We start from the raw sequence: 72,089 nt of genomic DNA on the forward strand, positions 1-72,089 counted from the left end.
TAAGCCCGTGGTTAGAGGATTTAGTTAGACCAAACTAAGTCAGTGGTTAGAGGATTTAGTTAGACCAAACTAAGTCAGTGGTTAGAGGATTTAGTTAGACCAAACTAAGCCAGTGGTTAGAGGATTTAGTTAGACCAAACTAAGTCAGTGGTTAGAAGATGTAGTTAGACCAAACTAAGCCCTTGGTTAGAGGATTTAGTTAGACCAAACTAAGTCAGTGGTTAGAGGATTTAGTTAGACCAAACTAAGTCAGTGGTTAGAGGATTTAGTTAGACCAAACTAAGCCAGTGGTTAGAGGATTTAGTTAGACCAAACTAAGCCCGTGGTTAGAGGATTTAATTAGACCAAACTAAGTCAGTGGTTAGAGGATTTAGTTAGACCAAACTAAGTCAGTGGTTAGAGGATTTAGTTAGACCAAACTAAGTCAGTGGTAAGAGGATTTAGTTAGACCAAACTAAGTCAGTGGTTAGAGGATTTAGTTAGACCAAACTAAGTCAGTGGTTAGAGGATTTAGTTAGACCAAACTAAGTCAGTAGTTAGAGGATTTAGTTAGACCAAACTAAGTCAGTGGTTAGAGGATTTAGTTAGACCAAACTAAGTCAGTGGTTAGAGGATTTAGTTAGACCAAACTAAGTCAGTGGTTAGAGGATTTAGTTAGACCAAACTAAGTCAGTGGTTAGAGGATTTAGTTAGACCAAACTAAGTCAGTGGTTAGAGGATTTAGTTAGACCAAACTAAGTCAGTGGTTAGAGGATTTAGTTAGACCAAACTAAGTCAGTGGTTAGAGGATTTAGTTAGACCAAACTAAGTCAGTGGTTAGAGGATTTAGTTAGACCAAACTAAGTCATTGGTTAGAGGATTTAGTTAGACCAAACTAAGTCAGTGGTTAGAGGATTTAGTTAGACCAAACTAAGTCAGTGGTTAGAGGATTTAGTTAGACCAAACTAAGTCAGTGGTTAGAGGATTTAGTTAGACCAAACTAAGTCAGTGGTTAGAGGATTTAGTTAGACCAAACTAAGTCAGTGGTTAGAGGATTTAGTTAGACCAAACTAAGTCAGTGGTTAGAGGATTTAGTTAGACCAAACTAAGTCAGTGGTTAGAGGATTTAGTTAGACCAAACTAAGCCAGTGGTTAGAGGATTTAGTTAGACCAAACTAAGTCAGTGGTTAGAAGATGTAGTTAGACCAAACTAAGCCCTTGGTTAGAGGATTTAGTTAGACCAAACTAAGTCAGTGGTTAGAGGATTTAGTTAGACCAAACTAAGTCAGTGGTTAGAGGATTTAGTTAGACCAAACTAAGCCAGTGGTTAGAGGATTTAGTTAGACCAAACTAAGCCCGTGGTTAGAGGATTTAATTAGACCAAACTAAGTCAGTGGTTAGAGGATTTAGTTAGACCAAACTAAGTCAGTGGTTAGAGGATTTAGTTAGACCAAACTAAGTCAGTGGTTAGAGGATTTAGTTAGACCAAACTAAGTCAGTGGTTAGAGGATTTAGTTAGACCAAACTAAGTCAGTGGTTAGAGGATTTAGTTAGACCAAACTAAGTCAGTAGTTAGAGGATTTAGTTAGACCAAACTAAGTCAGTGGTTAGAGGATTTAGTTAGACCAAACTAAGTCAGTGGTTAGAGGATTTAGTTAGACCAAACTAAGTCAGTGGTTAGAGGATTTAGTTAGACCAAACTAAGTCAGTGGTTAGAGGATTTAGTTAGACCAAACTAAGTCAGTGGTTAGAGGATTTAGTTAGACCAAACTAAGTCAGTGGTTAGAGGATTTAGTTAGACCAAACTAAGTCAGTGGTTAGAGGATTTAGTTAGACCAAACTAAGTCAGTGGTTAGAGGATTTAGTTAGACCAAACTAAGTCAGTGGTTAGAGGATTTAGTTAGACCAAACTAAGTCAGTGGTTAGAGGATTTAGTTAGACCAAACTAAGTCAGTGGTTAGAGGATTTAGTTAGACCAAACTAAGTCAGTGGTTAGAGGATTTAGTTAGACCAAACTAAGTCAGTGGTTAGAGGATTTAGTTAGACCAAACTAAGTCAGTAGTTAGAGGATTTAGTTAGACCAAACTAAGTCAGTCGTTAGAGGATTTAGTTAGACCAAACTAAGTCAGTGGTTAGAGGATTTAGTTAGACCAAACTAAGTCAGTCGTTAGAGGATTTAGTTAGACCAAACTAAGTCAGTGGTTAGAGGATTTAGTTAGACCAAACTAAGTCAGTCGTTAGAGGATTTAGTTAGACCAAACTAAGTCAGTGGTTAGAGGATTTAGTTAGACCAAACTAAGTCAGTCGTTAGAGGATTTAGTTAGACCAAACTGATTCTGGCATGTTGTTTCAGTTTGTGTATTTCAAGTTATTCACTATTTAAAAAATGTATATATTTCTCTCTCTCCTTAGAGAGGTCTTCAAATGAGACCATAAAGGGTTATATCTTCTGACCAACACAACCACAGACCTCCGTGCTCCCACAGTATGGTCATGTCCAGCAGTGTACACAACGATCACAGCGGTCACAACCTGTCCTCAACCACAACCACGCGCGGTCACCACCCTGATCAGAGCGGTGCGGTCGCCGTGGGCGGTTGTGGTCTCACTCCGGTCCTGGACTATACGGCTGAGATGGAGCGATACCAATCCTTCGCTAACTTCTACACTAAAACCAACGTGAATATGAACGCAGTTAACAGCACGAACTTCCCTCAGTCGGCCAAGCTTGCCCACATCACCGCTCCTATGTTCCCCGGCGGCAGGCTCGGAGTGGCGGGCGTGTCGCCGTGGGGTTGTCATGACAACATCAACATGAATATGAACGTCAACGCGGCGATGCTTTGGGGGCGGAAACCTCCCGTGCATCAGGCCACGCCCCTAGCGCCGCCCGCAACACACCCGTCGCCCTCGACAACGCACATGCAGCCCCACCGGACCGGTCAGGGTGGAGAGGGCAAGCAGCACGCAAGACATGGAGGACACACCTCCTCACAGGGACAGGAAATGCATCATCATCACGGGAATAACAACTTCCAGTCCGGCTATGCTGCCGCCAATCACATGACCAAACAGGGCCATGCCCACCAGGACATGCTCAGCTTATCGAATCGCAGCAGCAGTGGCAACGGAGGAGGAGGCGGAGTCAACATGTCCAACTTCCCTGCCGGAATGTTGGGGTTACCACCCGGAGTCATCGTCATGGCGATGGGGTCGCACAATAACATTTCGGACTCCTCCCACTTCCAGATGACGACCAATCATAACCAACTTCTGTCGGACTGCCACCATGTGAACCAGACAAACCCCTCACCCTGCTCTTCAACCTCGCCGGGGATGACCTCTGGGGGTCAGGGGTCAGGAGCCTCCAAGAGGAAGAGGAAGCGGTGTGGAGTGTGTGCCCCCTGCAGAAGACTGATTAACTGTGGGGTGTGTTCAGCCTGTAGAAACAGGAAGACAGGTCATCAGATCTGTAAGTTCAGGAAGTGTGACGAACTGAAGAAGAAGGCTGGGAGTATACAGCTAGAGGTAGGAGACAGACACACACACACACACACACACACACACACACACACACACACACACACACACACACACACACACACACACACACACACACACACACACACACACACACACACACACACACACACACACACACACACACACACACACACACACACACACACACACACACAGATTCTACGTTCAGGTTCCCTATCTTTCTCCTGAAGTCTGCATTCACACACTCCCCCTCATGGATGTAAAAGGAATGGACCGATGTGAGGAAGATGTTGGAGACTCCTTCCAGCTGTCCCTGCACCAATCCAATGCTTTTTTAAATGCATGATGGGTTAGTGAACAAGTGCACACTTCAGGATAGGGGGAGAGAATCAGAATACAGCCTATTCCATCCCAAGCCCCTACCACGTAGGCCAGGGGTCTCAAACCCACTCGGTCCTCAACGAGGTACGGAAAATGTATTATATTTCCTCTTCGTCAAAATTTTCAAAAGATAGTTTTAGGAATTTTCGACCCTGTTGGTCACGTCATAACCGTTAAGAGTAAAATCATGTGTTGCCAAGGCAACCGAAGACTCATTTGCTATTTGTTTTCTGCAAGAAACCATCAAGTTTCATCCCGTTGTAGATTCCATGTTACTGTCCATTTTACAGCAGAATGCCCATGTTACTGTAGGGTCCATTTTACAGTAGAATGCCCATGTTACTGTAGAGTCCATTTTACAGCAGAATGCCCATGTTACTGTAGAGTCCATTTTACAGCAGAATGCCCATGTTACTGTAGGGTCCATTTTACAGCAGAATGCCCATGTTACTGTATAGTCCATTTTACAGCAGAATGCCCATGTTACTGTAGAGTCCATTTTACAGCAGAATGCCCATGTTACTGTAGAGTCCATTTTACAGCAGAATGCCCATGTTACTGTAGAGTCCATTTTACAGCAGAATGCCCATGTTACTGTAGGGTCCATTTTACAGCAGAATGCCCATGTTACTGTCCATTTTACAGCAGAATGCCCATGTTACTGTAGGGTCCATTTTACAGCAGAATGCCCATGTTACTGTAGAGTCCATTTTACAGCAGAATGCCCATGTTACTGTCCATTTTACAGCAGAATGTCCATGTTACTGTAGGGTCCATTTTACAGCAGAATGTCCATGTTACTGTAGGGTCCATTTTACAGCAGAATGCCCATGTTACTGTAGAGTCCATTTTACAGCAGAATGCCCATGTTACTGTCCATTTTACAGCAGAATGCCCATGTTACTGTAGAGTCCATTTTACAGCAGAATGCCCATGTTACTGTAGAGTCCATTTTACAGCAGAATGCCCATGTTACTGTAGGGTCCATTTTACAGCAGAATGCCCATGTTACTGTATAGTCCATTTTACAGCAGAATGCCCATGTTACTGTAGAGTCCATTTTACAGCAGAATGCCCATGTTACTGTAGAGTCCATTTTACAGCAGAATGCCCATGTTACTGTAGAGTCCATTTTACAGCAGAATGCCCATGTTACTGTAGGGTCCATTTTACAGCAGAATGCCCATGTTACTGTCCATTTTACAGCAGAATGCCCATGTTACTGTAGGGTCCATTTTACAGCAGAATGCCCATGTTACTGTAGAGTCCATTTTACAGCAGAATGCCCATGTTACTGTCCATTTTACAGCAGAATGTCCATGTTACTGTAGGGTCCATTTTACAGCAGAATGCCCATGTTACTGTAGGGTCCATTTTACAGCAGAATGCCCATGTTACTGTAGAGTCCATTTTACAGCAGAATGCCCATGTTACTGTCCATTTTACAGCAGAATGCCCATGTTACTGTAGAGTCCATTTTACAGCAGAATGCCCATGTTACTGTAGAGTCCATTTTACAGCAGAATGCCCATGTTACTGTAGAGTCCATTTTACAGCAGAATGCCCATGTTACTGTAGAGTCCATTTTACAGCAGAATGCCCATGTTACTGTAGGGTCCATTTTACAGCAGAATGCCCATGTTACTGTAGAGTCCATTTTACAGCAGAATGCCCATGTTACTGTAGGGTCCATTTTACAGCAGAATGCCCATGTTACTGTAGGGTCCATTTTACAGCAGAATGCCCATGTTACTGTAGAGTCCATTTTACAGCAGAATGCCCATGTTACTGTAGGGTCCATTTTACAGCAGAATGCCCATGTTACTGTAGGGTCCATTTTACAGCAGAATGCCCATGTTACTGTAGGGTCCATTTTACAGCAGAATGCCCATGTTACTGTAGAGTCCATTTTACAGCAGAATGCCCATGTTACTGTAGGGTCCATTTTACAGCAGAATGCCCATGTTACTGTAGGGTCCATTTTACAGCAGAATGCCCATGTTACTGTAGAGTCCATTTTACAGCAGAATGCCCATGTTACTGTCCATTTTACAGCAGAAACCCATGTTACTGTAGGGTCCATTTTACAGCAGAATGCCCATGTTACTGTAGAGTCCATTTTACAGCAGAATGCCCATGTTACTGTAGGGTCCATTTTACAGCAGAATGCCCATGTTACTCTAGGGTCCATTTTACAGCAGAATGCCCATGTTACTGTAGAGTCCATTTTACAGCAGAATGCCCATGTTACTGTAGGGTCCATTTTACAGCAGAATGCCCATGTTACTGTAGAGTCCATTTTACAGCAGAATGCCCATGTTACTGTCCATTTTACAGCAGAAACCCATGTTACTGTAGGGTCCATTTTACAGCAGAATGCCCATGTTACTGTAGAGTCCATTTTACAGCAGAATGCCCATGTTACTGTAGGGTCCATTTTACAGCAGAATGCCCATGTTACTCTAGGGTCCATTTTACAGCAGAATGCCCATGTTACTGTAGAGTCCATTTTACAGCAGAATGCCCATGTTACTGTCCATTTTACAGCAGAATGCCCATGTTACTGTAGGGTCCATTTTACAGCAGAATGCCCATGTTACTGTAGGGTCCATTTTACAGCAGAATGCCCATGTTACTGTAGAGTCCATTTTACAGCAGAATGCCCATGTTACTGTCCATTTTACAGCAGAATGCCCATGTTACTGTCCATTTTACAGCAGAATGCCCATGTTACTGTAGAGTCCATTTTACAGCAGAATGCCCATGTTACTATAGAGTCAATTTTACAGCAGAATGCCCATGTTACTGTAGAGTCCATTTTACAGCAGAATGCCCATGTTACTGTAGAGTCCATTTTACAGCAGAATGCCCATGTTACTGTAGAGTCCATTTTACAGCAGAATGCCCATGTTACTGTAGAGTCCATTTTACAGCAGAATGCCCATGTTACTGTAGGGTCCATTTTACAGCAGAATGCCCATGTTACTCTAGGGTCCATTTTACAGCAGAATGCCCATGTTACTGTAGAGTCCATTTTACAGCAGAATGCCCATGTTACTGTCCATTTTACAGCAGAATGCCCATGTTACTGTAGGGTCCATTTTACAGCAGAATGCCCATGTTACTGTAGGGTCCATTTTACAGCAGAATGCCCATGTTACTGTAGAGTCCATTTTACAGCAGAATGCCCATGTTACTGTCCATTTTACAGCAGAATGCCCATGTTACTGTCCATTTTACAGCAGAATGCCCATGTTACTGTAGAGTCCATTTTACAGCAGAATGCCCATGTTACTATAGAGTCAATTTTACAGCAGAATGCCCATGTTACTGTAGAGTCCATTTTACAGCAGAATGCCCATGTTACTGTAGAGTCCATTTTACAGCAGAATGCCCATGTTACTGTAGAGTCCATTTTACAGCAGAATGCCCATGTTACTGTAGAGTCCATTTTACAGCAGAATGCCCATGTTACTGTAGAGTCCATTTTACAGCAGAATGCCCATGTTACTGTAGGGTCCATTTTACAGCAGAATGCCCGTTACTGTTCCATGTAGAGTCCATTTTACAGCAGATAGCCCATGTTACTGTAGAGTCCATTTTACAGCAGAATGCCCATGTTACTGTAGAGTCCATTTTACAGCAGAATGCCCATGTTACTGTAGGGTCCATTTTACAGCAGAATGCCCATGTTACTGTAGAGTCCATTTTACAGCAGAATGCCCATGTTACTGTAGAGTCCATTTTACAGCAGAATGCCCATGTTACTGTAGGGTCCATTTTACAGCAGAATGCCCATGTTACTGTAGAGTCCATTTTACAGCAGAATGCCCATGTTACTGTAGAGTCCATTTTACAGCAGAATTCCCATGTTACTGTAGGGTCCATTTTACAGCAGAATGTCCATGTTACTGTAGAGTCCATTTTACAGCAGAATGCCCATGTTACTGTAGAGTCCATTTTACTGCAGAATGCCCATGTTACTGTATGGTCCATTTTACAGCAGAATGCCCATGTTACTGTAGAGTCCATTTTACAGCAGAATGCCCATGTTACTGTAGAGTCCATTTTACAGCAGAATGCCCATGTTACTGTAGGGTCCATTTTACAGCAGATTGCCCATGTTACTGTAGGGTCCATTTTACAGCAGAATGCCCATGTTACTGTAGAGTCCATTTTACTGCAGAATGCCCATGTTACTGTAGGGTCCATTTTACAGCAGAATGCCCATGTTACTGTAGGGTCCATTTTACAGCAGAATGCCCATGTTACTGTATGGTCCATTTTACAGCAGAATGCCCATGTTACTGTAGGGTCCATTTTACAGCAGAATGCCCATGTTACTGTAGAGTCCATTTTACAGCATAATGCCCATGTTATTGTAGGGTCCATTTTACAGCAGAATGCCCATGTTACTGTAGAGTCCATTTTACAGCAGAATGCCCATGTTACTGTAGGGTCCATTTTACAGCAGAATGCCCATGTTACTGTAGGGTCCATTTTACAGCAGAATGCCCATGTTACTGTAGGGTCCATTTTACAGCAGAATGCCCATGTTACTGTAGGGTCCATTTTACAGCAGAATGCCCATGTTACTGTAGGGTCCATTTTACAGCAGAATGCCCATGTTACTGTAGAGTCCATTTTACAGCAGAATGCCCATGTTACTGTAGAGTCCATTTTACAGCAGAATGCCCATGTTACTGTCCATTTTACAGCAGAATGCCCATGTTACTGTAGAGTCCATTTTACAGCAGAATGCCCATGTTACTGTAGAGTCCATTTTACAGCAGAATGCCCATGTTACTGTAGGGTCCATTTTACAGCAGAATGCCCATGTTACTGTAGAGTCCATTTTACAGCAGAATGCCCATGTTACTGTAGGGTCCATTTTACAGCAGAATGCCCATGTTACTGTAGGGTCCATTTTACAGCAGAATGCCCATGTTACTGTAGAGTCCATTTTACAGCAGAATGCCCATGTTACTGTCCATTTTACAGCAGAATGCCCATGTTACTGTAGGGTCCATTTTACAGCAGAATGCCCATGTTACTGTAGAGTCCATTTTACAGCAGAATGCCCATGTTACTGTAGGGTCCATTTTACAGCAGAATGCCCATGTTACTCTAGGGTCCATTTTACAGCAGAATGCCCATGTTACTGTAGATTCTATTTTACAGCAGAATGCCCATGTTACTGTCCATTTTACAGCAGAATGCCCATGTTACTGTAGGGTCCATTTTACAGCAGAATGCCCATGTTACTGTAGGGTCCATTTTACAGCAGAATGCCCGTGTTACTGTAGAGTCCATTTTACAGCAGAATGCCCATGTTACTGTCCATTTTACAGCAGAATGCCCATGTTACTGTCCATTTTACAGCAGAATGCCCATGTTACTGTAGAGTCCATTTTACAGCAGAATGCCCATGTTACTATAGAGTCAATTTTACAGCAGAATGCCCATGTTACTGTAGAGTCCATTTTACAGCAGAATGCCCATGTTACTGTAGAGTCCATTTTACAGCAGAATGCCCATGTTACTGTAGAGTCCATTTTACAGCAGAATGCCCATGTTACTGTAGGGTCCATTTTACAGCAGAATGCCCATGCGTTACTGTAGAGTCCATTTTACAGCAGAATGCCCATGTTACTGTAGAGTCCATTTTACAGCAGAATGCCCATGTTACTGTAGAGTCCATTTTACAGCAGAATGCCCATGTTACTGTAGGGTCCATTTTACAGCAGAATGCCCATGTTACTGTAGAGTCCATTTTACAGCAGAATGCCCATGTTACTGTAGAGTCCATTTTACAGCAGAATGCCCATGTTACTGTAGGGTCCATTTTACAGCAGAATGCCCATGTTACTGTAGAGTCCATTTTACAGCAGAATGTCCATGTTACTGTAGAGTCCATTTTACAGCAGAATGCCCATGTTACTGTAGGGTCCATTTTACAGCAGAATGCCCATGTTACTGTAGGGTCCATTTTACAGCAGAATGCCCATGTTACTGTAGAGTCCATTTTACAGCAGAATGCCCATGTTACTGTAGAGTCCATTTTACTGCAGAATGCCCATGTTACTGTATGGTCCATTTTACAGCAGAATGCCCATGTTACTGTAGAGTCCCTTTTACAGCAGAATGCCCATGTTACTGTAGAGTCCATTTTACAGCAGAATGCCCATGTTACTGTAGGGTCCATTTTACAGCAGAATGCCCATGTTACTGTAGGGTCCATTTTACAGCAGAATGCCCATGTTACTGTAGAGTCCATTTTACTGCAGAATGCCCATGTTACTGTAGGGTCCATTTTACAGCAGAATGCCCATGTTACTGTAGGGTCCATTTTACAGCAGAATGCCCATGTTACTGTAGAGTCCATTTTACAGCAGAATGCCCATGTTACTGTCCATTTTACAGCAGAATGCCCATGTTACTGTAGGGTCCATTTTACAGCAGAATGCCCATGTTACTGTAGAGTCCATTTTACAGCAGAATGCCCATGTTACTGTAGGGTCCATTTTACAGCAGAATGCCCATGTTACTGTAGGTTCCATTTTACAGCAGAATGCCCATGTTACTGTAGAGTCCATTTTACAGCAGAATGCCCATGTTACTGTCCATTTTACAGCAGAATGCCCATGTTACTGTAGAGTCCATTTTACAGCAGAATGCCCATGTTACTGTAGAGTCCATTTTACAGCAGAATGCCCATGTTACTGTAGAGTCCATTTTACAGCAGAATGCCCATGTTACTGTAGAGTCCATTTTACAGCAGAATGCCCATGTTACTGTAGAGTCCATTTTACAGCAGAATGCCCATGTTACTGTAGGGTCCATTTTACAGCAGAATGCCCATGTTACTGTAGAGTCCATTTTACAGCAGAATGCCCATGTTACTGTAGAGTCCATTTTACAGCAGAATGCCCATGTTACTGTAGGGTCCATTTTACAGCAGAATGCCCATGTTACTGTAGAGTCCATTTTACAGCAGAATGCCCATGTTACTGTAGAGTCCATTTTACAGCAGAATGCCCATGTTACTGTAGGGTCCATTTTACAGCAGAATGCCCATGTTACTGTAGGGTCCATTTTACAGCAGAATGCCCATGTTACTGTAGAGTCCATTTTACAGCAGAATGCCCATGTTACTGTAGAGTCCATTTTACTGCAGAATGCCCATGTTACTGTATGGTCCATTTTACAGCAGAATGCCCATGTTACTGTAGAGTCCATTTTACAGCAGAATGCCCATGTTACTGTAGAGTCCATTTTACAGCAGAATGCCCATGTTACTGTAGGGTCCATTTTACAGCAGAATGCCCATGTTACTGTAGGGTCCATTTTACAGCAGAATGCCCATGTTACTGTAGAGTCCATTTTACAGCAGAATGCCCATGTTACTGTAGGGTCCATTTTACAGCAGAATGCCCATGTTACTGTAGGGTCCATTTTACAGCAGAATGCCCATGTTACTGTAGAGTCCATTTTACAGCAGAATGCCCATGTTACTGTCCATTTTACAGCAGAATGCCCATGTTACTGTAGGGTCCATTTTACAGCAGAATGCCCATGTTACTGTAGAGTCCATTTTACAGCAGAATGCCCATGTTACTGTAGGGTCCATTTTACAGCAGAATGCCCATGTTACTCTAGGGTCCATTTTACAGCAGAATGCCCATGTTACTGTAGAGTCCATTTTACAGCAGAATGCCCATGTTACTGTCCATTTTACAGCAGAATGCCCATGTTACTGTAGAGTCCATTTTACATGAGAATGCCCATGTTACTGTAGGGTCCATTTTACAGCAGAATGCCTGCGTTACTGTAGAGTCCATTTTACAGCAGATAGCCCATGTTACTGTAGAGTCCATTTTACAGCAGAATGCCCATGTTACTGTAGAGTCCATTTTACAGCAGAATGCCCATGTTACTGTAGGGTCCATTTTACAGCAGAATGCCCATGTTACTGTAGAGTCCATTTTACAGCAGAATGCCCATGTTACTGTAGAGTCCATTTTACAGCAGAATGCCCATGTTACTGTAGGGTCCATTTTACAGCAGAATGCCCATGTTACTGTAGAGTCCATTTTACAGCAGAATGTCCATGTTACTGTAGAGTCCATTTTACAGCAGAATTCCCATGTTACTGTAGGGTCCATTTTACAGCAGAATGCCCATGTTACTGTAGAGTCCATTTTACAGCAGAATGCCCATGTTACTGTAGAGTCCATTTTACTGCAGAATGCCCATGTTACTGTATGGTCCATTTTACAGCAGAATGCCCATGTTACTGTAGAGTCCATTTTACAGCAGAATGCCCATGTTACTGTAGAGTCCATTTTACAGCAGAATGCCCATGTTACTGTAGGGTCCATTTTACAGCAGAATGCCCATGTTACTGTAGGGTCCATTTTACAGCAGAATGCCCATGTTACTGTAGAGTCCATTTTACTGCAGAATGCCCATGTTACTGTAGGGTCCATTTTACAGCAGAATGCCCATTTTACTGTAGGGTCCATTTTACAGCAGAATGCCCATGTTACTGTATGGTCCATTTTACAGCAGAATGCCCATGTTACTGTAGGGTCCATTTTACAGCAGAATGCCCATGTTACTGTAGAGTCAATTTTACAGCATAATGCCCATGTTATTGTAGGGTCCATTTTACAGCAGAATGCCCATGTTACTGTAGAGTCCATTTTACAGCAGAATGCCCATGTTACTGTAGGGTCCATTTTACAGCAGAATGCCCATGTTACTGTAGGGTCCATTTTACAGCAGAATGCCCATGTTACTGTAGGGTCCATTTTACAGCAGAATGCCCATGTTACTGTAGGGTCCATTTTACAGCAGAATGCCCATGTTACTGTAGGGTCCATTTTACAGCAGAATGCCCATGTTACTGTAGAGTCCATTTTACAGCAGAATGCCCATGTTACTGTCCATTTTACAGCAGAATGCCCATGTTACTGTCCATTTTACAGCAGAATGCCCATGTTACTGTAGAGTCCATTTTACAGCAGAATGCCCATGTTACTGTAGAGTCCATTTTACAGCAGAATGCCCATGTTACTGTAGGGTCCATTTTACAGCAGAATGCCCATGTTACTGTAGAGTCCATTTTACAGCAGAATGCCCATGTTACTGTAGGGTCCATTTTACAGCAGAATGCCCATGTTACTGTAGGGTCCATTTTACAGCAGAATGCCCATGTTACTGTAGAGTCCATTTTACAGCAGAATGCCCATGTTACTGTCCATTTTACAGCAGAATGTCCATGTTACTGTAGGGTCCATTTTACAGCAGAATGCCCATGTTACTGTAGAGTCCATTTTACAGCAGAATGCCCATGTTACTGTAGGGTCCATTTTACAGCAGAATGCCCATGTTACTCTAGGGTCCATTTTACAGCAGAATGCCCATGTTACTGTAGAGTCCATTTTACAGCAGAATGCCCATGTTACTGTCCATTTTACAGCAGAATGCCCATGTTACTGTAGGGTCCATTTTACAGCAGAATGCCCATGTTACTGTAGAGTCCATTTTACTGCAGAATGCCCATGTTACTGTAGGGTCCATTTTACAGCAGAATGCCCATGTTACTGTAGGGTCCATTTTACAGCAGAATGCCCATGTTACTGTAGAGTCCATTTTACAGCAGAATGCCCATGTTACTGTAGAGTCCATTTTACAGCAGAATGCCCATGTTACTGTAGGGTCCATTTTACAGCAGAATGCCCATGTTACTCTAGGGTCCATTTTACAGCAGAATGCCCATGTTACTGTAGAGTCCATTTTACAGCAGAATGCCCATGTTACTGTCCATTTTACAGCAGAATGCCCATGTTACTGTAGGGTCCATTTTACAGCAGAATGCCCATGTTACTGTAGAGTCCATTTTACTGCAGAATGCCCATGTTACTGTAGGGTCCATTTTACAGCAGAATGCCCATTTTACTGTAGGGTCCATTTTACAGCAGAATGCCCATGTTACTGTATGGTCCATTTTACAGCAGAATGCCCATGTTACTGTAGGGTCCATTTTACAGCAGAATGCCCATGTTACTGTAGAGTCAATTTTACAGCATAATGCCCATGTTATTGTAGGGTCCATTTTACAGCAGAATGCCCATGTTACTGTAGAGTCCATTTTACAGCAGAATGCCCATGTTACTGTAGGGTCCATTTTACAGCAGAATGCCCATGTTACTGTAGGGTCCATTTTACAGCAGAATGCCCATGTTACTGTAGGGTCCATTTTACAGCAGAATGCCCATGTTACTGTAGGGTCCATTTTACAGCAGAATGCCCATGTTACTGTAGGGTCCATTTTACAGCAGAATGCCCATGTTACTGTAGAGTCCATTTTACAGCAGAATGCCCATGTTACTGTCCATTTTACAGCAGAATGCCCATGTTACTGTAGTCCATTTTACAGCAGAATGCCCATGTTACTGTAGAGTCCATTTTACAGCAGAATGCCCATGTTACTGTAGAGTCCATTTTACAGCAGAATGCCCATGTTACTGTAGGGTCCATTTTACAGCAGAATGCCCATGTTACTGTAGAGTCCATTTTACAGCAGAATGCCCATGTTACTGTAGGGTCCATTTTACAGCAGAATGCCCATGTTACTGTAGGGTCCATTTTACAGCAGAATGCCCATGTTACTGTAGAGTCCATTTTACAGCAGAATGCCCATGTTACTGTCCATTTTACAGCAGAATGTCCATGTTACTGTAGGGTCCATTTTACAGCAGAATGCCCATGTTACTGTAGAGTCCATTTTACAGCAGAATGCCCATGTTACTGTAGGGTCCATTTTACAGCAGAATGCCCATGTTACTCTAGGGTCCATTTTACAGCAGAATGCCCATGTTACTGTAGAGTCCATTTTACAGCAGAATGCCCATGTTACTGTCCATTTTACAGCAGAATGCCCATGTTACTGTAGGGTCCATTTTACAGCAGAATGCCCATGTTACTGTAGGGTCCATTTTACAGCAGAATGCCCATGTTACTGTAGAGTCCATTTTACAGCAGAATGCCCATGTTACTGTAGGGTCCATTTTACAGCAGAATGCCCATGTTACTGTAGAGTCCATTTTACAGCAGAATGCCCATGTTACTGTAGAGTCCATTTTACTGCAGAATGCCCATGTTACTGTATGGTCCATTTTACAGCAGAATGCCCATGTTACTGTAGAGTCCATTTTACAGCAGAATGCCCATGTTACTGTAGAGTCCATTTTACAGCAGAATGCCCATGTTACTGTAGGGTCCATTTTACAGCAGAATGCCCATGTTACTGTAGGGTCCATTTTACAGCAGAATGCCCATGTTACTGTAGAGTCCATTTTACTGCAGAATGCCCATGTTACTGTAGGGTCCATTTTACAGCAGAATGCCCATTTTACTGTAGGGTCCATTTTACAGCAGAATGCCCATGTTACTGTATGGTCCATTTTACAGCAGAATGCCCATGTTACTGTAGGGTCCATTTTACAGCAGAATGCCCATGTTACTGTAGAGTCAATTTTACAGCATAATGCCCATGTTATTGTAGGGTCCATTTTACAGCAGAATGCCCATGTTACTGTAGAGTCCATTTTACAGCAGAATGCCCATGTTACTGTAGGGTCCATTTTACAGCAGAATGCCCATGTTACTGTAGGGTCCATTTTACAGCAGAATGCCCATGTTACTGTAGGGTCCATTTTACAGCAGAATGCCCATGTTACTGTAGGGTCCATTTTACAGCAGAATGCCCATGTTACTGTAGGGTCCATTTTACAGCAGAATGCCCATGTTACTGTAGAGTCCATTTTACAGCAGAATGCCCATGTTACTGTAGAGTCCATTTTACAGCAGAATGCCCATGTTACTGTCCATTTTACAGCAGAATGCCCATGTTACTGTAGAGTCCATTTTACAGCAGAATGCCCATGTTACTGTAGAGTCCATTTTACAGCAGAATGCCCATGTTACTGTAGGGTCCATTTTACAGCAGAATGCCCATGTTACTGTAGAGTCCATTTTACAGCAGAATGCCCATGTTACTGTAGAGTCCATTTTACAGCAGAATGCCCATGTTACTGTAGGGTCCATTTTACAGCAGAATGCCCATGTTACTGTAGGGTCCATTTTACAGCAGAATGCCCATGTTACTGTAGAGTCCATTTTACTGCAGAATGCCCATGTTACTGTATGGTCCATTTTACAGCAGAATGCCCATGTTACTGTAGAGTCCATTTTACAGCAGAATGCCCATGTTACTGTAGAGTCCATTTTACAGAATGCAGAATGCCCATGTTACTGTAGGGTCCATTTTACAGCAGAATGCCCATGTTACTGTAGGGTCCATTTTACAGCAGAATGCCCATGTTACTGTAGAGTCCATTTTACAGCAGAATGCCCATGTTACTGTAGGGTCCATTTTACAGCAGAATGCCCATGTTACTGTAGGGTCCATTTTACAGCAGAATGCCCATGTTACTGTATGGTCCATTTTACAGCAGAATGCCCATGTTACTGTAGGGTCCATTTTACAGCAGAATGCCCATGTTACTGTAGAGTCAATTTTACAGCAGAATGCCCATGTTACTTAGTCCATTTTACAGCAGGTCCATTTTACAGCAGAATGCCCATGTTACTGTAGAGTCCATTTTACAGCAGAATGCCCATGTTACTGTAGAGTCCATTTTACAGCAGAATGCCCATGTTACTGTAGGGTCCATTTTACAGCAGAATGCCCATGTTACTGTAGGGTCCATTTTACAGCAGAATGCCCATGTTACTGTAGGGTCCATTTTACAGCAGAATGCCCATGTTACTGTAGGGTCCATTTTACAGCAGAATGCCCATGTTACTGTAGGTCCATTTTACAGCAGAATGCCCATGTTACTGTAGAGTCCATTTTACAGCAGAATGCCCATGTTACTGTAGGGTCCATTTTACAGCAGAATGCCCATGTTACTGTAGAGTCCATTTTACAGCAGAATGCCCATGTTACTGTAGAGTCCATTTTACAGCAGAATGCCCATGTTACTGTAGGGTCCATTTTACAGCAGAATGCCCATGTTACTGTAGGGTCCATTTTACAGCAGAATGCCCATGTTACTGTAGGGTCCATTTTACAGCAGAATGCCCATGTTACTGTAGGGTCCATTTTACAGCAGAATGCCCATGTTACTGTAGGGTCCATTTTACAGCAGAATGCCCATGTTACTGCCCATGTTACTGTAGGTCCATTTTACAGCAGAATGCCCATGTTACTGTAGGGTCCATTTTACAGCAGAATGCCCATGTTACTGTAGAGTCCATTTTACAGCAGAATGCCCATGTTACTGTAGAGTCCATTTTACAGCAGAATGCCCATGTTACTGTAGAGTCCATTTTACAGCAGAATGCCCATGTTACTGTAGGGTCCATTTTACAGCAGAATGCCCATGTTACTGTAGGGTCCATTTTACAGCAGAATGCCCATGTTACTGTAGAGTCCATTTTACAGCAGAATGCCCATGTTACTGTAGGGTCCATTTTACAGCAGAATGCCCATGTTACTGTCCATTTTACAGCAGAATGCCCATGTTACTGTAGAGTCCATTTTACAGCAGAATGCCCATGTTACTATAGAGTCAATTTTACAGCAGAATGCCCATGTTACTGTAGAGTCCATTTTACAGCAGAATGCCCATGTTACTGTAGAGTCCATTTTACAGCAGAATGCCCATGTTACTGTAGAGTCCATTTTACAGCAGAATGCCCATGTTACTGTAGAGTCCATTTTACAGCAGAATGCCCATGTTACTGTAGAGTCCATTTTACAGCAGAATGCCCATGTTACTGTAGGTCCATTTTACAGCAGAATGCCCGTTACTGTAGAGTCCATTTTACAGCAGATAGCCCATGTTACTGTAGAGTCCATTTTACAGCAGAATGCCCATGTTACTGTAGAGTCCATTTTACAGCAGAATGCCCATGTTACTGTAGGGTCCATTTTACAGCAGAATGCCCATGTTACTGTAGAGTCCATTTTACAGCAGAATGCCCATGTTACTGTAGAGTCCATTTTACAGCAGAATGCCCATGTTACTGTAGGGTCCATTTTACAGCAGAATGCCCATGTTACTGTAGAGTCCATTTTACAGCAGAATGTCCATGTTACTGTAGAGTCCATTTTACAGCAGAATGCCCATGTTACTGTAGGGTCCATTTTACAGCAGAATGCCCATGTTACTGTAGAGTCCATTTTACAGCAGAATGCCCATGTTACTGTAGAGTCCATTTTACAGCAGAATGCCCATGTTACTGTAGAGTCCATTTTACAGCAGAATGCCCATGTTACTGTAGAGTCCATTTTACAGCAGAATGCCCATGTTACTGTAGAGTCCATTTTACAGCAGAATGCCCATGTTACTGTAGGGTCCATTTTACAGCAGAATGCCCATGTTACTGTAGGGTCCATTTTACAGCAGAATGCCCATGTTACTGTAGAGTCCATTTTACAGCAGAATGCCCATGTTACTGTCCATTTTACAGCAGAATGCCCATGTTACTGTAGGGTCCATTTTACAGCAGAATGCCCATGTTACTGTAGGTCCATTTTACAGCAGAATGCCCATGTTACTGTAGGGTCCATTTTACAGCAGAATGCCCATGTTACTGTAGAGTCCATTTTACAGCAGAATGCCCATGTTACTGTAGTCCATTTTACAGCATAATGCCCATGTTACTGTAGGGTCCATTTTACAGCAGAATGCCCATGTTACTGTAGAGTCCATTTTACAGCAGAATGCCCATGTTACTGTAGGGTCCATTTTACAGCAGAATGCCCATGTTACTGTAGGGTCCATTTTACAGCAGAATGCCCATGTTACTGTAGAGGTCCATTTTACAGCAGAATGCCCATGTTACTGTAGGGTCCATTTTACAGCAGAATGCCCATGTTACTGTAGGGTCCATTTTACAGCAGAATGCCCATGTTACTGTAGAGTCCATTTTACAGCAGAATGCCCATGTTACTGTAGAGTCCATTTTACAGCAGAATGCCCATGTTACTGTCCATTTTACAGCAGAATGCCCATGTTACTGTAGAGTCCATTTTACAGCAGAATGCCCATGTTACTGTAGAGTCCATTTTACAGCAGAATGCCCATGTTACTGTAGAGTCCATTTTACAGCAGAATGCCCATGTTACTGTAGAGTCCATTTTACAGCAGAATGCCCATGTTACTGTAGGGTCCATTTTACAGCAGAATGCCCATGTTACTGTAGAGTCCATTTTACAGCAGAATGCCCATGTTACTGTAGGGTCCATTTTACAGCAGAATGCCCATGTTACTGTAGGGTCCATTTTACAGCAGAATGCCCATGTTACTGTAGACTCCATTTTACAGCAGAATGCCCATGTTACTGTAGGGTCCATTTTACAGCAGAATGCCCATGTTACTGTAGGGTCCATTTTACAGCAGAATGCCCATGTTACTGTAGAGTCCATTTTACAGCAGAATGCCCATGTTACTGTAGGGTCCATTTTACAGCAGAATTGCCCATGTTACTGTAGGGTCCATTTTACAGCAGAATGCCCATGTTACTGTAGAGTCCATTTTACAGCAGAATGCCCATGTTACTGTCCATTTTACAGCAGAATGCCCATGTTACTATAGGGGCCATTTTACAGCAGAATGCCCATGTTACTGTAGAGTCCATTTTACAGCAGAATGCCCATGTTACTGTAGGGTCCATTTTACAGCAGAATGCCCATGTTACTGTAGGGTCCATTTTACAGCAGAATGCCCATGTTACTGTAGAGTCCATTTTACAGCAGAATGCCCATGTTACTGTCCATTTTACAGCAGAATGCCCATGTTACTGTAGGGTCCATTTTACAGCAGAATGCCCATGTTACTGTAGGGTCCATTTTACAGCAGAATGCCCATGTTACTGTAGAGTCCATTTTACAGCAGAATGCCCATGTTACTGTCCATTTTACAGCAGAATGCCCATGTTACTGTAGAGTCCATTTTACAGCAGAATGCCCATGTTACTGTAGGGTCCATTTTACAGCAGAATGCCCGCGTTACTGTAGAGTCCATTTTACAGCAGATAGCCCATGTTACTGTAGAGTCCATTTTACAGCAGAATGCCCATGTTACTGTAGAGTCCATTTTACAGCAGAATGCCCATGTTACTGTAGGGTCCATTTTACAGCAGAATGCCCATGTTACTGTAGAGTCCATTTTACAGCAGAATGCCCATGTTACTGTAGAGTCCATTTTACAGCAGAATGCCCATGTTACTGTAGGGTCTATTTTACAGCAGAATGCCCATGTTACTGTAGGGTCCATTTTACAGCAGAATGCCCATGTTACTGTAGAGTCCATTTTACAGCAGAATGTCCATGTTACTGTAGAGTCCATTTTACAGCAGAATTCCCATGTTACTGTAGGGTCCATTTACAGCAGAATGCCCATGTTACTGTAGAGTCCATTTTACAGCAGAATGCCCATGTTACTGTAGAGTCCATTTTACAGCAGAATGCCCATGTTACTGTAGTGTCCATTTTACAGCAGAATGCCCATGTTACTGTAGAGTCCATTTTACAGCAGAATGCCCATGTTACTGTAGAGTCCATTTTACAGCAGAATGCCCATGTTACTGTAGGGTCCATTTTACAGCAGAATGCCCATGTTACTGTAGGGTCCATTTTACAGCAGAACGCCCATGTTACTGTAGAGTCCATTTTACTGCAGAATGCCCATGTTACTGTAGGGTCCATTTTACAGCAGAATGCCCATGTTACTGTAGGGTCCATTTTACAGCAGAATGCCCATGTTACTGTATGGTCCATTTTACAGCAGAATGCCCATGTTACTGTAGGGTCCATTTTACAGCAGAATGCCCATGTTACTGTAGAGTCCATTTTACAGCATAATGCCCATGTTATTGTAGGGTCCATTTTACAGCAGAATGCCCATGTTACTGTAGAGTCCATTTTACAGCAGAATGCCCATGTTACTGTAGGGTCCATTTTACAGCAGAATGCCCATGTTACTGTAGGGTCCATTTTACAGCAGAATGCCCATGTTACTGTAGGGTCCATTTTACAGCAGAATGCCCATGTTACTGTAGGGTCCATTTTACAGCAGAATGCCCATGTTACTGTAGGGTCCATTTTACAGCAGAATGCCCATGTTACTGTAGGGTCCATTTTACAGCAGAATGCCCATGTTACTGTAGGGTCCATTTTACAGCAGAATGCCCATGTTACTGTAGGGTCCATTTTACAGCAGAATGCCCATGTTACTGTAGGGTCCATTTTACAGCAGAATGCCCATGTTACTGTAGAGTCCATTTTACAGCAGAATGCCCATGTTACTGTAGAGTCCATTTTACAGCAGAATGCCCATGTTACTGTAGGGTCCATTTTACAGCAGAATGCCCATGTTACTGTAGGGTCCATTTTACAGCAGAATGCCCATGTTACTGTAGGGTCCATTTTACTGCAGAATGCCCATGTTACTGTAGGGTCCATTTTACAGCAGAATGCCCATGTTACTGTAGGGTCCATTTTACAGCAGAATGCCCATGTTACTGTATGGTCCATTTTACAGCAGAATGCCCATGTTACTGTAGGGTCCATTTTACAGCAGAATGCCCATGTTACTGTAGAGTCCATTTTACAGCAGAATGCCCATGTTACTGTAGGGTCCATTTTACAGCAGAATGCCCATGTTACTGTAGGGTCCATTTTACAGCAGAATGCCCATGTTACTGTAGGGTCCATTTTACAGCAGAATGCCCATGTTACTGTAGAGTCCATTTTACAGCATAATGCCCATGTTATTGTAGGGTCCATTTTACAGCAGAATGCCCATGTTACTGTAGAGTCCATTTTACAGCAGAATGCCCATGTTACTGTAGGGTCCATTTTACAGCAGAATGCCCATGTTACTGTAGGGTCCATTTTACAGCAGAATGCCCATGTTACTGTAGGGTCCATTTTACAGCAGAATGCCCATGTTACTGTAGGGTCCATTTTACAGCAGAATGCCCATGTTACTGTAGGGTCCATTTTACAGCAGAATGCCCATGTTACTGTAGAGTCCATTTTACAGCAGAATGCCCATGTTACTGTCCATTTTACAGCAGAATGCCCATGTTACTGTCCATTTTACAGCAGAATGCCCATGTTACTGTAGAGTCCATTTTACAGCAGAATGCCCATGTTACTGTAGAGTCCATTTTACAGCAGAATGCCCATGTTACTGTAGAGTCCATTTTACAGCAGAATGCCCATGTTACTGTAGAGTCCATTTTACAGCAGAATGCCCATGTTACTGTAGGGTCCATTTTACAGCAGAATGCCCATGTTACTGTAGAGTCCATTTTACAGCAGAATGCCCATGTTACTGTAGGGTCCATTTTACAGCAGAATGCCCATGTTACTGTAGGGTCCATTTTACAGCAGAATGCCCATGTTACTGTAGACTCCATTTTACAGCAGAATGCCCATGTTACTGTAGGGTCCATTTTACAGCAGAATGCCCATGTTACTGTAGGGTCCATTTTACAGCAGAATGCCCATGTTACTGTAGAGTCCATTTTACAGCAGAATGCCCATGTTACTGTAGGGTCCATTTTACAGCAGAATGCCCATGTTACTGTAGGGTCCATTTTACAGCAGAATGCCCATGTTACTGTAGAGTCCATTTTACAGCAGAATGCCCATGTTACTGTCCATTTTACAGCAGAATGCCCATGTTACTGTAGGGTCCATTTTACAGCAGAATGCCCATGTTACTGTAGAGTCCATTTTACAGCAGAATGCCCATGTTACTGTAGGGTCCATTTTACAGCAGAATGCCCATGTTACTGTAGGGTCCATTTTACAGCAGAATGCCCATGTTACTGTAGAGTCCATTTTACAGCAGAATGCCCATGTTACTGTCCATTTTACAGCAGAATGCCCATGTTACTGTAGGGTCCATTTTACAGCAGAATGCCCATGTTACTGTAGGGTCCATTTTACAGCAGAATGCCCATGTTACTGTAGAGTCCATTTTACAGCAGAATGCCCATGTTACTGTCCATTTTACAGCAGAATGCCCATGTTACTGTAGAGTCCATTTTACAGCAGAATGCCCATGTTACTATAGAGTCAATTTTACAGCAGAATGCCCATGTTACTGTAGAGTCCATTTTACAGCAGAATGCCCATGTTACTGTAGAGTCCATTTTACAGCAGAATGCCCATGTTACTGTAGAGTCCATTTTACAGCAAAATGCCCATGTTACTGTAGAGTCCATTTTACAGCAGAATGCCCATGTTACTGTAGAGTCCATTTTACAGCAGAATGCCCATGTTACTGTAGAGTCCATTTTACAGCAGAATGCCCATGTTACTGTAGGGTCCATTTTACAGCAGAATGCCCATGTTACTGTAGAGTCCATTTTACAGCAGATAGCCCATGTTACTGTAGAGTCCATTTTACAGCAGAATGCCCATGTTACTGTAGAGTCCATTTTACAGCAGAATGCCCATGTTACTGTAGGGTCCATTTTACAGCAGAATGCCCATGTTACTGTAGAGTCCATTTTACAGCAGAATGCCCATGTTACTGTAGAGTCCATTTTACAGCAGAATGCCCATGTTACTGTAGGGTCCATTTTACAGCAGAATGCCCATGTTACTGTAGGGTCCATTTTACAGCAGAATGCCCATGTTACTGTAGAGTCCATTTTACAGCAGAATGTCCATGTTACTGTAGAGTCCATTTTACAGCAGAATTCCCATGTTACTGTAGGGTCCATTTTACAGCAGAATGCCCATGTTACTGTAGAGTCCATTTTACAGCAGAATGCCCATGTTACTGTAGAGTCCATTTTACAGCAGAATGCCCATGTTACTGTAGGGTCCATTTTACAGCAGAATGCCCATGTTACTGTAGAGTCCATTTTACAGCAGAATGCCCATGTTACTGTAGAGTCCATTTTACAGCAGAATGCCCATGTTACTGTAGGGTCCATTTTACAGCAGAATGCCCATGTTACTGTAGGGTCCATTTTACAGCAGAATGCCCATGTTACTGTAGAGTCCATTTTACTGCAGAATGCCCATGTTACTGTAGGGTCCATTTTACAGCAGAATACCCATGTTACTGTAGGGTCCATTTTACAGCAGAATGCCCATGTTACTGTATGGTCCATTTTACAGCAGAATGCCCATGTTACTGTAGGGTCCATTTTACAGCAGAATGCCCATGTTACTGTAGAGTCCATTTTACAGCATAATGCCCATGTTATTGTAGGGTCCATTTTACAGCAGAATGCCCATGTTACTGTAGAGTCCATTTTACAGCAGAATGCCCATGTTACTGTAGGGTCCATTTTACAGCAGAATGCCCATGTTACTGTAGGGTCCATTTTACAGCAGAATGCCCATGTTACTGTAGGGTCCATTTTACAGCAGAATGCCCATGTTACTGTAGGGTCCATTTTACAGCAGAATGCCCATGTTACTGTAGGGTCCATTTTACAGCAGAATGCCCATGTTACTGTAGGGTCCATTTTACAGCAGAATGCCCATGTTACTGTAGGGTCCATTTTACAGCAGAATGCCCATGTTACTGTAGGGTCCATTTTACAGCAGAATGCCCATGTTACTGTAGGGTCCATTTTACAGCAGAATGCCCATGTTACTGTAGAGTCCATTTTACAGCAGAATGCCCATGTTACTGTAGGGTCCATTTTACAGCAGAATGCCCATGTTACTGTAGGGTCCATTTTACAGCAGAATGCCCATGTTACTGTAGGGTCCATTTTACAGCAGAATGCCCATGTTACTGTAGGGTCCATTTTACAGCAGAATGCCCATGTTACTGTAGGGTCCATTTTACAGCAGAATGCCCATGTTACTGTAGGGTCCATTTTACAGCAGAATGCCCATGTTACTGTAGGGTCCATTTTACAGCAGAATGCCCATGTTACTGTAGGGTCCATTTTACAGCAGAATGCCCATGTTACTGTAGGGTCCATTTTACAGCAGAATGCCCATGTTACTGTAGGGTCCATTTTACAGCAGAATGCCCATGTTACTGTAGGGTCCATTTTACAGCAGAATGCCCATGTTACTGTAGGGTCCATTTTACAGCAGAATGCCCATGTTACTGTAGGGTCCATTTTACAGCAGAATGCCCATGTTACTGTAGGGTCCATTTTACAGCAGAATGCCCATGTTACTGTAGGGTCCATTTTACAGCAGAATGCCCATGTTACTGTAGGGTCCATTTTACAGCAGAATGCCCATGTTACTGTAGGGTCCATTTTACAGCAGAATGCCCATGTTACTGTAGGGTCCATTTTACAGCAGAATGCCCATGTTACTGTAGGGTCCATTTTACAGCAGAATGCCCATGTTACTGTAGAGTCCATTTTACAGCAGAATGCCCATGTTACTGTAGGGTCCATTTTACAGCAGAATGCCCATGTTACTGTAGGGTCCATTTTACAGCAGAATGCCCATTTACTGTAGAGTCCATTTTACAGCAGAATGCCCATGTTACTGTAGGGTCCATTTTACAGCAGAATGCCCATGTTACTGTAGGGTCCATTTTACAGCAGAATGCCCATGTTACTGTAGGGTCCATTTTACAGCAGAATGCCCATGTTACTGTAGAGTCCATTTTACAGCAGAATGCCCATGTTACTGTAGGGTCCATTTTACAGCAGAATGCCCATGTTACTGTAGGGTCCATTTTACAGCAGAATGCCCATGTTACTGTAGGGTGCCCATGTTACTGTAGGGTCCATTTTACAGCAGAATGCCCATGTTACTGTAGAGTCCATTTTACAGCAGAATGCCCATGTTACTGTAGGGTCCATTTTACAGCAGAATGCCCATGTTACTGTAGGGTCCATTTTACAGCAGAATGCCCATGTTACTGTAGGGTCCATTTTACAGCAGAATGCCCATACTGTAGAGTCCATTTTACAGCAGAATGCCCATGTTACTGTCCATTTTACAGCAGAATGCCCATGTTACTGTAGGGTCCATTTTACAGCAGAATGCCCATGTTACTGTAGAGTCCATTTTACAGCAGAATGCCCATGTTACTGTAGGGTCCATTTTACAGCAGAATGCCCATGTTACTGTAGGTTCCATTTTACAGCAGAATGCCCATGTTACTGTAGAGTCCATTTTACAGCAGAATGCCCATGTTACTGTCCATTTTACAGCAGAATGCCCATGTTACTGTAGAGTCCATTTTACAGCAGAATGCCCATGTTACTGTAGGGTCCATTTTACAGCAGAATGCCCATGTTACTGTAGAGTCCATTTTACAGCAGAATGCCCATGTTACTGTAGAGTCCATTTTACAGCAGAATGCCCATGTTACTGTAGGGTCCATTTTACAGCAGAATGCCCATGTTACTGTAGGGTCCATTTTACAGCAGAATGCCCATGTTACTGTAGAGTCCATGTTACAGCAGAATGCCCATGTTACTGTAGGGTCCATTTTACAGCAGAATGCCCATGTTACTGTAGGGTCCATTTTACAGCAGAATGCCCATTTTACAGCAGAATGCCCATGTTACTGTAGAGTCCATTTTACAGCAGAAGACATCTCTGTAACATAAATTATATGTGTAACGTAGTATAAACTCTCTCTCCCCCTCCATCTCTCTCCTTCTCTCTATTGCTATCTCTCTCCTTCTATCTCTCTGCTTCTCTATATTGCTATCTCTCTCCCCCTCCCCTCCATCTCTCTCCTTCTCTCTATTGCTATCTCTCTCCCCCTCCCCTCCATCTCTCTCCTTCTCTCTATTGCTATATCTCTCCTTCTCTCTATTGCTATCTCTCTCCTTCTCTCTATTGCTATCTCTCTCCCCTCCCCTCCATCTCTCTCCTTCTCTCTATTGCTATCTCTCTCCCCCTCCCCTCCATCTCTCTCCTTCTCTCTATTGCTATCTCTCTCCCCCTCCATCTATCCTTCTCTCTATTGCTATCTCTCTCCCCTCCCCTCCATCTCTCTCCTTCTCTCTATTGCTGTCTCTCTCTCCCCCTCCCCTCCATCTCTCTCTCTCCTCCCCCCCCCTCCATCTCTCTCTCTCTCTCTCTCTCTCCCTCCATCTCTCTCCCTTCTCTTTCTCTCTCTCTCTCCCCCTCCATCTCTCTCTCCTCTCTCTCTCACCCCCCTCCCCTCCATCTCTCTCCCTTCTCGTTCTCTCTCTCTCTCTCCTCTCTCTCTCTCTCTCTCTCTCTGTGTTATTAAACTCTCCCCACACTGCTCTGCCAGCTCCAATTAACTGTAATTACCAGTACGTGTGTGTGTGTCATCAATGCATGCCTGTGCGTATGTTTGTGTGTGAGCGTGTGTGTGTCATCAATTCATGCCTGTGTGTTAGCGTGTGTGTGTTAGCGTGTGTGTGTCATCAATTCATGCCTGTGTGTTAGCGTGTGTGTGCCACTTCAGGTTTTCAGGTCCCTTTAGGGAACCAGTTACTGTCACCAGCTGCTCTCAGTTCTGTTCTAGCGAGGTAAGCACCACGGCACACTACACATCACACAGTGTCTCTCTCTCACTCTCACCACACACACACACACACACCCTGCAGAGGGGTGCAGAGTGTGTCAGACTGATAGTTGGTGCAAACTAATGATAATCAGTGTAGAGGAAAGGTGTGTTCACGTCAACATTAGACCTCTGAGTCCTCTCCACACTCCCGCCACGCTGGGGGAGAGGGGGATTTAGCCGTGCTAACCTTCTAATGTAGCATCTAATGGGAGGAGAGCTGTGGGTGACTACCCCAACGTGTGTTCAGGAGCTCATTAGAATGTTCCCTTGCTGCAAGCAGAGGGATCATCTCTGTTCCTCTGGGAGAGGAGGGGAGAGAGAAGAGAATGAGACAGAAGGAGGGAGGGAGAGAGAGAGAGAGGAGGGAGGATGGAGGGAGAGAGGAGGGAGGGAGGATGGAGGGAGAGAGGAGAATGAGAGAGGAGGAGGAGGGAGGGAGAGGAGGAGGGAGGTAGAGAGGACGAGATGAGAGAGGAGGGAGGATGAGAAGGAGGGAGGGAGGAGAAGGAGGGCGGAGAGAAGGAGTGATGACAGAAGGAGGGAGAGAGGAATGAGGGAGGGAAAGAGAGGGGAGTGAGGAGGAGGGGGGAGAGAGGAGGGAGGAATGAGGGAGAGAGGATGGAGAGAGGAGGGAGGAATGAGGTAGAGGATGGAGGTAGGGAGAGAGGGGGGAAGAGGGGGGGATGAGTGAGGAGTGAGGGATGAGAAGGAGGGAGAGAGGAGTGAGGGGGGGAGAGGGGAGGGAGGGATGAGAGGAGGGGATGAGAGGGGGAGAAGAAGGGGGATTAGAGAGAGAGGGATAAGAGGGGAGGGAGGATTGAGTGAGAGAGAGGAAGGAGGGATGAGTGGGAGGGAGGATGGAGGATTGAGTGAGAGGAAGGAGGGAGGGATGAGGGAGGAGAGAGAGGGAGGCATGAAAGGGAGAGTGGAGGGAGAAATGGATGAGAGGGAGAGAGGAGGGGAGGAATGTATTTGTATTTATTATGGATCCCCATTAGTTCCTGTCAAGGCAGCAGCTACTCTTCCTGGGTTTATTATGGATCCCCATTAGTTCCTGCCAAGGCAGCAGCTACTCTTCCTGGGTTTATTATGGATCCCCATTAGTTCCTGTTAAGGCAGCAGCTACTCTTCCTGGGGTTTATTATGGATCCCCATTAGTTCCTGCCAAGGCAGCAGCTACTCTTCCTGGGGTTTATTATGGATCTCCATTAGTTCCTGCCAAGGCAGCAGCTACTCTTCCTGGGGTTTATTATAGATCCCCATTAGTTCCTGCCAAGGCAGCAGCTACTATTCCCGGGGTTTATTATGGATCCCCATTAGTTCCTGTCAAGGCAGCAGCTACTCTTCCTGGGGTTTATTATGGATCCCCATTAGTTCCTGTCAAGGCAGCAGCTACACTTCCTGGGGTTTATTATGGATCCCCATTAGTTCCTCCAAGGCAGCAGCTACTCTTCCTGGGTTTATTATGGATCCCCATTAGTTCCTGTCAAGGCAGCAAAATACATCTTCCTGGGGTTTATTATGGATATTGTGTTCCTTCCAAGGCAGCAGCTACTCTTCCTGGGGTTTATTATGGATCCCCATTAGTTCCTGCTGGCAGCAGCTACTCTTCCTGGGGTTTATTATGGATCCCCATTAGTTCCTGTCAAGGCAGCAGCTACTCTTCCTGGGGTTTATTATGGATCCCCATTAGTTCCTGTAGTCAAGGCAGCAACTACTCTTCCTGGGGTTTATTATGGATCTCCATTAGTTCCTGCCAAGGCAGCAGCTACTCTTCCTGGGTTTATTATGGATCCCCATTAGTTCCTGTCAAGGCAGCTCTATCTTCCTGGGGTTTATTATGGATCCCTCTATGTAGTACTGTGCCAAGGCAGCAGCTACTCTTCCTGGGGTTTATTATGGATCCCCATTCGTTCCATGTAAGGCAGCAGCTATCTTCCTGGGGTTTATTCCATGGATCCCCATTAGTTCCTGGGGAAGGCAGCAGCTACACTTACTGTTAAAAAAGATTACAATACATTCATTACATATTTCACAACACACTAAGTGTGTGTTCTCAGGTCCCTACTGTACTACTGTGGACATATCTCAATGTAAAATGGCTCTATGTGTACCTGTGTGTATAGTGGGTATATGTAGTCGTGGCTTCTATGTAGTACTTTGTTCCATAAGGTGTATTTTTATCTGTTTTTTAATCTGATTCTCCTGCTGCATCAGTTACCTGATGTGGAATAGAGTTCTATGTAGTCATGGCTCTATGTAGTACTGGGGAATAGAGTTCTATGTAGTCATGGCTCTATGTAGTACTGGGGAATAGAGTTCTATGTAGTCATGGCTCTATGTAGTACTGGGGAATAGAGTTCCATGTAGTCATGGCTCTATGTAGTACTGTGGAATAGAGTTCCATGTAGTCATGGCTCTATGTAGTACTGTGGAATAGAGTTCTATGTAGTCATGGCTCTATGTAGTACTGGGGAATAGAGTTCTATGTAGTCATGGCTCTATGTAGTACTGTGGAATAGAGTTCCATGTAGTCGTGGCTCTATGTAGTACTGTGGAATAGAGTTCCATGTAATCGTGGCTCTATGTAGTACTGTGGAATAGAGTTCCATGTAGTCATGGCTCTATGTAGTACTGTGGAATAGAGTTCCATGTAGTCATGGCTCTATGTAGTACTGTGGAATAGAGTTCCATGTAGTCATGGCTCTATATAGTACTGGGGAATAGAGTTCCATGTAGTCGTGGCTCTATGTAGTACTGTGGAATAGAGTTCTATGTAGTCATGGCTCTATGTAGTACTGTGGAATAGAGTTCCATGTAGTCATGGCTCTATGTAGTACTGGGGAATAGAGTTCCATGTAGTAATGGCTCTATGTAGTACTGTGGAATAGAGTTCCATGTAGTCATGGCTCTATGTAGTACTGTGGAATAGAGTTCCATGTAATCATGGCTCTATGTAGTACTGTGGAATAGAGTTCCATGTAGTCATGGCTCTATGTAGTACTGTGGAATAGAGTTCCATGTCATCGTGGCTCTATGTAGTACTGTGGAATATAGTTCCATGTAGTCATGGCTCTATGTAGTACTGTGGAATAGAGTTCCATGTAGTCATGGCTCTATGTAGTACTGTGGAATAGAGTTCCATGTCATCGTGGCTCTATGTAGTACTGTGGAATAGAGTTCCATGTAGTCATGGCTCTATGTAGTACTGTGGAATAGAGTTCCATGTAGTCATGGCTCTATGTAGTACTGTGGAATAGAGTTCCATGTAATCATGGCTCTATGTAGTACTGTGGAATAGAGTTCCATGTAGTCATGGCTCTATGTAGTACTGTGGAATAGAGTTCCATGTAGTCATGGCTCTATGTAATACTGTGGAATAGAGTTCCATGTAGTCATGTCTCTATGTAGTACTGTGGAATAGAGTTCCATGTAGTCATGGCTCTATGTAGGACTGTGGAATAGAGTTCCATGTAGTCATGGCTCTATGTAGTACTGTGGAATAGAGTTCCATGTAATCATGGCTCGATGTAGTACTGTGGAATAGAGTTCCATGTAGTCATGGCTCTATGTAGTACTGTGGAATAGAGTTCCATGTAGTCATGGCTCTATGTAGTACTGTGGAATAGAGTTCCATGTAGTCATGGCTCTATGTAGTACTGTGGAATAGAGTTCCATGTAGTCATGGCTCTATGTAGTACTGTGGAATAGAGTTCCATGTCATGGCTCTATGTAGTACTGTGGAATAGAGTTCCATGTAGTCATGGCTCTATGTAGTACTGTGGAATAGAGTTCCATGTAGTCATGGCTCTATGTAGTACTGTGGAATAGAGTTCCATGTAGTCATGGCTCTATGTAGTACTGTGGAATAGAGTTCCATGTAGTCATGGCTCTATGTAGTACTGTGGAATAGAGTTCCATGTAGTCATGGCTCTATGTAGTACTGTGGAATAGAGTTCCATGTAGTCATGGCTCTATGTAGTACTGTGGAATAGAGTTCCATGTAGTCATGGCTCTATGTAGTACTGTGGAATAGAGTTCCATGTAGTCATGGCTCTATGTAGTACTGTGGAATAGAGTTCCATGTAGTCATGGCTCTATGTAGTACTGTGGAATAGAGTTCCATGTAGTCATGGCTCTATGTAGTACTGTGGAATAGAGTTCCATGTAGTCATGGCTCTATGTAGTACTGTGGAATAGAGTTCTATGTAGTCATGGCTCTATGTAGTACTGTGCGCTTCCCATAGTCTGTTCTGGACTGGACTTGAAGAGACCTCTGGTGGCATGTCTTGTGGGGTATGTGGAATGGAGTTCTGTAGTCATGTGTGCTAGTAGTTTGGAATAGACCTCTGGTGGTATGTCTTGTGGGGTATGTATGGGTGTCTGAGCTGTGTGCCAGTAGTTTAAACAGACCTCTGGTGGTATGTCTTGTGGGGTATGTATGGGTGTCTGAGCTGTGTGTCTGAGCACGAGTTCCAATACCAAAAGCTGCACTGAAGTCTAACAAAACAGACCCCACAATCTTTTTATTATTGAAGTCGAACAAAACAGCCCCCACAATCAATATTTTTTTCTCAGTCTAACAAAACAGCCCCCACAATACTTTTGAATTTCTCTCAGCCAATCATCAGTCATCTGTGTAAGTGCTGTGCTTGTTGAGTGTCCTTCCCTATAGGTGAAATTCTGTTGTCAATTTGTTTACTGTAAAATAGCATTGTATCTGGTCAAACACATTTTTCCAGAAGTTTACTAAGGGTTGGTAGCAGGCTGGCTAGTTGGCTTTTTGAGCCAGTAAAGGGGGCTGTACTATTCTTAGGTAGCAGAATTTCTTTAGCTTCCCTCCAGGCCTGAGGGTACACACTCTCTAGTGGGCTTAAATTGAAGATGTGGAAATTACCGTCCACTCAGTAAGGTTCCATCCAAGTTGTCAGACCCCAGTGGCTTGTCATTGTTGATCGACAACAATAATTTCTTCACCTCTTTCACACTGACTTCACAGAATTAAAAAGTACAATTCTCGTCTTTCATAATTCAGTCAGATATACTTTGATGTGTAGTGTCAGTGTTTGTTGTTGGCATGTCATCCCTCAGATTGCTCATCTTGCCAATGAAAAAGTAATTAAAGTATTCAGCTTTGTGATGAATGATCCATCTGATTCTATGAATAATGGAGCTGAGTTTGCCTTTTTTTCCCCAAAATGTAATTTAAGGTGCTCCAAAGCGTTTAACTGTCATTCTTTGTCATTTATCTTCGTTTCATAGTGTAGTTTCTTCTTGTTTTCATTCAGTTTAGTCTCATGATTTGTCAACTTGCAGTTCGTTCGCCAATCGGTTGTACAGACAGACTTATTTGCCATCTCTTTGCCTCATCCCTCTCAACCAAACACTTTTTAAATTCCTCGCCAGTTCACAAGGATAAATGTTTTTACAGTCATGTTCTTAATGGGTGTTTATTAGTAACTGGGAAAAGTAGTTTCATTAATGTGTCCAGGGCAGCGTCTGGTTGCTCCTCATTACACACCACAGACCAGCAGCATCTGGTTGCTCCTCATTACACACCACAGACCAGCAGCGTCTGGTTGCTCCTCATTACTCACCACAGACCAGCAGCGTCTGGTTGCTCCTCATTACACACCACAGACCAACAGCAATCTGGTTGCTCCTCATTACACACCACAGACCAGCAGCGTCTGATTGCTCCTCATTACACACCACAGACCAGCAGCGTCTGGTTGCTCCTCATTACACACCACAGACCAGCAGCGTCTGGTTGCTCCTCATTACACCCACAGACCAGCAGCGTCTGGTTGCTCCTCATTACACACCACAGACCAACAGCGTCTGGTTGCTCCTCATTACACACCACAGACCAGCAGCGTCTGATTGCTCCTCATTACACACCACAGACCAACAGCGTCTGGTTGCTCCTCATTACACACCACAGACCAGCAGCGTCTGGTTGCTCCTCATTACAAACTACAGACCAGCAGCGTCTGGTTTTTCCTCATTACACACCACAGACCAGCAGCGTCTGGTTGCTCCTCATTACAAACTACAGACCAGCAGCGTCTGGTTGCTCCTCATTACAAACTACAGACCAGCAGCGTCTGGTTTCTCCTCATTACACACCACAGACCAGCAGCGTCTGGTTGCTCATCATTACACACCACAGACCAGCAGCGTCTGGTTGCTCCTCATTACACACCACAGACCAGCAGCGTCTGGTTGCTCCTCATTACAACCACAGACCAGCAGCGTCTGGTTGCTCCTCATTACACACCACAGACCAGCAGCGTCTGGTTGCTCCTCATTACACACCACAGACCAGCAGCGTCTGGTTGCTCCTCATTACACACCACAGACCAGCAGCGTCTGGTTGCTCCTCATTACAAACTACAGACCAGCAGCGTCTGGTTGCTCCTCATTACACACCACAGACCAGCAGCGTCTGGTTGCTCCTCATTACACACCACAGACCAGCAGCATCTGGTTGCTCCTCATTACACACCACAGACCAGCAGCGTCTGGTTGCTCCTCATTACACACCACAAACCAGCAGCGTCTGGTTGCTCCTCATTACACACCACAGACCAGCAGCGTCTGATTGCTCCTCATTACACACCACAGACCAGCAGCGTCTGGTTGCTCCTCATTACAAACTACAGACCAGCAGCGTCTGGTTGCTCCTCATTACACACCACAGACCAGCAGCGTCTGGTTGCTCCTCATTACACACCACAGACCAGCAGTGTCTGGTTGCTCCTCATTACACACCACAGACCAGCAGCGTCTGGTTGCTCCTCATTACAAACTACAGACCAGCAGCGTCTGGTTGCTCCTCATTACAAACTACAGACCAGCAGCGTCTGGTTGCTCCTCATTACACACCACAGACCAGCAGCGTCTGGTTGCTCCTCATTACACACCACAAACCAGCAGCGTCTGGTTGCTCCTCATTACACACCACAGACCAGCAGCGTCTGATTGCTCCTCATTACACACCACAGACCAGCAGCGTCTGGTTGCTCCTCATTACAAACTACAGACCAGCAGCGTCTGGTTGCTCCTCATTACACACCACAGACCAGCAGCGTCTGGTTGCTCCTCATTACACACCACAGACCAGCAGCGTCTGGTTGCTCCCCATTACACACCACAGACCAGCAGTGTCTGGTTGCTCCTCATTACTCACCACAGACCAGCAGCGTCTGGTTGCTCCTCATTACACACCACAGACTAGCAGCGTCTGGTTGCTCCTCATTACACACCACAGACCAGCAGCGTCTGGTTGCTCCTCATTACTCACCACAGACCAGCAGCGTCTGGTTGCTTCTCATTACACACCATCAAATATTATTTACATGAACAACATATGAATCACTACAAAACGTATTGTATGAGGCCCAGCCTGGCCTCTTATACACTATATTAGGCCCAGCCTGACCTCTTATACACTATATTAGGCCCAGCCTGACCTCTTATACACTATATTAGGCCCAGCCTGACCTCTTATACACTATATTAGGCCCAGCCTGACCTCTTATACACTATATTAGGCCCAGCCTGACCTCTTATACACTATATTAGGCCCAGCCTGGCCTCTTATACACTATATTAGGCCCAGCCTGACCTCTTATACACTATATTAGGCCCAGCCTGGCCTCTTATACACTATATTAGGGCCAGCCTGACCTCTTATACACTATATTAGGCCCAGCCTGGCCTCTTATACACTATATTAGGCCCAGCCTGGCCTCTTATACACTATATTAGGCCCAGCCTGGCCTCTTATACACTATATTAGGCCCAGCCTGGCCTCTTATACACTATATTAGGCCCAGCCTGACCTCTTATACACTATATTAGGCCCAGCCTGGCCTCTTATACACTATATTAGGCCCAGCCTGGCCTCTTATACACTATATTAGGCCCAGCCTGGCCTCTTATACACTATATTAGGCCCAGCCTGACCTCTTATACACTATATTAGGGCCAGCCTGACCTCTTATACACTATATTAGGCCCAGCCTGACCTCTTATACACTATATTAGGCCCAGCCTGACCTCTTATACACTATATTAGGCCCAGCCTGACCTCTTATACACTATATTAGGCCCAGCCTGACCTCTTATACACTATATTAGGCCCAGCCTGGCCTCTTATACACTATATTAGGCCCAGCCTGACCTCTTATACACTATATTAGGCCCAGCCTGACCTCTTATACACTATATTAGGCCCAGCCTGACCTCTTATACACTATATTAGGGCCAGCCTGACCTCTTATACACTATATTAGGCCCAGCCTGACCTCTTATACACTATATTAGGCCCAGCCTGACCTCTTATACACTATATTAGGCCCAGCCTGGCCTCTTATACACTATATTAGACCCAGCCTGGCCTCTTATACACTATATTAGGCCCAGCCTGGCCTCTTATACACTATATTAGGCCCAGCCTGGCCTCTTATACACTATATTAGACCCAGCCTGGCCTCTTATACACTATATTAGACCCAGCCTGGCCTCTTATACACTATATTAGGCCCAGCCTGACCTCTTATACACTATATTAGGCCCAGCCTGACCTCTTATACACTATATTAGGCCCAGCCTGACCTCTTATACACTATATTAGGCCCAGCCTGGCCTCTTATACACTATATTAGACCCAGCCTGACCTCTTATACACTATATTAGGCCCAGCCTGACCTCTTATACACTATATTAGGCCCAGCCTGGCCTCTTATACACTATATTAGGCCCAGCCTGACCTCTTATACACTATATTAGGCCCAGCCTGGCCTCTTATACACTATATTAGGCCCAGCCTGACCTCTTATACACTATATTAGGCCCAGCCTGGCCTCTTATACACTATATTAGGCCCAGCCTGGCCTCTTATACACTATATTAGGCCCAGCCTGGCCTCTTATACACTATATTAGGCCCAGCCTGGCCTCTTATACACTATATTAGGCCCAGCCTGACCTCTTATACACTATATTAGGCCCAGCCTGGCCTCTTATACACTATATTAGGCCCAGCCTGGCCTCTTATACACTATATTAGGCCCAGCCTGGCCTCTTATACACTATATTAGGCCCAGCCTGACCTCTTATACACTATATTAGGCCCAGCCTGACCTCTTATACACTATATTAGGCCCAGCCTGGCCTCTTATACACTATATTAGGCCCAGCCTGGCCTCTTATACACTATATTAGGCCCAGCCTGACCTCTTATACACTATATTAGGCCCAGCCTGACCTCTTATACACTATATTAGGCCCAGCCTGGCCTCTTATACACTATATTAGGCCCAGCCTGGCCTCTTATACACTATATTAGGCCCAGCCTGACCTCTTATACACTATATTAGGCCCAGCCTGACCTCTTATACACTATATTAGGCCCAGCCTGGCCTCTTATACACTATATTAGGCCCAGCCTGGCCTCTTATACACTATATTAGGCCCAGCCTGACCTCTTATACACTATATTAGGCCCAGCCTGGCCTCTTATACACTATATTAGGCCCAGCCTGGCCTCTTATACACTATATTAGGCCCAGCCTGGCCTCTTATACACTATATTAGGCCCAGCCTGGCCTCTTATACACTATATTAGGCCCAGCCTGGCCTCTTATACACTATATTAGGCCCAGCCTGACCTCTTATACACTATATTAGGCCCAGCCTGGCCTCTTATACACTATATTAGGCCCAGCCTGGCCTCTTATACACTATATTAGGCCCAGCCTGACCTCTTATACACTATATTAGGCCCAGCCTGGCCTCTTATACACTATATTAGGCCCAGCCTGGCCTCTTATACACTATATTAGGCCCAGCCTGACCTCTTATACACTATATTAGGCCCAGCCTGGCCTCTTATACACTATATTAGGCCCAGCCTGACCTCTTATACACTATATTAGGCCCAGCCTGACCTCTTATACACTATATTAGGCCCAGCCTGACCTCTTATACACTATATTAGGCCCAGCCTGACCTCTTATACACTATATTAGGCCCAGCCTGACCTCTTATACACTATATTAGGCCCAGCCTGGCCTCTTATACACTATATTAGGCCCAGCCTGACCTCTTATACACTATATTAGGCCCAGCCTTTGGTTTTACTAGATATGGATACTACATCCGATGGATCTGGATACAGCTTGAAAACCAATTTCTGCAGCGTTAGTAAAGATGTGATTAATACATGTTAATTTAATTCCTGTGCTGTTTGTAACTACCCTGGTAGGTTGATATCACATACATTATCAAGCATTTCACACTTTACCCAGATACTGACTGTTAACACTTGGTGGTCTATAGCAGCTTCCAGCCAGAATGGGTTTTAGGTGAGGCAGATGAACCTGTAGCCATTATTACTACAACAGTATTTAACATTATCCAGATACTGACTGTCTATAGCAGCTTCCCACCAGAATGGGCTTTAGTGGAGGCAGATGAACCTGTAGCCATATTACTTCAACAGTATTTGACATGAGATCTTCTCTAATCTTTACAGGAATGTGGTTCTGAATATAAACAGCAGCACCTCCACCTTTGGCATTCCTGTCTTTTCTGTACATGTTATAACTGTTAGGTTCTAATTTTCAGAGTAAATAACTCACGGACACTAGAGAGACCAAGTCAAATTATTCCCAGAGGGTCGATACAGCTGTACCTCAGACAAAGCTTCCCCCGAGGTGGTATTCATACCCCACTTTGGGTGGAGTCTCTTCTCGCTAAGCATGGCATAATTATTGCTTAGCAGGGAACTAAGTGATATGAGCCTTCAACAGTTTCTCCCCTTATCAGTACTGTCACATGCAATCGTGTTCCCTGCGTCAGCCCCTCCCAAGCTTCATTATGGTACCCCTCATGTCTCTTACCAGTCTCTATTCCCACTGGTCCGTATTCTAACAATCCAGTCTCTATTCCCACTGGTCCGTATTCTAACAGTCCAGTCTCTATTCCCACTGGTCAGTATTCTAACAGTATTCTAACAGTCCAGTCTCTATTCCCACTGGTCAGTATTCTAACAGTCCAGTCTCTATTCCCACTGGCCAGTATTCTAACAGTCCAGTCTCTATTCCCACTGGTCAGTATTCTAACAGTCCAGTCTCTATTCCCAGGTCAGTATTCTAACAGTCCAGTCCAGTATCTATTCCCAGCTGGTCAGTATTCTAACAGTATTCTAACTGTCCAGTCTCTATTCCCACTGGTACACTATTCTAACAGTCCAGTCTCTATTCCCACTGGCCAGTATTAACAGTCCAGCCTGGCCTCTTATCAGTATTCTAACAGTCCAGCCTGACCTCTTATACAGTATTCTAACAGTCCAGTCCAGTCTCTATTCACTGGTCAGTATTCTAACAGTATTCTAACTGTCCAGCCTGGCCTCTATTCCCACTGGTAGTATTCTAACAGTCCAGTCTCTATTCCCACTGGCCAGTATATTAGTCCAGCCTCTATTCCCACTGGTCATATTTAACAGTCCAGCCTATTCCCACTGGTCAGTATTCTAACAGTCCAGTCTCCTCTTCCCACACTGGTAAGAATTCCAGTACAGTCTCTATTCACTGGTCAGTATTCTAACAGTCCAGTCTCTATTCCACTGGTCAGTATTCCCAGTCCAGTCTCTATTCCACTGGTCAGTATTCTAACAGTCCAGTCTCTATTCCCACTGGTCAGTATTCTAACAGTCCAGTCTCTATTCCCACTGGTCAGTATTCTAGAGTCCAGCCTATTCCCACTGGTACACTATTCTAACAGTCCAGTCTCTATTCCCACTGGTCAGTATTCCAACAGTCCAGTCTCTATTCCCACTGGTCCATATTCTAACAGTCCAGTCTCTATTCCCACTGGTCAGTATTCTAACAGTCCAGTCTCTGGCCCACTGGTCAGTATTCTAACAGTCCAGTCTCTATTCCCACTGGTCAGTATTCTAACAGTATTCTAAAAGTCCAGTCTCTATTCCCACTGGTCAGCATTCTGACCAGTCTATATACCCACTGGTCAGAATTCTAAAAGTCCAGTCTTTATTCCCACTGGTCAGTATTTAACAGTCCAGCCTGGCCCCACTGGCCAGTATTCTAACAGTCCAGCTCTATTCCTCTGGTCAGTATTCTAACAGTATTCTAAAAGTCCAGTCTCTATTCCCACTGGTCAGCATTCTAACAGTCCAGTCTATATTCCCACTGGTCAGAATTCTAAAGTCCAGTCTTTATTCCCACTGGTCAGTATTTAACCCAGTCCTATTCCCACTGGCCAGTATTCTAACAGTCCAGTCTCTATTCCCACTGGTCAGTATTCTAACAGTCCAGCCTGGCCTCTACACTATATCTATTCCCACTGGCCAGTATTCTAACAGTCCAGTCTCTATTCCCACTGGTCAGTATTCTAACAGTCCAGTCTCTATTCCCAGCCTGGCCAGTATTCTATACAGTCCAGTATCTATTCCCAGCTGGCCTCTCTAACAGTCCAGTCTCTATTCCCAGCTGGTCAGTATTCTAACAGTCCAGTCTCTATTCCCAGCTGGTCAGTATTCTAACAGTCCAGTCTTTATTCCCACCTGGTCAGTCTTATAACAGTCCAGTCTCATTCCCACTGGCCATACACTCTAACAGTCCCAGTCCTGGCCCACTGGTCAGTATTCTAACAGTCCAGTCTCTATTCCCACTGGTCAGTATTCTAACAGTCCAGTCTCTATTCCCACTGGTCCGTATTTTAACAGTCCCGTATCTATTCCCACTGGTCAGTATTCTAACAGTATTTAAAAGTCCAGCCTATTCCCACTGGTCAGTATTCTAACAGTCCAGTCTCTATTCCCACTGGTCAGTATTTTAACAGTCCCGTCTCTATTCCCACTGGTCAGTATTCTAAGAGTCCAGTCTCTATTCCCACTGGTCATATTCTAACAGTCCAGTCCCTATTCCCACTGGTCAGTATTCTAACAGTATTTAAAAGTCCAGCCTATTCCCACTGGTCAGCATTCTAACAGTCCAGTCTATATTCCCACTGGTCAGCCTTCTAAAAGTCCAGTCTTATACACTGGTCAGTATTTAACAGTCCAGTCTCTATTCCCACTGGTCCGTATATTAACAGTCCTGTCTCTATTCACTGGTCAGTATTCTAGAGCCCAGCCTGACCCACTGGTCACTATTCTAACAGTCCAGCCTATTCCCACTGGTCCATATTCTAACCCAGCCTGACCTCTATTCCCACTGGTCAGTATTCTAACAGTCCAGTCTCTATTCCCACTGGTACACTATTCTAAAAGCCTGTCCTCTTATTCCCACTGGTCAGTATTCTAACAGTATTCTAAAAGTCCAGTCTCTATTCCCACTGGTCAGCATTCTAACAGTCCAGTCTCCTCTTCCCACTGGTCAGAATTAGGCCCAGCCTCCTCTATTACACTGGTCAGTATTTAGCCTGACCTCTTATTCACTAGTATTCTAACCCAGCTTTATTCCCACTGGTACACTATATTAACAGTCCCAGTCTCTATTCCCACTGGTCACTATTCTAAGAGTCCAGCCTGGCCTCTGGTACACTATATTAACAGTCCAGTCTCTATTCCACTATCAGTATTCCCAGCCTGTCCTCTTATACACTATATTCTAAGAGTCCAGCCTGGCCTCTGGTACACTATATTAACAGTCCAGCCTGATTCCTCTGGTCATACACAGTCCAGTCTCTATTCCCAGCTGGTCAGTATTATACACCCTATTAGGCCACTGGTCAGTATTCTAACAGTCCAGTCTCTATTCCCACTGGTCAGTATTCCAACAGTCCAGTCTCTATTCCCACTGGTCATTATTCCCAGCCAGGCCTCTATTCCCACTGGTCAGTATTCCCAGCCTGGCTCTCTTCCCACTGGTCATATTCTAAGAGTCCAGTCCTGGCCTCTGGTACAGTATATTAGAGTCCAGCCTGGCCCACTGGTCATACACTATAGTCCCTATTCCCACTGGTCAGTATTCTAGCCAGTCTCTATTCCACTGGTCAGTATTCCAACAGTCCAGTCTCTATTCCCACTGGTCAGTATTCTAAGAGTCCAGCCTGGCCCACTGGTCACTATTCTAACAGTCCAGTCTCTATACACTGGTCAGTATTCCAACAGTCCAGTCTCTTTCCACTATCAGTATTCTAAGAGTCCAGCCTGGCCTCTTATCAGTATATTAACAGCCTGTCCTCTATTCCCACTGGTCAGTATTCCAACAGTCCAGTCCTCTATTCACTACTGGTCCAGCCTAACAGTCCAGTCTCTATTCCCACTGGTCAGTATTCTAACAGTCCAGTCTCTATTCCCACTGGTCAGTATATCTAACAGTCCAGTCTCTATTCCCACTGGTCATATTCACTATATCTAAAAGTCCAGCCTGGCCCACTGGTCACATTCTAACAGTCCAGCTATATTCCCACTGGTCATACACTAAAAGTCCAGTCCTTATTCCCACTGGTACAGTATATTAGGCCCAGCCTCTATTCCCTTATACACTATATTAGTCCAGCCTGATTCCCACTTATACAACAGTATTCTAAAAGTCCAGTCCTGATTCCCACTGGTCAGCATTCTAACAGTCCAGTCTATATTCCACTGGTCAGAAGGCCCAGCCTGACCTTTATTCACTGGTCATATTTAACCCAGCCTGGCCTCTGGCCACTATTCTAACAGTCCAGTCTGACCCACTGGTCACATTCTAATTAGTCCAGCCTGATTCCCACTGGCCATATTCTAACAGTCCAGCCTGATTCCCACTGGTCGTATTCTAACAGTCCAGTCCAGCCTGATTCCCACTTATACACAGTATTCTAAAAGTCCAGCCTCTATTCCCACTGGTATACACTATATTAGGCCCAGCCTGGTCAGTATTCTACACAGTATTCTAAAAGTTAGTCTCAGCCCACTGGTCAGTATTCTATACACTATATCTAAAAGTCCCAGCCTGGCCTCTGGTCATACTAACAGTCCAGTCTCTATTCCCACTGGTCAGTATTCTATACACTATATTAGGTCCAGCTCTATTCCCACTGGTACACTATTCTAACAGTCCAGTCTCTATTACACTGGTCAGTATTCTAACAGCCTGGCCTCTTATACACTAGTATCTATTCCCAGCCTGGCCTCTTATACACAGTATTCTAAAAGTCCAGCCTGGCCTCTTATACACTATATTAACAGTCCAGCCTGGCCTCTGGTATACACTAGTATTAAACCCAGCCTGTCTTTATTCACTGGTCACTATTTAGACAGGCCCTCTATTCCTGGTCAGTATTCTAACAGTCCAGTCCAGTCTCTATTCCACTATAGTAGGCCCAGCCTGGCCTCTTATACACTATATTAGGCCCAGCCTGGCCTCTTATACACTATATCTAAAAGTCCAGCCTGGCCTCTGGTACATTCTATATTAGTCCCAGCCTATATTCCCACTGGTAGCACTATATTAGGCCCAGCCTATTCCCACTGGTCATATTCAACAGTATATCTAAAAGTCCAGTCTTTATTCCCACTGGTCATACAACTAGTATTAGGCCCAGCCTGGTCCTCTTTTAACAGTCCTATCTAGATTCCCAGCCTGGCCTATTCTAACAGTATTCTAAAGCCCAGCCTCTATTCCTCTTATACTACTAGTATTCTAAAAGTCCAGCTCTATTCCTCTTATACATTCTAACAGTATTCTAAAAGTCCAGTCTCTATTCCCACTGGTCAGCATTCTAACAGTCCAGTCTGATTCCTCTTATACACTATATTAAAAGTCCAGCCTTTATTCCCACTGGTACACTATATTAACAGTCCAGCCTGATTCCTCTGGTATATTCACAGTATATTAAAAGTCCAGCCTGATTCCTCTGGTATACACTATATTCTAAAAGTCCAGCCTGATTCCTCTGGTCACATTCTAACAGTCCAGTCTCTATTCCCAGCCTGGTCAGTATTCTAACAGTATTCTAAAAGTCCAGCTCTGACCTCTTATACAACAGTATTATATTCCCAGCCTGGTCAGAATCTAAAAGTACACTTTATTCCCACTGGTCAGTATTTTAACAGTCCTCACCTCTTATACACTATATTAGGCCCAGCCTGACCTCTTATACACTATATTAGGTCCCAGCCTGGCCTCTGGTATACACTATATTAGGCCCATTCTAAAGTCCAGTCTCTATTCACTATATTTTAACAGCCTGTCTCTATTCCACTATATTAGGCCCAGCCTGATTCCTCTGGTCATATTCACTATATTAGGCCCAGCCTGGTCTCTTATACAGTCCAGTATTAGGCCCAGCCTGGCCTCTTATTCACAGTATATTAGGTCCCAGCCTGACCTCTTATACACTAACAGTATTAGGCCCAGCCTGACCTCTTATACACTATATTAGGCCCAGCCTGGTCAGTTTACTAACAGTGGAGTCTCTATCCCACTGGATCCGGATAACAGCCTGAAAACTCTATTTCCAGCGTTAGTATTCTAAGATCCAGTGATTAATCCCATGTTAATTCTAATTCCTGTGCTGTTTGTCCCACTGGTCCATATATCTAACAGTCCATTATTCCCAGGTCATTTCTAACAGTCCAGTCTCTATTCCCACTGTTAATTTAATTCCTGTGGTCTAAAAGCAGTCTCTATTCCCACTGGTCAGTATTCTAACAGTATTCTAAAAGTCCAGAATGGGCTTTATTCCTGTGCCATATGAACCTGTCCAGTCTCTATTCCCACTTCAACAGTATTCTAACATTATCCAGATACTGACTGTTAACACTTGGTCAGTCTATAGCAGCTTCCCACCTGAATTCTAACAGGCTTTTCCCACTGGTCAGATGAACCTGTAGCCATATCACTTCAACAGTATTTGACATGAGATCTTCTCTAATCTTTACAGGAATGTGGTTCTGAATATAAACAGTCAGCACCTCCACCTTTGGCATTCCTGTCTTTTCTGTACATGTTATAACTGGTAGGTTCTAATTTTCCAGTAAATAACCCACTGGTCAGTATTCTAACAGTCCAGTCTCTATTCCCACTGGTCAGTATTCTAACAGTCCAGTCTCTATTCCCACTGGTACAGTATTCTAACAGTCAAGTCTCTATTCCCACTGGTCAGTATTCTAACAGTCCAAGTCTCTATTCCCTGGTGGTATTCTAACAGTCCAGTCTTTTCCCACTGGTGGAGTATTCTAACAGTCCAGTGGCATAATTATTGCTTAGTCAGTATTCTAACATGATATGAGCAGTCAACAGTTTCTATTCCTTGGTCAGTACTTCTAACATGCAATCGTGTTCCCACTGGTCAGCCCCTAACCCAAGTCTCTCATTCCCATGGTCAGTATGTCTAACTTACCAGTCTCTATTCCCTATGGTCCGTATTCTAACAGTCCAGTCTCTATTCCCACTGGTCAGTATTCTAACAGTCCAGTCTCTATTCCCACTGGTCAGTATTCTAACAGTCCAGTCTCTATTCCCACTGGTCAGTATTCTAACAGTCCAGTCTCTAGTCCAGTCTCTATTCTATCTGGTCAGTCTCTATTCCCACTGGTCAGTATTCTAACAGTCCAGTCTCTATTCCCACTGGTCAGTATTCTAACAGTCCAGTCTCTATTCCCACTGGTCAGTATTCTAACAGTCCAGTCTCTATTCCCACTGGTCAGTATTCTAACAGTCCAGTCTCTATTCCCACTGGTCAGTATTCTAACAGTATTCTAACAGTCCAGTCTCTATTCCCACTGGTCAGTATTCTAACAGTCCAGTCTCTATTCCCACTGGTCAGTATTCTAACAGTCCAGTCTCTATTCCCACTGGTCCGTATTCTAACAGTCCAGTCTCTATTCCCACTGGTCAGTATTCTAACAGTCCAGTCTCTATTCCCACTGGTCAGTATTCTAACAGTCCAGTCTCTATTCCCACTGGTCAGTATTCTAACAGTCCAGTCTCTATTCCCACTGGTCAGTATTCTAACAGTCCAGTCTCTATTCCCACTGGTCAGTATTCTAACAGTCCAGTCTCTATTCCCACTGGTCAGTATTCTAACAGTCCAGTCCAGTCTATTCCCACTGGTCAGTATTCTAACAGTCCAGTCTCTATTCCCACTGGTCAGTATTCTAACAGTCCAGTCTCTATTCCCACTGGTCAGTATTCTAACAGTCCAGTCTCTATTCCCACTGGTCAGTATTCTAACAGTCCAGTCTCTATTCCCACTGGTCAGTATTCTAACAGTCCAGTCCAGTCTCTATTCCCACTGGTCAGTATTCTAACAGTCCAGTCCAGTCTCTATTCCCACTGGTCAGTATTCTAACAGTCCAGTCCAGTCTCTATTCCCACTGGTCAGTATTCTAACAGTCCAGTCTCTATTCCCACTGGTCAGTATTCTAACAGTCCAGTCTCTATTCCCACTGGTCAGTATTCTAACAGTCCAGTCTCTATTCCCACTGGTCAGTATTCTAACAGTCCAGTCAAGTCTCTATTCCCACTGGTCAGTATTCTAACAGTCCAGTCTCTATTCCCACTGGTCAGTATTCTAACAGTCCAGTCTCTATTCCCACTGGTCAGTATTCTAACAGTCCAGTCTCTATTCCCACTGGTCAGTATTCTAACAGTCCAGTCTCTATTCCCACTGGTCAGTATTCTAACAGTCCAGTCTCTATTCCCACTGGTCAGTATTCTAACAGTCCAGTCTCTATTCCCACTGGTCAGTATTCTAACAGTCCAGTCTCTATTCCCACTGGTCAGTATTCTAACAGTCCAGTCTCTATTCCCACTGGTCAGTATTCTAACAGTCCAGTCTCTATTCCCACTGGTCAGTATTCTAACAGTCCAGTCTCTATTCCCACTGGTCAGTATTCTAACAGTCCAGTCTCTATTCCCACTGGTCAGTATTCTAACAGTCCAGTCTCTATTCCCACTGGTCAGTATTCTAACAGTCCAGTCTCTATTCCCACTGGTCAGTATTCTAACAGTCCAGTCTCTATTCCCACTGGTCAGTATTCTAACAGTCCAGTCCAGTCTCTATTCCCACTGGTCAGTATTCTAACAGTCCAGTCTCTATTCCCACTGGTCAGTATTCTAACAGTCCAGTCTCTATTCCCACTGGTCAGTATTCTAACAGTCCAGTCTCTATTCCCACTGGTCAGTATTCTAACAGTCCAGTCTCTATTCCCACTGGTCAGTATTCTAACAGTGTGTTTCCTTATCTCCTCAGAGTCCTCCCTCGGTGCCCAGTGGAGAAGCTTTCAGATGGTTCTTCTAGATGTCAGACCACAAGCTCACTCCAAATGTGACCACAACCTCACTCCAATATGACCACAACCTCACTCCAAATGTGACCACAACCTCACTCCAATATGACCACAACCTCACTCCAAATGTGACCACAACCTCACTCCAATGTGACCACAACCTCACTCCAAATGTGACCACAACCTCACTCCAATGTGACCACAACCTCACTCCAATGTGACCACAACCTCACTCCAAATGTGACCACAACCTCACTCCAAATGTGACCACAACCTCACTCCAAATGTGACCACAACCTCACTCCAAATGTGACCACAACCTCACTCCAAATGTGACCACAACCTCACTCCAATATGACCACAACCTCACTCCAATGTGACCACAACCTCACTCCAAATGTGACCACAACCTCACTCCAATGTGACCACAACCTCACTCCAATGTGACCACAACCTCACTCCAAATGTGACCACAACCTCACTCCAATGTGACCACAACCTCACTCCAATGTGACCACAACCTCACTCCAAATGTGACCACAACCTCACTCCAATGTGACCACAACCTCACTCCAATGTGACCACAACCTCACTCCAATGTGACCACAACCACACCACAACCTCACTCCAATGTGACCACAACCTCACTCCAATGTGACCACAAGCTCACAACCTCACTCCAATGTGACCACAAGCTCACTCCAAATGTGACCACAACCTCACTCCAATGTGACCACAACCTCACTCCAATGTGACCACAACCTCACTCCAATGTGACCACAACCTCACTCCAATGTGACCACAACCTCACTCCAATGTGACCACAACCTCACTCCAAATGTGACCACAACCTCACTCCAAATGTGACCACAACCTCACTCCAATGTGACCACAACCTCACTCCAATGTGACCACAACCTCACTCCAACATGACCACATTGGCACTTCTTCCCCTCCTCACTCAGACAGACAGAGCTCTTATACCTCCAAAACCATACCCAACTTGAAGACTTTACAGTCAGTGGTCTAACCACGGTTGAATAGTGTGGTCTAACCACGGTTGAATAGTGTGATCTAACCACGGTTGAATAGTGTGGTCCAACCACGGTTGAATAGTGTGGTCTAACCACGGTTGAATAGTGTGATCTAACCACGGTTGAATAGTGTGGTCTAACCACGGTTGAATAGTGTGGTCTAACCACGGTTGAATAGTGTGGTCTAACCACGGTTGAATAGTGTGGTCTAACCACGGTTGAATAGTGTGGTCTAACCACGGTTGAATAGTGTGGTCTAACCACGGTTGAATAGTGTGGTCTAACCACGGTTGAATAGTGTGGTCTAACCACGGTTGAATAGTGTGGTCTAACCACGGTTGAATAGTGTGGTCTAACCACGGTTGAATAGTGTGGTCTAACCACGGTTGAATAGTGTGGTCTAACCACGGTTGAATAGTGTGGTCTAACCACGGTTGAATAGTGTGGTCTAACCACGGTTGAATAGTGTGGTCTAACCACGGTTGAATAGTGTGGTCTAACCACGGTTGAATAGTGTGGTCTAACCACGGTTGAATAGTGTGGTCTAACCACGGTTGAATAGTGTGATAGGTGAATAGTGTGGTCTAACCACAGTTGAATAGTGTGGTCTAACCACGGTTGAATAGTGTGGTCTAACCACGGTTGAATAGTGTGGTCTAACCACGGTTGAATAGTGTGGTCTAACCACGGTCGGATAGTGTGGTCTAACCATACTAACCAGTGAATAGTGTGGTCTACTTGAATAGTGTGGTCTAACCACGGTTGAATAGTGTGGTCTAACCATTGAATAGTGTGGTCTAACAGTGAATAGTGTGGACTACACTACTACCATACTACAGTGGACTACACTACTACCATACTGCTACAGTGGACTACACTACTAGTATACTAGTGGACTACACTACTACTATACTACTACTATACTATAGTGGACTACCACTACTATACTACAGTGGACTACACTACTACTATACTACAGTGGACTACACTACTACTATACTACAGTGGACTACACTACTACTATACTACAGTGGACTACACTACTACTATACTACAGTGGACTACACTACTACTATACTACAGTGGACTACACTACTACTATACTACAGTGGACTACACTACTACTATACTACAGTGGACTATACTACTACTATACTACAGTGGACTACACTACTACTATACTACAGTGGACTACACTACTACTATACTACAGTGGACTACACTACTACTATACTACAGTGGACTACACTACTACTATACTACAGTGGACTATACTACTACTATACTACAGTGGACTACACTACTACTATACTACAGTGGACTACACTACTACTATACTACAGTGGACTACACTACTACTACTATACTACAGTGGACTATACCACTACTATACTACAGTATACACTACAGTGGACTACACTACTAGTATACTAGTGGACTACACTACTACTATACTACAGTGGACTACACTACTAGTATACTAGTGGACTACACTACTACTACTACAGTGGACTACACTACTAGTATACTAGTGGACTACACTACTACTATACTACAGTGGACTACACTACTACTATACTAGTGGACTACACTACTGCTATACTACTACTATACTACATTGGACTACACTACTACCATACTACAGTGGACTACACTACTACCATACTACAGTGGACTACACTACTACTATACTATAGTGGACTATACTACTACCACTGCTATACTACAGTGGACTACACTACTACTATACTATAGTGGACTATACTACTACCACTGCTATACTACAGCGGACTATACTACTACTATACTATAGTGGACTACACTACTACTATACTACAGTGGACTACACTACTAGTATACTAGTGGACTACACTACTACTACTGCTATACTACAGTGGACTATACTACTACTATACTATAGTGGACTACACTACTACTATACTACAGTGGACTACACTACTCGTATACTATAGTGGACTACACTACTACTATACTACACTACTACTATACTACAGTGGACTACACTAGTAGTATACTAGTGGACTACACTACTACCACAACTACTATATTACAGTGGGCTACACTACTACTACTATACTACAGTGGACTACACTACTACTACTATACTACACCACTATTACTACTACTATACTACAGTGAACTAGACTACTACTATACTACAGTGGACTACACTACTACTATACTACAGTGGACTACACTACTACTGCTATACTACAGTGGGCTACACTACTACTATACTGGTGAACTACACTACTACTATACTACAGTGGACTACACTACTACTACTACTACTATACTACAGTGGACTACACTACTACTATACTACAGTGGACTACACTACTACTACTACTACTATACTACAGTGGACTACACTACTACTATACTAGTGGACTACACTACTACTATACTACAGTGGACTACACTACTACTATACTACAGTGGACTACACTACTACTATACTGCTATACTACAGTGGACTACACTACTACTACTACTACTATACTACAGTGGACTACACTACTACTATACTGGTGAACTACACTACTACTATACTACAGTGGACTACACTACTACTATACTACAGTGGACTACACTACTACTACTACTACTATACTACAGTGGACTACACTACTACTATACTACAGTGGACTACACTACTACTACTACTACTATACTACAGTGGACTACACTACTACTATACTACAGTGGACTACACTACTACTATACTACACTGGACTACACTACTACTATACTACAGTGGACTATACTACTACTACTACTGCTATACTACAGTGGACTATACTACTACTACTGCTATACTACAGTACACTACCACTGTAGTATACTACTACTATACTAGTGGACTACACTGCTACTATACTACAGAGGACTACACTGCTACTACTATACTACAGTGGACTACACTACTACTATACCAGTGGACTACACTACTACTGTACTAGTGGACTACACTACTACTATACTACAGTGGACTACGCTACTACTATACTAGTGGACTACACTACTACTATACTACAGTGGACTACACTACTACTATACTACAGTGGACTACACTACTACTACTACTACAGTGGACAACACTACTACTATACCAGTGGACTACACTACTACTGTACTAGTGGACTACACTACTACTATACTACAGTGGACTACACTACTACTATACTACAGTGGACTACACTACTACTATACTACAGTGGACTACACTACTATTACTACTGCTATACTACAGTGGACTACACTACTACTATACTAGTGGACTACACTACTACTATACTACAGTGGACTACACTACTACTATACTACAGTGGACTACACTACTACTATACTACAGTGGACTACACTACTACTATACTACAGTGGACTACACTACTACTATACTACAGTGGACTACACTACTACTATACTACAGTGGACTACACTACTATTACTACTGCTATACTACAGTGGACTACACTACTACTATACTACAGTGGACTACACTACTACTATACTACAGTGGACTACACTACTACTATACTAGTGGACTACACTACTACTATACTAGTGGACTACACTACTACTATACTACAGTGGACTACACTACTACTATACTACAGTGGACTACACTACTACTGCTATACTACAGTGGACTACACTACTACTATACTAGTGGACTACACTACTACTATACTACAGTGGACTACACTACTACTATACTACAGTGGACTACACTACTACTATACTACAGTGGACTACACTACTACTATACTACAGTGGACTACACTACTACTATACTACAGTGGACTACACTACTACTATACTACACTGGACTACACTACTACTATACTATAGTGGACTACACTACTACTATACTACAGTGGACTATACTACTACTACTGCTATACTACAGTGGACTACACTACTACTATACTACAGTGGACTATAATACTACTACTGCTATACTACAGTGGACTATACTACTACTATACTACAGTGGACTATAATACTACTACTGCTATACTACAGTGGACTATACTACTACTACTGCTATACTACAGTACACTACCAGTGTAGTATACTACTACTATACTAGTGGACTACACTACTACTATACTACAGAGGACTACACTGCTACTACTATACTACAGTGGACTACACTACTACTATACTAGTGTACTACACTACTACTATACTACGTGGACTACACTACTACTATACTACAGTGGACTACACTACTACTATACTACAGTGGACTATACTACTACTATACTACAGTGGACTACACTACTACTATACTACAGTGGACTATACTACTACTATACTACACTACTACTATACTACAGTGGACTATACTACTAATACTACTGCTATACTACAGTGGACTACACTACTACTATACTAGTGTACTACACTACTACTATACTACGGTGGACTACACTACTACTATACTACAGTGGACTACACAACTACTATACTACAGTGGACTACACTACTGGACTACACTACTGCTATACTACACTGGACTACACAACTACTATACTACAGTGGACTACACTACTACTATACTACACAACTACTATACTACAGTGGACTACACTACCACTACTATACTACAGTGGACTACACTACTACTATACTACACTGGACTACACAACTACTATACTACACTGGACTACACTACCACTACTATACTAGTGGACTACACTACTACTATACTACAGTGGACTACACTACTACTATACTACATTTACATTTAAGTCATTTAGCAGACGCTCTTATCCAGAGCGACTACAGTGGACTACCCTACTACAGTGGACTACACTACTACTATACTAGTGGACTACACTACTACTATACTACAGTGGACTACACTGCTACTACTACTACTACTACTACTACTGTGGACTACACTACTACTACTACTACTACTACTACTATACTACATTTGACTACACTACTACTACTACTACTACTACTACTACTATACTACAGTGGGCTACACTACTACTATACTACAGTGGACTACACTACTACTACTATACTACAGTGGACTACACTACTACTACTACTAGACTACACTACTACTATACTACAGTGGACTACACTAGTAGTATACTTGTGGACTACACTACTACCACAACTACTACTACTACTACTACTACTACTACTACTACTATACTACAGTACTACAGTGGACTACTACTACTACTATACTACAGTGGACTACACTACTACTACTACTACTACTACTATACTACAGTGGACTACACTACTACTACTACTACTATACTACCGTGGACTACACTACTACTACTACTACTACTACTACTTCTACTACTACTACTAGTACTACTACTACTACTACTACTACTACTACTACTACTACTATACTACAGTGGACTACACTACTACTACTACTACTACTACTACTACTACTACTACTACTACAGTGGACTACACTACTACTACTACTACTACTACTACTACTACTACTATACTACAGTGGACTACTACTACTACTACTACTACTACTACTACTACTACTACTACTACTACTACTACTACCACTACTACTACTACTACTACTACTACTACTAGTACTACTACTACTACTACTACTACTACTACTACTACTACTACTACTACTACTAGTACTACTACTGTACTAGTACTAGTACTACTACTACCACTACTACTACTACTACTACTACTACTACTACTACTACTACTACTACTACTACTACTACTACTACTACTACTACTACTACTACTACTACTACTACTACTACTACTACTACTACTACTACTACTACTACTACTACTACTACTACTACTACTACTACTACTACTACTACTACTACTACTACTACTACTACTACTACTACTACTACTACTACTACTACTACTACTACTACTACTACTACTACTACTACTACTACCAGGACTTCTCCCTATGTGAAACTATGGATCTTTATTGCCTCACCTCTCTCTCCACTCCAGACCGTTCTGGCCAATACCAGGGCGAACCAGGTACAAAACCAGGACGAACCAGGTCCCATACCAGGACAATACCAGGGTGAACCAGGTACAAAACCAGGACAATACCAGGGAGAACCAGGTCCAAAACCAGGACAATACCAGGGTGAACCGTTGCACCATCATTTAACTCAACCATGGATGATGTTATCATGGATTATAACAAGGATTATTTTTGGAACTCTGAAGACAATCATTGTTCGACCACAACTAACTGACTGGCAAAGCAACAGAACTTTAGAACTCAAGAAGGTTCCGCTCATTTCCTCATGTTCCAAGAGGAGTACAACTACAGAGCCGTCTAGAATCATCACATAATATTCCAGAACTATTTTGTTAGAATTTTTATCCCAATGGTTGAACTCAACTATCACTATAGCTTTGACCAATTCCCAGAAGATTGTAAGACCCTGGTTAATGAAGTATTAGACAAAGCCCCCAGTCTGCAATAAATCAATCCATTATTCAGAGTACTCTGAAGTAAAAAAAAATGCAAACACAGTCATTTTATAACTCCCACATACACACACACAGTTTATCACTTTTCTACCAGCCTGGCAGTTTCTAGCTGTTCCTCTCCTCCCTAGATTAGAGGGGCCTTGCAAGGGCCCTCTTTCCTGTTGTCAGTTTTCAGAGTTATAACAACTCGACAGTTCAGTTGGCCTTGAATGTCTCAACTCTACCCAGCTCATATTGCGAAATAGTAACACAGTGGTCTAGTCACACACATTATGGAATTATTACTCTAACACATTTCATACAATTACATGATTTCAGGGTGGAATCCTTTAGTCATTACTTTAAACATATCAATTCCTTTATCACTATATTGTGCACTACTTTTGAATTTTGCATATAGTGCATTATATAGTATATTACTTTGAAAGTAGTACATTATATAGAGAATAATAGGGTGCCATTTTGGTACCCTTTTCGTTGAATAAGCTCCTCCTCTCTAAACTGTCTGGGACCTTTTTCATTGAATAAGCTCCTCCTCTCTAAACTGTCTGGGACCCTTTTTGTTGAATAAGCTCCTCCTCTCTAAACTGTCTGGGACCCTTTTCCTTGAATAAGCTCCTCCTCTCTAAACTGTCTGGGACCCTTTTTGTTGAATAAGCCCCTCCTCTCTAAACTGTCTGGGACCATTTTCATTGAATAAGCTCCTCCTCTCTAAACTGTCTGGGACCCTTTTCCTTGAATAAGCTCCTCCTCTCTAAACTGTCTGGGACCCTTTTCCTTGAATAAGCCCCTCCTCTCTAAACTGTCTGGGACCCTTTTTGTTGAATAAGCTCCTCCTCTCTAAACTGTCTGGGACCCTTTTTGTTGAATAAGCTCCTCCTCTCTAAACTGTCTGGGACCCTTTTCATGGAATAAGCCCTTTTCTAAACTGTCTGAATAAGCCCCTCCCTCCTCCTCTGGGACCCTTTTTGTTGAATAAGCTCCTCCTCTCTAAACTGTCTGGGACCCTTTTCATGGAATAAGCTCCTCCTCTCTAAACTGTCTGGGACCCTTTTTGTTGAATAAGCTCCTCCTCTCTAAACTGTCTGGGACCCTTTTCATGGAATAAGCTCCTCTTCTCTAAACTGTCTGGGACCCTTTTTGTTGAATAAGCTCCTCCTCTCTAAACTGTCTGGGACCCTTTTCATGGAATAAGCTCCTCCTCTCTAAACTGTCTGGGACCCTTTTCCTTGAATAAGCTCCTCCTCTCTAAACTGTCTGGGACCATTTTCATTGAATAAGCCCCTCCTCTCTAAACTGTCTGGGACCCTTTTCCTTGAATAAGCTCCTCCTCTCTAAACTGTCTGGGACCCTTTTCATTGAATAAGCTCCTCCTCTCTAAACTGTCTGTCGCATGGATAATAACGTGTTTTGGTTCCAAAGCATTTGTATATTAACGTTGTGATTCCTCCATGTGTCGAGTAATAAAACAGTTTGAAATAATCTGTGTGTGTGTGTGTGTGTTTTTGGTGTGTGTGTGTGTGTGTGTGTGTGTGTGTGTGTGTGTGTGTGTGTGTGTGTGTGTGTGTGTGTGTGTGTGTGTGTGTGTGTGTGTGTGTGTGTGTGTGTGTGTGTGTGTGTGTGTGTGTGTGTGTGTGTCTGTACACATGTGTTTGTGAATATGTAGTGTGTGTGTTGTTATAATGTACAAATGTGTTTGTGAATATGTAGTTAATTATTTATTAAAGGTATTTTACATATCAGTTACCCACGTCATATGTTCCAGCAGTCTGTCAGGCCACGACGTGTCACTCCTCTCCTGGCAACCATCGTTAGGCACACCTGCTCCCCATCGTTAGGCACACCTGCTCCCCCTCCGGACGCTGGACGTCGCTGGTCTTATAAACCACCGGTCCTGGCAACCATCGTTAGGCACACCTGCTCCTTCCTCCGGATGGACGTTAGGTCTTCTAACCACCTGCTCCTGGCAACCATCGTTAGGCACACCTGCTCCCCATCGTTAGGCACACCTGCTCCTTCCCTCCGGACGCTGGGCAACCACCTGCTGGCAACCATCGTTAGGCACACCTGCTCCCCCTCCGGACGCTGGACGTTGGTCTTCTAACCACCGCCTGGCAACCATCGTTAGGCACACCTGCTCCTTCCCTCCGGACGCTGGACGTCGCTGGTCTTCTAACCACCGGTCCTGGCAACCATCGTTAGGCACACCTGCTCCTTCCCTCCGGACGCTGGACGTCGCTGGTCTTCTAACCACCGGTCCTGGCAACCATCGTTAGGCACACCTGCTCCCCATCGTTAGGCACACCTGCTCCCCATCGTTAGGCACACCTGTTCCCCATCGTTAGGCACACCTGCTCCCCATCGTTAGGCACACCTGCTCCTTCCCTCCGGACGCTGGACGTCGCTGGTCTTATAAACCATCGGTCCTGGCAACCATCATTAGGCACACCTGCTCCCCATCGTTAGGCACACCTGATCCCCATCGTTAGGCACACCTGCTCCCCATCGTTAGGCACACCTGCTCCCCATCGTTAGGCACACCTGCTCCCCATCGTTAGGCACACCTGCTCCCCATCGTTAGGCACACCTGCTCCCCATCGTTAGGCACACCTGCTCCTTCCCTCCGGACGCTGGACGTCGCTGGTCTTCTAACCACCGGTCCTGGTAACCATCGTTAGGCACACCTGCTCCCCATCGTTAGGCACACCTGCTCCTTCCCTCCGGAAGCTGGACGTCGCTGGTCTTCTAACCACCGGTCCTGGCAACCATCGTTAGGCACACCTGCTCCCCATCGTTAGGCACACCTGCTCCCCATCGTTAGGCACACCTGCTCCCCATCGTTAGGCACACCTGCTCCCCATCGTTAGGCACACCTGCTCCCCATCGTTAGGCACACCTGTTCCCCATCGTTAGGCACACCTGCTCCCCATCGTTAGGCACACCTGTTCCCCATCGTTAGGCACACCTGCTCCCCATCGTTAGGCACACCTGCTCCCCATCGTTAGGCACACCTACTCCCCATCGTTAGGCACACCTGCTCCCCATCGTTATGCACACCTGGCAACCATCATTAACCACACCTACTCCCCATCATTAACCACACCTACTCCCCATTGTTAAGCACACCTGCCCCCCATTGTTAAGCACACCTACTCCCCATCGTTATGCACACCTGGCAACCATCATTAACCACACCTACTCCCCATCATTAACCACACCTACTCCCCATTGTTAAGCACACCTGCTCCCCATTGTTAAGCACACCTGCTCCCCATCGTTATGCACACCTGGCAACCATCATTAACCACACCTACTCCCCATCATTAACCACACCTACTCCCCATTGTTAAGCACACCTACTCCCCATCATTAAGCACACCTACTCCCCATCGTTAACCACACCTGCTCCCCATCGTTACGCACACCTGGCAACCATCATTAACCATACCTACTCCCCATCATTAACCACACCTACTCCCCATCGTTAAGCACACCTGCTCCCCATCGTTAAGCACACCTACTCCCCATTGTTAAGCACACCTACTCCCCATTGTTAAGCACACCTACTCCCCATCATTAAGCACACCTACTCCCCATCGTTAAGCATACCTACTCCCCATTGTTAAGCACACCTACTCCCCATTGTTAAGCACACCTACTCCCCATCATTAAGCACACCTACTCCCCATCGTTAAGCACACCTGCTCCCCATCGTTAAGCACACCTACTCCCCATCGTTAAGCACACCTGCTCCCCATCGTTAAGCACACCTGGTTTCCATCATTACACACACCTACTCCCCATCGTTAATTACACCTACTCCCCATTGTTTAAGCACACCTGGTTTCATCATTACACACACCTGTCTTCGGCACACCTGTCCCATCATTAGGCTCTGCTCCCCATGTTAAGGCCTACTCCCCATCATTAAGCACACCTACTCCCCATCGTTGGTCACACCTGCTCCCTCGTTAAGCACACCTGGTTTCCATCATTACACACACCTACTCTCATTAAGCACACCTTGCTCCCCTGATCGTTATCTTACTCCCCATCGTTAAGCACACCTTGGACTTCATCACCATCCTGTTTAATCTCCCTTCAGAGAACTTCAGGCTCTGGCTGGGCCACTCAAGGACATTCAGAGACTTGTCCCGAAGCCACTCATACGTTGTCTTGGCTGTGTGCTTAGGGTCGATGTCCTGTTGGAAGGTGAACCTTCACCCCAGTCTGAGGTCCTGAGTGCTCTGGAGCAGGTTTTCATCAAGGGTCTCTCTGGATTGTGCCAAGGTTTCCTCCAGTTGTGACGCTTGGCAGGGAAAAAAGTTCAATCTTGGTTTCATCAGACCAGAGAATCTTGTTTCTCATGGTCTGAGAGTCCTTTAGGTGCCTTTTGGCAAACACCAAACGGGCTGAGGAGTTGCTTCCATTTGGCCACTCTACCCTAAAGGCCTGATTGGTGGAGTGCTGCAGAGATGGTTGCAGAGATGGTTGTCCTTCTGGAAGGTTCTCCCACCTCCACAGAGGAACTCTGGAGCTCTGTCAGAGTGACCATCAGGTTCTTGGTCACCTGCCTGACCAAGGCCATTCTCCCCCAATTGCTCAGTTTGATTGGGTGGCCAGCTCTAGGAAGAGTCTTAGTGATTCAAATATTTTTCCATTTAAGAATTATGGAGGCCACTGTGTTCCTGAACCTTCAATGCTGCAGATATTTTTTGGTACCCTTCCCCAGATCTGTGCCTCAACACAATCCTGTCTCGGAGCTCAATCCCTTCGACCTCATGGCTTGGTTTTTGCTCTGACATGCACTGTCAACTGTGGGACCTTATATAGACAGGTGTGTTCCTTTCCAAATTATGTCCAATCAAATGAATTTACCACAGGTGGACTCCAATCATGTTGTAGAAACATCTCAAGGATGATCAATGTAAACAGGATGCACCTGAGCTCAATTTACAGTCTCATAGCAAAGGGTCTGAAAGGTCATGTTAATAAGGTATTTCTTTTTTTTATTGTAATACATTTGCACATTGATGCTGTTGACCCGGATCACTGGTTGCTGCGGAAAGAGGAGGAGGTCTAAAGGGGGGTGAGTGTAACGGATGTGAAATGGCTAGCTAGTTAGCGGTGGTGGGCGCCAGTGGCGATTCAATCGGTTACGTCACTCGCTCTGAGACCTTGAAGTAGTGGTTCTGCAAGGGCCACAGCTTTTGTGGAGTGATGGGTGACGATGCTTCGAGGGTGACTGTTGACGTGTGCAGAGCGTCCCTGGTTCGCGCCCGGGTCGGGGAGCGGGGACGGACGTAAAGTCTACACTGTTACGTTGAATGCTAACGCTCATTGACATAGGCTGTTGCAAAAGCTAGACAAAGAGCCATTTACCTGGTTCAAGTTAAATGTTTAAATGTAATGCAGTTGATTGATGATGACAAACATTATATTAAGCAGGACATTCACACAAGCCTTAAAATCCAATTATAATCCTAAAGTAGTGTAAAATGCACTCATAAGCAACATGTAAATAGAGCCCTTTTTGTTCTATGAGAACTCCCCCTTGTTCTGCCACCACGCATCGCCCCCCTATAACCCTTACCTAACCCTCTATAACCCTTACCTAACCCTCTGTAACCCTTACCTAACCCTCTGTAACCCTAACCCTCTATAACCCTTACCTAACCCTCTGTAACCCTTACCTAACCCTCTATAACCCTTACCTAACCCTAACCCTCTGTAACCCTTACCTAACCCTCTGTAACCCTTACCTAACCCTCTATAACCCTTACCTAACCCTCTATAACCCTTACCTAACCCTCTATAACCCTTACCTAACCCTCTGTAACCCTTACCTAACCCTCTGTAACCCTTACCTAACCCTAACCCTCTGTATCCCTTACCTAACCCTCTATAACCCTTACCTAACCCTCTATAACCCTTACCTAACCCTCTATAACCCTTACCTAACCCTCTGTAACCCTTACCTAACCCTCTGTAACCCTTACCTAACCCTCTATAACCCTTACCTAACCCTCTGTAACCCTTACCTAACCCTCTGTAACCCTTACCTAACCCTCTGTAACCCTTACCTAACCCTCTGTAACCCTTACCTAACCCTCTGTAACCCTTACCTAACCCTAACCCTCTGTAACCCTTACCTAACCCCCTATAACCCTTACCTAACCCTCTGTAACCCTTACCTAACCCTCTGTAACCCTTACCTAACCCTAACCCCCTATAACCCTTACCTAACCCTAACCCCCTATAACCCTTACCTAACCCTCTGTAACCCTAACCCCCTATACCCCTTACCTAACCCTAACCCTCTGTAACCCTTACCTAACCCTCTGTAACCCTTACCTAACCCTAACCCCCTATAACCCTTACCTAACCCTAACCCCCTATAACCCTTACCTAACCCTAACCCTCTGTAACCCTTACCTAACCCTCTGTAACCCTTACCTAACCCTCTATAACCCTTACCTAACCCTAACCCTCTGTAACCCTTACCTAACCCTAACCCTCTGTAACCCTTACCTAACCCTAACCCTCTGTAACCCTTACCTAACCCTAACCCTCTGTAACCCTTACCTAACCCTAACCCTCTGTAACCCTTACCTAACCCTAACCCTCTGTAACCCTTACCTAACCCTCTGTAACCCTAACCCCCTATACCCCTTACCTAACCCTAACCCCCTATACCCCTTACCTAACCCTAACCCCCTATAACCCTTACCTAACCCTAACCCTCTGTAACCCTTACCTAACCCCCTATAACCCTTACCCAACCCTAACCCTCTGTAACCCTTACCTAACCCTAACCCTCTGTAACCCTTACCTAACCCTAACCCTCTGTAACCCTTACCTAACCCTAACCCTCTGTAACCCTTACCTAACCCCCTATAACCCTTACCTAACCCTAACCCTCTGTAACCCTTACCTAACCCTAACCCTCTGTAACCCTCACCTAACCCCCTATAACCCTTACCTAACCCTCTGTAACCCTAACCCTCTATAACCCTTACCTAACCCTAACCCTCTGTAACCCTTACCTAACCCTCTATAACCCTTACCTAACCTTCTATAACCCTTACCTAACCCTCTATAACCCTTACCTAACCCTCTATAACCCTTACCTAACCCTCTATAACCCTTACCTAACCCTCTATAACCCTTACCTAACCCTCTATAACCCCCTATAACCCTTACCTAACCCTCTGTAACCCTTACCTAACCCTCTATAACCCTTACCTAACCCTCTATAACCCTTACCTAACCCTCTGTAACCCTTACCTAACCCTAACCCTCTGTAACCCTTACCTAACCCTCTATAACCCTTACCTAACCCTCTATAACCCTCACCTAACCCTCTGTAACCCTTACCTAACCCTCTATAACCCTTACCTAACCCTCTATAACCCTTACCCTAACCCTTACCTAACTCTCTATAACCCCTATAACCCTTACCTAACCCTCTGTAACCCTTACCTAACCCTCTATAACCCTTACCTAACCCCCTATAACCCTTACCTAACCCTCTGTAACCCTTACCTAACCCTCTGTAACCCTTACCTAACCCTCTATAACCCTTACCTAACCCTCTATAACCCTCACCTAACCCTCTGTAACCCTTACCTAACCCTCTGTAACCCTTACCTAACCCTCTATAACCCTTACCCTCTGTAACCCTTACCTAACTCTCTATAACCCTCTATAACCCTTACCTAACCCTCTATAACCTCACCTAACCCTCTATAACCCTTACATAACTCTCTATAACCCTTACCTAACCCTCTATAACCCTTACCTAACCCTCTATAACCCTTACCTAACCCTCTATAACCCTTACCTAACCCTCTATAACCCTCTATAACCCTCTATAACCCTTACCTAACCCTCTATAACCCCCTATAACCCTTACCTAACCCTCTGTAACCCTTACCTAACCCTCTATAACCCTTACCTAACCCTCTGTAACCCTTACCTAACCCTCTATAACCCTTACCTAACCCTAACCCTCTATAACCCTTACCTAACCCTCTAAAACCCTCACCTAACCCTCTGTAACCCTTACCTAACCCTCACCTAACCCTCTATAACCCTTACCTAACCCTCTGTAACCCTTACCTAACCCTCTATAACCCTTACCTAACCCTAACCCTCTATAACCCTTACCTAACCCTCTAAAACCCTCACCTAACCCTCTATAACCCTTACCTAACCCTTTTCATTTGCATTTCATTGGGATAGGGATGTTCCAAGACCGAATGGCTTCCCCGCCAGAGATACTTTGAGGAGATGAGAAACGTTGACCGTAGGTTGTCAATGGGCCACGCGGTGCATTCTGGGTATACTGCAGTGGAGGCTCCTCTGAGCCTGTGTTCAGGTGTGAAACACTAAAAAAGTTATAATTTTCAGATAAAACTATGCTAAATATATATGTCATCAAATAATGTATTAAAACACACTGTTTTGCATTGGTCTACAGGAGCCTCAACAGCCACTCTGTAGGGTAGCACCATGGTGTAGCCGGAGGATAGCTAGTTTCCATCCTCCCCTGGGTACATTGACTTCAATACCAAACCCAGGAGGCTCATGGTTCTCAACCCCTCCCATAGACTTACACAGTAATTAGGACAACTTCCGGAGGACGTCCTCCAGCCTATCAGAGTAGGGTACATTGACTTCAATACCAAACCCAGGAGGCTCATGGTTCTCACCCCCTTCCATGCAGGGTAACTAATTGGTAATGTTATGTATTTATAGTTCATCTGGTCAGGGTAACTTTATGTATTTATAGTCCATCTGGTCAGGGTAATGTTATGTATTTATAGTTCATCTGGTCAGGGTAATGTTATGTATTTATAGTCCATCTGGTCAGGGTAACATTATGTATTTATAGTCCATCTGGTCAGGGTAATGTTATGTATTTATAGTCCATCTGGTCAGGGTAACATTATGTATTTATAGTCCATCTGGTCAGGGTAATGTTATGTATTTATAGTCCATCTGGTCAGGGTAACATTATGTATTTATAGTCCATCTGGTCAGGGTAATGTTATGTATTTATAGTCCATCTGGTCAGGGTAACATTATGTATTTATAGTCCATCTGGTCAGGGTAACATTATGTATTTATAGTCCATCTGGTCAGGGTAATGTTATGTATTTATAGTCCATCTGGTCAGGGTAATGTTATGTATTTATAGTCCATCTGGTCAGGGTAATGTTATGTATTTATAGTCCATCTGGTCAGGGTAACATTATGTATTTATAGTCCATCTGGTCAGGGTAACATTATGTATTTATAGTCCATCTGGTCAGGGTAAACTAATAGTCGGGTTCATTGGGAAACAGCACCGTGGGGTTCATAGGGAAACAGCACCGTGGGGTTCATTGGGAAACAGCACCGTGGGGTTCATAGAGAAACAGCACCGTGGGGTTCATAGAGAAACAGCACCGTGGGGTTCATAGGGAAACAGCACCGTGGGGTTCATAGGGAAACAGCACCGTGGGGTTCATTGGGAAACAGCACCGTGGGGTTCATTGGGAAACAGCACCGTGGGGTTCATAGGGAAACAGCACCGTGGGGTTAATTGGGAAACAGCACCGTGGGGTTCATAGAGAAACAGCACCGTGGGGTTCATTGGGAAACAGCACCGTGGGGTTCATTGGGAAACAGCACCGTGGGGTTCATTGGGAAACAGCACCGTGGGGTTCATTGGGAAAAAGCACCGTGGGGTTCATAGAGAAACAGCACCGTGGGGTTCATTGGGAAACAGCACCGTGGGGTTCATTGGGAAACAGCACCGTGGGGTTCATTGGGAAACAGCACCGTGGGGTTCATTGGGAAACAGCACCGTGGGGTTCATAGGGAAACAGCACCGTGGGGTTCATAGAGAAACAGCACCGTGGGGTTCATTGGGAAACAGCACCGTGGGGTTCATAGAGAAACAGCACCGTGGGGTTCATTGGGAAACAGCACCGTGGGGTTAATTGGGAAACAGCATCGTGGGGTTCATTGGGAAACAGCATCGTGGGGTTCATTGGGAAACAGCACCGTGGGGTTCATTGGGAAACAGCACCGTGGGGTTCATTGGGAAACAGCACCGTGGGGTTCATTGGGAAACAGCATCGTGGGGTTCATTGGGAAACAGCACCGTCGGGTTCATTGAGAAACAGCACCGTCGGGTTCATTGGGAAACAGCACCGTGGGGTTCATTTGGAAACAGCACCGTGGGGTTCATTGAGAAACAGCACCGTGGGGTTCATTGGGAAACAGCACCGTGGGGTTCATAGAGAAACAGCACCGTGGGGTTCATTGGGAAACAGCACCGTGGGGTTCATTGGGAAACAGCACCGTGGGGTTCATTGGGAAACAGCACCGTGGGGTTCATTGGGAAACAGCACCGTGGGGTTCATAGGGAAACAGCACTGTGGGGTTCATTGGGAAACAGCACCGTGGGGTTCATTGGGAAACAGCACCGTGGGGTTCATTGGGAAACAGCACCGTGGGGTTCATTGGGAAACAGCATCGTGGGGTTCATTGGGAAACAGCACCGTGGGGTTCATTGGGAAACAGCACCGTGGGGTTCATTGGGAAACAGCACCGTGGGGTTCATTGGGAAACAGCATCGTGGGGTTCATTGGGAAACAGCACCGTGGGGTTCATTGGGAAACAGCACCGTGGGGTTCATTGGGAAACAGCACCGTGGGGTTCATTGGGAAACAGCACCGTGGGGTTCATTGGGAAACAGCACCGTGGGGTTCATTGGGAAACAGCACCGTGGGGTTCATTGGGAAACAGCACCGTGGGGTTCATTGGGAAACAGCACCGTGGGGTTTATTGGGAAACAGCACCGTGGGGTTCATTGGGAAACAGCACCGTGGGGTTCATTGGGAAACAGCACCGTGGGGTTCATAGAGAAACAGCACCGTCGGGTTCATTGGGAAACAGCACCGTGGGGTTCATTGGGAAACAGCACCGTGGGGTTCATTGAGAAACAGCACCGTGGGGTTCATTGGGAAACAGCACCGTGGGGTTCATTGGGAAACAGCACCGTGGGGTTCATTGGGAAACAGCACCGTGGGGTTCATTGGGAAACAGCACCGTGGGGTTCATTGGGAAACAGCACCGTGGGGTTCATTGGGAAACAGCACCGTGGGGTTCATTGGGAAACAGCACCGTGGGGTTCATTGGGAAACAGCACCGTCGGGTTCATTGGGAAACAGCACCGTGGGGTTCATAGGGAAACAGCACCGTGGGGTTCATAGGGAAACAGCACCGTGGGGTTCATTGGGAAACAGCACCGTGGGGTTCATTGGGAAACAGCACCGTGGGGTTCATAGGGAAACAGCACCGTGGGGTTCATTGGGAAACAGCACCGTGGGGTTCATTGGGAAACAGCACCGTGGGGTTCATTGGGAAACAGCACCGTGGGGTTCATTGGGAAACAGCACCGTGGGGTTCATTGGGAAACAGCACCGTGGGGTTCATAGGGAAACAGCACCGTGGGGTTCATTGGGAAACAGCACCGTGGGGTTCATAGAGAAACAGCACCGTGGGGTTCATTGGGAAACAGCACCGTGGGGTTCATTGGGAAACAGCACCGTGGGGTTCATAGAGAAACAGCACCGTCGGGTTCATTGGGAAACAGCACCGTGGGGTTCATTGGGAAACAGCACCGTGGGGTTCATTGGGAAACAGCACCGTGGGGTTCATTGGGAAACAGCACCGTGGGGTTCATAGAGAAACAGCACCGTGGGGTTCATTGGGAAACAGCACCGTCGGGTTCATTGGGAAACAGCACCGTGGGGTTCATTGGGAAACAGCACCGTGGGGTTCATTGGGAAACAGCACCGTGGGGTTCATTGGGAAACAGCACCGTGGGGTTCATTGGGAAACAGCACCGTGGGGTTCATTGGGAAACAGCACCGTGGGGTTCATTGGGAAACAGCACCGTGGGGTTCATTGGGAAACAGCACCGTGGGGTTCATAGAGAAACAGCACCGTGGGGTTCATTGGGAAACAGCACCGTGGGGTTCATTGGGAAACAGCACCGTGGGGTTCATTGGGAAACAGCACCGTGGGTTGTGCTGCTGTCACGGTGTTACCACTGTCAGGTCCTGACCCGTCTTCATCCACGTCTGAGTCAGTCTGAGATCAGGAGTCTCTTCTGCCTTTTTAAAGTTCGGGCCTGTTCATTGGGGAAAAGGAAACATCATTCATTATTTATACTGATCTAGTGCAACGTTTGTCTTTATCCAAGGACTCTATAAATGGACATTTTACCTAGTTGGGTTTATAACCTTCTGAGCCAGACATGGACAAACCCATGTGGGCTACAACGCTGTGTAAACGCAGCCATAGGGAACAAGTAAACCCAATTCTGATAATTGTTTCCACTAAATTGGTCTTTTGACCAATCAGATCAGCTCTTTCGCCAATAAATTGGGCAAAAGATCAACATTGGGCTGCCTGCGTAAACGCATGGACCCTTTACCTTTTAATGGGCTGCAGTTGACGTAAAGTAACATTTTTCTTTTCTATAAATCATTATTAATTTAATTTGAAAGACCATTCAGAATAAATGTAAGATTATGTCAATTTGAATTTTTCTGGTCAGTCTGTAACAAACTGAGTTAGCCAGCTCAATAACTAAACATGGTATTTATTTTCAGTTTTTAATTTCAGTTAGTTATTAGAACGTTTATAGTTTAAAATGTTGTTTTCAGGTTTTTTACGAAACTATAACAAGCATTATAAAATTAAACAATGCACAAAAAAAAAATGTGATCCCTTAAAAATATATTCCCAACACAATAATGTCCCAAACGATTCATCAGTTTAAAACAGCAGCCGTCATCAGTCCTGTCAAATTGTCTTCACCTCCGTACAAACATGGCAGGAAACTTCTACACCTGCATTTCTTGCTGTGTGGGGTTTCAGGCTGGGTTTCTGTACAGCACTTTGAGATATCAGCTGATATAAGAAGGGCTATATAAATACATTTGATTTGATTTGATTTGAAACCAACATCCGAGGAAATACAGCGATTAACTGACTACTAAGAAGTTTACACTCAAAACAACTAAATAAACTCAGCGGTTCAAACACGACTCTCCTATACTACTAAACTTGTTCAACATACATCTGTTAACGTTAGCTCCCATGCAAAACCAGCTGAGGTTAGCGCAACAGGATCGGCTCGGCTTTGGGTTGAGCGTGGCTGGCTAGTTAATTATCTAGATACATAACATGGGGTGGTGATAAATTAAGTACATAGCGTATAGTTAACTATACGGGTCTGCAACCAGGCAGCATCGGAACATACTGGAACGACCCTAATCCAACGCGGATTAGTTAGCGAACAACACGGAACAAACATTCCATTAAGTAGGTTCCACTTACCGGGTCGAGTCACTCTGTAGATGTCCAGCTCCCGTAGTCTTGCATGGACATGATGTAGATACAATCCCACAGTTCATACGCTACAATCTATGGATTAACGCCGCACTAGACAGGCTTTCAGGCAAACACAAAAAAAGTTCAATTCAACTCAGCATATGGGTGGTCCTTCTGTAGCTCAGTTGGTAGAGCATGGCGCTTGTAAAGCCAGGGTAGTGGGTTCGATTCCCGGGACCACCCATACGTAGAATGTATGCACACATGACTGTAAGTCGCTTTGGATAAAAGCGTCAGCTAAATGGCATATATTATTATATTATATTCGCAGAGGAATTTCACATTTTCGCATTATAGGATCCGTTTTCTCAGTTAAAACCCACACAAACATGTTGACCAGTTTACTTTAGCTCCCCCACATTTCATTAGTTGCTGTCTTTCACCAGTTCGTTAAAACAGCATTCAGGTTTGTTCGTTCTGGGTCCCTCACTATTCTCATACATGACCCAGTAGTCCCAGAGACAATCCCTGACCATATTCACAGCAGATAGCCCATTTACCATTTAGAGATGGTAAAGTAACCATTAGGTACCATATGTTGTAGCCCAGTTGGTATGCCCGACTCAAGTAACTATATAGTCCACTACCTTACCAGGGCCCTATATAGTACACTACCTTACCAGGGCCCTATATAGTCCACTACCTTACCAGGGCCCTATTCCCTATATATAGTCCACTACCTTACCAGGGCCCCATATAGTCCACTACCTTACCAGGGCCCTATTCTCTATATATAGTCCACTACCTTACCAGGGCCCTATTCTCTATATATAGTCCACTACCTTACCAGGGCCCTATATAGTCCACTACCTTACCAGGGCCCTATTCCCTATATATAGTCCACTACCTTACCAGGGCCCTATTCCCTATATATAGTCCACTACCTTACCAGGGCCCTATTCCCTATATATAGTCCACTACCTTACCAGGGCCCTATTCTCTATATATAGTCCACTACCTTACCAGGGCCCTATTCCCTATATATAGTCCACTACCTTACCAGGGCCCTATTCCCTATATATAGTCCACTACCTTACCAGGGCCCTATTCTCTATATATAGTCCACTACCTTACCAGGGCCCTATTCCCTATATATAGTGCACTACCTTACCAGGGCCTATTCCACTAACTTAAGGGCCCTATATCCATCCACTACCTTACCAGGGCCCTATATAGTCCACTACCTCCAGGGCCCTATATAGTCCACTACCTTACCAGGGCCCTATATAGTCCACTACCTTACCAGGGCCCTATATAGTCCACTACCTTACCAGGGTCTGATATAGTCCACTAACTTACCAGGGTCTGATATAGTCCACTAACTTACCAGGGTCTGATATAGTCCACTACCTTACCAGGGCCCTATATCGTCCACTACCTTACCAGGGCCCTATAGTCCACTACCTTACCAGGGCCCTATATAGTCCACTACCTTACCAGGGCCCTATTCCACTCCTACCAGGGCCCTATATAGTCCACTACCTTACCAGGGCCCTATTCCTATATATAGTCCACTACCTTACCAGGGCCCTATTCCCTATATATAGTCCACTACCTTACCAGGCCCTATTCCCTATATATAGTCCACTACCTTACCAGGGCCCTATTCTCTATATATAGTCCACTACCTTACCAGGGCCCTATTCTCTATATATAGTCCACTACCTTACCAGGGCCCTATTCTCTATATATAGTCCACTACCTTACCAGGGCCCTATTCTCTATATATAGTCCACTACCTTACCAGGGCCCTATTCCTATATATAGTCCACTACCTTACCAGGGCCCTATTCCTATATATAGTCCACTACCTTACCAGGGCCCTATTCCCTATATATAGTCCACTACCTTACCAGGGCCCTATTCTCTATATATAGTCCACTACCTTACCAGGGCCCTATTCTCTATATATAGTCCACTATCTTACCAGGCCCTATTCTCTATATATAGTCCACTACCTTACCAGGGCCCTATTCCACTACCTTAACAGTGCCTGATATAGTCCACTACCTTACCAGGGCCCTATTCCCTATATATAGTCCACTACCTGACCAGGGCCCTATATAGTCCACTACCTTACCAGGGCCCTATTCCCTATATATAGTCCACTACCTTACCAGGGCCCTATTCCTATATATAGTCCATTACCTTACCAGGTCCCTATATATAGTCCACTACCTTACCAGGGCCCTATTCCTATATATAGTCCACTACCTTACCAGGGCCCTATTCCCTATATATAGTCCACTACCTTACCAGGGCCTTATATAGTCCACTACCTTACCAGGGCCCTATTCCCGATATATAGTCCACTACCTTACCAGGGCCCTATTCTCTATAGTCCACTACCTTACCAGGGCCCTATTCCTATATATAGTCCACTACCTTACCAGGGCCCTATATAGTCCACTACCTTCCAGGGCCCTATTCCTATATATAGTCCACTACCTTACCAGGGCCCTATTCCCTATATAGTCCACTACCTTACCAGGGCCCTATTCTCTATATATAGTCCACTACCTTACCAGGGCCCTATTCCCTATATATAGTCCACTACCTTACCAGGGCCCTATATAGTCCACTACCTTACCAGGGCCCTATTCCTATATATAGTCCACTATCTTACCAGGGCCCTATTCCCTATATATAGTCCACTACCTTACCAGGGCCCTATATATTCCACTACCTTAACAGTGCCTGATATAGTCCACTACCTTACCAGGGCCCTATTCCCTATATATAGTCCACTACCTTACCAGGGCCCTATATAGTCCACTACCTTACCAGGGCCCTATTCCCTATATATAGTCCATTACCTTACCAGGGCCCTATTCCCTATATATAGTCCATTACCTTACCAGGTCCCTATATATAGTCCACTACCTTACCAGGGCCCTATTCCCTATATATAGTCCACTACCTTACCAGGGCCCTATTCCCTATATATAGTCCACTACCGTACCAGGGCCTATATAGTCCACTACCTTACCAGGGCCCTATTCCCTATATATAGTCCACTACCTTACCAGGGCCCTATATAGTCCACTACCTTACCAGGGCCCTATTCCCTATATATAGTCCACTACCTTACCAGGGCCCTATTCCCTATATATAGTCCACTACCTTACCAGGGCCCTATTCCCTATATATAGTCCACTACCTTACCAGGGCCCTATTCCCTATATATAGTCCACTACCTTACCAGGGCCCTATTCCTATATATAGTCCACTACCTTACCAGGGCCCTATTCCCTATATATAGTCCACTACCTTACCAGGGCCCTATTCCCTATATAGTCCACTACCTTACCAGGGCCCTATTCTCTATATATAGTCCACTACCTTACCAGGGCCCTATTCCCTATATATAGTCCACTACCTTACCAGGGCCCTATTCTCTATATATAGTCCACTACCTTACCAGGGCCCTATTCTCTATATATAGTCCACTACCTTACCAGGGCCCTATTCCCTATATATAGTCCACTACCTTACCAGGGCCCTATTCCCTATATATAGTCCACTACCTTACCAGGGCCCTATTCCCTATATATAGTCCACTACCTTACCAGGGCCCTATTCCCTATATATAGTCCACTACCTTACCAGGGCCTATTCCCTATATATAGTCCACTACCTTACCAGGGCCCTATTCTCTATATATAGTCCACTACCTTACCAGGGCCCTATTCTCTATATATAGTCCACTACCTTACCAGGGCCCTATTCCCTATATATAGTCCACTACCTTACCAGGGCCCTATTCTCTATATATAGTCCACTACCTTACCAGGGCCCTATTCCCTATATATAGTCCACTACCTTACCAGGGCCCTATTCTCTATATATAGTCCACTACCTTACCAGGGCCCTATATAGTCCACTACCTTACCAGGGCCCTATTCCCTATATATAGTCCACTACCTTACCAGGGCCCTATTCCCTATATATAGTCCACTACCTTACCAGGGCCCTATTCCCTATATATAGTCCACTACCTTACCAGGGCCCTATATAGTCCACTACCTTACCAGGGCCCTATTCCCTATATATAGTCCACTATCTTACCAGGCCCTATTCCTATATATAGTCCACTACCTTACCAGGGCCCTATATATTCCACTACCTTAACAGTGCCTGATATAGTCCACTACCTTACCAGGGCCCTATTCCCTATATATAGTCCACTACCTGACCAGGGCCCTATATAGTCCACTACCTTACCAGGGCCCTATTCCCTATATATAGTCCATTACCTTACCAGGGCCCTATTCCCTATATATAGTCCATTACCTTACCAGGTCCCTATATATAGTCCACTACCTTACCAGGGCCCTATTCCCTATATATAGTCCACTACCTTACCAGGGCCCTATTC

General features: G+C 44.5%; 1 protein-coding gene and 1 long non-coding RNA gene across 20 annotated transcripts; one reads left to right on the forward strand and one right to left on the reverse strand.

Moving 5' to 3' along the window:
* The first annotated feature begins 2,396 nt into the window (after positions 1 to 2,396).
* LOC118379923 (uncharacterized) lies at positions 2,397 to 53,833 on the forward strand. Its single transcript, XM_052458758.1, has 3 exons — positions 2,397 to 3,507; positions 46,664 to 46,738; positions 53,759 to 53,833. The coding sequence occupies exons 1-2, from the start codon at positions 2,467 to 2,469 to the stop codon at positions 46,709 to 46,711; spliced, it is 1,089 nt and encodes a 362-aa protein (XP_052314718.1). The 5' UTR covers positions 2,397 to 2,466; the 3' UTR covers positions 46,712 to 46,738; positions 53,759 to 53,833.
* LOC127906556 (uncharacterized) lies at positions 46,662 to 48,283 on the reverse strand. Of its 19 annotated transcripts, none has more exons than XR_008061847.1 (6): positions 47,374 to 48,283; positions 47,245 to 47,288; positions 47,111 to 47,154; positions 47,044 to 47,065; positions 46,817 to 46,861; positions 46,662 to 46,726 (listed from the first exon to the last, which is right to left on the reverse strand). It is a non-coding gene; the product is annotated as an uncharacterized LOC127906556 (long non-coding RNA). The 19 variants fall into 19 exon arrangements; XR_008061848.1 differs by lacking the exon at positions 46,817 to 46,861 and adding an exon at positions 46,862 to 46,906; XR_008061854.1 differs by lacking the exons at positions 47,111 to 47,154; positions 47,245 to 47,288 and adding an exon at positions 47,178 to 47,221.
* Positions 53,834 to 72,089: the final 18,256 nt, after the last annotated feature.

The sequence above is a fragment of the Oncorhynchus keta genome, chromosome 13 (genome assembly GCF_023373465.1).
Source record: "Oncorhynchus keta strain PuntledgeMale-10-30-2019 chromosome 13, Oket_V2, whole genome shotgun sequence".
Lineage (NCBI taxonomy): Eukaryota > Metazoa > Chordata > Actinopteri > Salmoniformes > Salmonidae > Oncorhynchus > Oncorhynchus keta.

Bases quoted from the DNA above. Each gene is read 5' to 3' on its own strand.
- LOC118379923 (XM_052458758.1), top strand. From the start codon at position 2,467: ATGGTCATGTCCAGCAGTGTACACAACGATCACAGCGGTCACAACCTG. The intron at 3,508-46,663 runs GTAGGAGACAGA...TTATCTCCTCAG, and splicing joins CTGGGAGTATACAGCTAGAG to AGTCCTCCCTCGGTGCCCAG.